General features: G+C 33.5%; 2 protein-coding genes and 1 long non-coding RNA gene across 3 annotated transcripts; 2 read left to right on the top strand and 1 right to left on the bottom strand.

Annotated features, from left to right (window-relative positions):
* Positions 1–32,517: 32,517 nt before the first annotated feature.
* LOC141664220 (uncharacterized) lies at positions 32,518–33,963 on the bottom strand. The gene is made up of 3 exons (XR_012551889.1): positions 33,862–33,963; positions 33,155–33,244; positions 32,518–33,067 (listed from the first exon to the last, which is right to left on the bottom strand). It is a non-coding gene; the product is annotated as an uncharacterized LOC141664220 (long non-coding RNA).
* Positions 33,964–49,291: 15,328 nt separating this feature from the next.
* Positions 49,292–50,107, top strand: LOC141666125 (uncharacterized). Its single transcript, XM_074472122.1, has 2 exons — positions 49,292–49,726; positions 49,787–50,107. The coding sequence occupies exons 1-2, from the start codon at positions 49,292–49,294 to the stop codon at positions 50,105–50,107; spliced, it is 756 nt and encodes a 251-aa protein (XP_074328223.1).
* Positions 50,108–51,998: 1,891 nt separating this feature from the next.
* On the top strand, positions 51,999–52,690 carry LOC141663552 (sister chromatid cohesion protein SCC2-like). Its single transcript, XM_074469329.1, has 3 exons — positions 51,999–52,201; positions 52,279–52,329; positions 52,452–52,690. The coding sequence occupies exons 1-3, from the start codon at positions 52,088–52,090 to the stop codon at positions 52,608–52,610; spliced, it is 324 nt and encodes a 107-aa protein (XP_074325430.1). The 5' UTR covers positions 51,999–52,087; the 3' UTR covers positions 52,611–52,690.
* The last annotated feature ends 19,399 nt before the right edge of the window (positions 52,691–72,089 follow it).

The following is a 72,089-nucleotide window of genomic DNA, read 5'->3' as shown; positions in this document are numbered from 1 at the left end:
AACAATGGTAGTCCTTGTCAAGACTAGTTACTCAATAATGATGATTTGACAACAACAAAGTGAATAAACTCACAGAATGTACGGAAACACTTCAACAATATTTAGAAGATCATGTGGATGTGCTTTATCTCGCTTCTTTTCTTTCACTGATTTTATTATCAAAATGGATAAATGACAAGATATCTGATTATTTGGTCATTTGGAAGACCGGTAGTGGAGTAATTTTGACTATGAAACTCAATACATAATTCTACGGACTATTCTCTAAGGTAACTATCTACCATACAACCTTCAGGATAATAATAGTTTTTAACATAACTCTTCAGTACTTTATTAAATCATTCAAACGCATACATCCATCTATAAAATACTGGTCCACATAAGCATAGTTCCTATAACAAGTGGACTATTATTTGTACCATTATATCAAGAAATGACACATAGAAAACCTTTTCAAGGTCGCACAAGGTCAGTATGACATCTGACTGCAGCTTATCCAGTTTTGACACGTCTACTACTTTGTTGCACACAAAATTAAAAAAGAAACACAGTCTAATAATTGTGACCCTAACATGCATCCAAAGAATGAAGGGAATTGCAACCAATAGTAATTATTAGAGAAGGATGTGGCAATCATGTGACTTCAGCCCGTACTTATTCAAATTAGGCATGAAAACACAATTTTTGAAATTTGATGCATGTTTGTATGGAAGTTTCATATACATTAATGATGACAAGAAACTCTTTTTTCAGCCTTTGACAAAATAAAATGAGAAGGAGGCAAATAGGTTTTTCTTACTCCAACTTGGGGAGCCATATAAAATCTAAAACTCATTTCCATCATATAATGGGCTGCCAAACTATCTTTTATCTTATGGTACATATTTAGTAACGTGCTAATCAGATTATCACATACATTTCTTTTAACATGCATGATATCAATACAGTGCCTAACATGGCGAGATTTCAAGTATTCTAACTAAAAAAATACTGACTTTTTATTCCATGGACTTTCATGTTTCTTTGCCTTCTTCATTTTCTTCTCAATTCAAATTTCAGATGTTCTTGCTCTTCTAACACTTCTACTCCAGATAGGGTTCAATTTGGTTGCCCAAACTCTTGTTGTCCATTAAAAGTGGACCTTTATCTTCTATAAGGATGATGAAGAGGCAAAATATTTATGATGAACTTGATAGCAACGGTGTCATCTCCAAAAACTGGACAACACCTATAACTTTTATTGACGCAATCGGATAAATTTCCGTAACCAGGGAAGTCATTTATCGTTCACATTAAAACTGCTTATAAAGTGAAAATTGATTTGTTATACGTGTCATAAAGATTTGTTTCCCCATTCTCCCAAAGCTTTTTCATATCATCAATCATCAGTTGTAAGTAAATTTCGATGTTACTACCAAGCTCATGCGGGTTAGGGACCAATTTCCACATCATATATTTATTTTTCATACATAACCAGGGAGGAAGATTGTAAGTCACCAATATTGTTAGCCAGCAACTATATCTATTAGATAGGACATTATTGTTTGGGTTTACACCATCTACCAACAAAGATAAATGAAGATTTCTCGGTTCACTACCAAAGGAGGGACACCTAATGTATATTTTTCCAAGATGGAAAGTCGGCTAGATGCCATATTTACTACTTTTTGTCCACTCCTACACATGCCAACACATTAGTTTAGTGGTGGAAGAAGATTTAAACATACATTTAAATCTAGCAATTATTGGGAAATACCACATGATTTTTTCTAGAATATTAACTATTTCTTCAACATTCTTTATCAACATCCACCACGAAAATAAACACTTAGGACTCTTGGTTGTATCAGCATATACACCGTGAGAGGGTTTTTTTTGCTTCATATATGTTATAAGGTAACACATTATGTTTGGGAAGTGGAGACCTAACAGAAGAGAGGAGGTCGTTGAAGGTACTATCGGTAATACCAAAACTAGATTTCCAGTTATGCAACTTCAACATTGACTCTAACATAATACAATCACTACCCTCATATAGAGGTTTCTCAGCATCAGCTACGAATCTCCTAAACTGATACGAATAATTATCATATTGACCCGAGTTATATGCCGCTTCATAAAAATTAACAGTTTATGAAAAAGCGATATGCTCTTGATCTTGCTTTGACGCTTCATTAGAATCTGGCTCAGGAGCTGGGTCTGGAGCTTGCTCGTCAGCTGGACAACTCGAACTCGAAGATTTAGGATCCGTAGAAGTAGTCTTTCCGTGCCAGACCGATGAACATAATCTAGACAAAAACCATTGTCATAGATATAGCCCCTCATTGTTTATACAGAGAATTTTTTAAAATTGGCACATCATTCACATGTGCAAGGAGTTTTGTTATAATCTTCACAATTATCTTCAGCATATATGCAATATATGTGGAAAGAAAGGGCATCTGGAAAAATATTGCAGAGTTCAGAATGGACAGAAATCATAGCATGGAGGAAACAAACAGAAAAAAACTTACTATAATCAGAATGGCAGAACAAAGACAACTTACAATCATCAGGCTGGCAGAGTTAAATCACCCACATTTATCCAAACTTTACATGTTTTATATGTTTTATCTGCTAACCATGTCGGACCCAACAAACTTTGGGTACCAAAAGGTTGAGTTATTTTATTTCTTTTGTAGATGTGTCTTGCCGCTCGAGTCAAATCAAATCAATGGATCTTGGATAGCGGATGTACTAGACATATGAGTGGAGACAAAGCACAATTCTTGATTTTTCAGATAAAAAAAGGTGAAAGAGTGACTATTGGTGATAGCAAAACTCTTCAAATCCTTGAAAAGGTAAAATAGGTAATAAAACATTTCAATTGATAAAGTTCAATATGTTAAAGGTCTAAAATATAATCTTCTTAGTATAAATCAGTTATATGATGATGGTTATAAGGTTGATTTTTGTATTGAGAAGTGTATTATTACTATTGGTACTAACAAAGTCCCCCTAGTTGCTAGTTTGGAAGGAAATATATATACTTTGGACTTTGAATTGCAGAAAATAGCTTGCTATCTTGCTGCTATAGATATGGATCCGTATGTTTGGCATAGAAGATTGAGTCATGCTCACATGGACTTGCTTAACAAGCATTTAAAGAAGAAGCTAGTCAGAGGTTTACCCAAAATCAAGTATGTCAATTAGGCAAGCAAATTAGAAGTACTCGCAAAGCAAAGAAGATGGTATTTACTTCTAAACCCTTAGAACTTTTACATTTAAACTTATTTGGTCCAGAAGCTTATAAAAGTATTGGAGGTAAGTAATATGGTTTTGTAATTGTTGATGATTATTCTCGTTGTACATGGGTAATGTTTCTTCGTACTAAAGATGTTGCTTTTATTGAGTTTGAGAAACTAATTAAGTTACTCGAGAATAAGCTTAATACAAAGCTTGTAGGTACAAGGAGTGATCAAGGTGATGAATTTCAAAAAGACTTTATTACTTATTATGAAGAAAGAGGAATATCACACGAATTCTCGGCTCCAAGGACTCCACAACAAAATGGTGTGGTAGAAAGAAAGAATAGGTCAATGCAAGAAACAACAAGGAAATTATTATAAGAAAGCAAGCTACCTAGAAGTTTTTGGCCAGAAGCAGTCAACACAACATGCTATGTTCTGAATAGAGTATTGATAAGACCTATTTTGGACAAGACTCCATATGAATTTCTAAAGAAAAAGAGGCCCAACATCAGTTACTTTAAGATTTTTAGCTCAAAATGTTTTGTGCTCAAGACAATTGGTAATGATGGTAAATTCGATGAAATAAAGCAAGGCTCGTGGCACAACGGTACAATCAACAAGAAGGCATTGACTTTGATCAAACTTATGTTCCAGTGGCTAGATTGGAATCAATTAGGATGGTTCATGCTTATGCATGGTACAAAAAGATGAAGCTACATCAAATGAACGTCAAAAGTGCTTTTCTTAATGGATTTATAGAAGAAGAAGTTTATGTCAAGCAACCCACTGGTTTTGAAAATGAACAACATCCGGACTATATTTAAAAGCTCAAGAAGGCATTATATGGCTTAAAGAAAGCACCAAGGACTTGGTACAAGAGGCTTAGTGAGTTTTTGATCAAAAATGGATTCATTCGAGGTAAAATCGATCCTACTTTATTTACTAGGCAAAATGGTAATGATATTTTGATTGTCCAGATATATGTAGATGATATAATTTTTGGATCCACTAATGATTCTATATGTGAGTGGTTTTCTAAGTGTATGAGCATTGATTTTGACATGAGCATGATGGGTGAGCTCAACTATTTCTTGGTACTCCAAATCAAGCAATCGAAAAATGGCATATATGTTCATCAGTCAAAGTATGTGAAGAACTTGCTGACTAGATTTGGATTTGAGCATGTCAAGTCAAAATCTACACCAATGAATCAAAATAGCAAGCTGACTTCAGAATGGTAAAACAGTTGATATCAAAAAATATAGAGGCATGATTGATAGTCTTTTATATCTTACTGCTTCTCGCCCGGATATTATGTATAGTGTTTGTGTATGTGCTCGTTTTCAAGCTAAACCTAAGGAATCACACTTAAATGCAGTTAGAAGAATATTTCGAGATTTAAGTGAGACTATTAATCTTGAGTAATTTTTTCCTATTACAAGCACATTTGACCTTGTGGGGTATAGTGATGCAGATTATGCAGGATGTCAAACTGATTAAAAGAGCACAAGTGGTGTTTGTACATACTTAGGGCAAAAACTTTTATCTTGGCAAAAGTAAGAAACAAACTTAAGTTGCATTATCCACAGCAGAAGGTGAGTATTTAGCAGCTGGTAGCTGCTGGTCTCAAATTTTGTGGATGATTCAGACTCTACGAGATTTTGGAATCAAGTGTGGCAAAGTTCCAATCTATTGTGACAATGCTAGCATCATCAACATATCAAAGAGTCCTGTGAATCACTCAAGAACAAAGCATATTACTGTTCGTCACCATTTCTTGACAAATAATACTCCCAAATGTAAGATTGAATTAGTTATTGTGCCTACTGAATATCAGTTGGCTGAAATCTTTACAAAACCCCTCGACAAAGAAAGATTTTCTACCATTCGAAGAGAACTTGGCATGTGCAGTGTATAATGGCAAGCTATCTTTGGAAATTTGGTAATGTTAGCTTACTATCAATTTTCATGTTAGCTTACTATGATTGTTTATTAAATGTAATAATTTGTGTTTAATTTGATTTATTAATTTTGACATGCCATTCTCTGTTTATTATTGCTTACTTGTTTGTGTGTTTTGATGCTTTCTTTTCTCCAAAAGAGGATGCTCTCAACACTTCTGATCAGCCCTCAATCTAGATCTTTTTGATGCTTTAAGGGGGAGAAATTTAGGAGATTTATGTTTGTTTAAGGTTTGTTTAAGACTTGTTTCATCTGTTGGGTTATGGTTAATCTGGTATGGTTTGCTACTTGGTTTATGATGGTTATTTTTGTTTATGACTTGTTTCATCTGTTGGTTTATGGTTAATCTCGTATGGTTTGCTACTTGGTTTATGTACTTGGTTTATGATGGTTATTTTTGTTTAAGACTTGATTTTCTTTGGTTATGTTAAGACTTGGTGATGTAATGATACGTTGCTATGTTGGTTATGTTGGATATGTATTTGTTGCTCTTTGTAGTTTAATTATTTGCAGTTGTGTGTTATAAAGTATTGCTTAATTTTGAGATATGCATAGATTTATGGGGAGTTTTATAATTCTCCTAAATATGTGTAATCATCAAAAGGGGGAGATTGTAACTCCTTAGTTTTGATGATCACAATACAACAAGCCATCATGTTGTTATTTAAGACAGTTTGCAGGATATATGAGCTTAATGACATTATTGTTTAAGCATCATGACAACAAGCTGTCATAAGATAGTAATCTATTTCAGCAAGCTATGATCACGTTATTCAGAACAATAACAAGCCAAGATGGACAGTCCAGATTCAACAAGGAAACAAATTTTCAAGGAGAAATTTTAGGAATTTCTTTAAACGAATTATAAGGACTTCTCTATTGTATTATACGTGATTTATATATATTAAAGCTCAGTTATAAAATGTTTTCTAATTTTAAAACAGTTCCTAATTTGTAGGAGTTTATTTTCTTTTCAAACTTTATCTCCTACAAATCTGATTGAAAAACGTTTTATACTCATACAAAATAGAAGAGACTTTTTTTATCGTTTTTCTTTCTTTCTCTCTTATATCAAACGTATACATGAATGTTGGAAATCATCCCAACTAATTTAAACGTTAGAATTGGATTCTAACTGTTATAAGTTTTTGAGATTATTTTGAACGTTAGTGTACATTTATTATGAGTTTTCTTGCAGTTTTTATGACTGATGTATTGCAGCAAGAACACTCATCTTTATTGGTTCTAAAGTACTCTCGAGCTCTTAATTATATACACGTGTTTTGTCTTAGGGAGTCTATAGTTTGAGTTATAATTATTTTATCATTCGATTTCTATTATTCAATTTGTATTGATTAGTTGATGAATAGCTGAATAAGGGAAACAAGGGTTTGGTGAACTAGTGCTAGAGAAGTTTGTACTACGGGGTAGTATTATCCTCACATGGGATAAAGGGAGATATATTATTGTATCTTATAGTTGTAAGGGACCAGAAGTAGACCATAGCTGATTAGGGGTCAAACCTGGCTAAAATTCTTGTGTGTTCTTATTACTATTGTGCATACTATTTTCTGCACTACATTTAGTAATCTTAGCTTACTATCATTGTCAGATTATTGAACTATTCTTAGTAAATGATTATGGGGTAAAATTTAAAACTAATAAAATTTAAAACTAATCTTAGTTACCCATAATCACCTATTCACCCCATGTATTTTCAAGTACAACATACTCGTCGATAACACATGTTTTTTGACTTTTTCATCTAAAATTCATAATTTTACATATCTTTTCAAACTATATATTTTTGAATTAAAGTTTAATATTAATAATTTTATTCAAAAAAGAAATTCGAAAACTAATATATGAACCTATCCACCTTCTTCATCTTAAAATCATAATGGAATTGTATTTTGGTACATATTAGAGAAAATAATGTCTTTGTGTAGTGGTCAACCTTTTTGTGCCTGTCATATGCTAGCAAGAAAATACAAACTGGGCTCACTTTGCCCGTTTGCATTTCCTACTTTGTGGAAAGACCTAAAATTTATTAGAAAACTTGTCTATTGAAAATTTTGAGTTAAAAAAATATATGCATGGTTTTCAATAATAAATTTTTTATTACAGTTGAAACTATTAATAATATTCATTATAATTACGTCAAAGTGTTAGAAAATGGAAAGTTTGAGGCATGTTTTAGACATGTTCTTGATGTAATTTCCTAAAACTAATTGTTGGAAGTAGTTCCTTGTTATGAGGACTTAAACTTTCATGTTTGGATCTAAGTCATTTTCTTAGTGTAATCCATAAAGAAATTGAGTTTAAGTTAGTAGCTTGAAATGTTTAATTAAAATATTTACTGACTTATTATATTGTTTTAATGTGAATATTGTATCCGTTGATGAACAGTGTGGATTATCCGTTGAAGTTCAATTTGGATTATCCGTTGATGCTCAATGTGGATTATCCGTTGAAGTTCAATTTTGATTATCCGTTGAAGTACAATTTGGATTATCCGTTGATGCACAATGTCGATTATCCGTTGATGCACAATATCGATTATCCGTTGATGCACAATGTGGATTATCCGTTGATGCACAATGTGGATTATCCGTTGATGTACAATATGGATTATCCATTGATGCACAAAATGGATTATCCATTGATGGAATTGCTGAGTGCATTATCCATTGATGCTAAGTATAAATCCTGATGGGCTAAATCCTGATGGGCTAAATCCTGATACCGACTGTTACGTTTCTGGAAATATTCATTAAATGGAATTTAAGTCGGAATATTTATTTTAATTAATGTAATATATTCAGTTATGTTTTGGGATGTAATATATATACTGAACAAAACATTGTGGAATATATAGGTTGATTGACGTTGAAATATACATACGTAAAAACCCTAGCTATCATCTTCTTCCTCTTTTTCTCTCCTCCAAACTTATACAGATTAGCATAGGTTTTTTGGCGACTGAGGTCTGATCGCTGTTTGTACATCGAGTTGCTGTGAACCGGTGTGCTGTTGCTGTTTTATCCTGGGAGGGTTATTGCGGTCTCTGAACACAGTAAGTGAGGGCAATAAACTCTTCAAGAACAGCCTCTTCCTCTCGAGGGATTGGTGACTCAGCTGTGATTGAAAGCTTCATTACGCTAAGCTTTCTTTCCCTTCTTAATTTTCTTTTACAGTTGCTGATTATATTTTATTTACGACCTTCGTGTTTTGTTTTCATTATTGGTACTATTGCCTTGTTCTTGTTATTGATTATATAACTGTCTCATTGTGTTAGTATAGTAGTTATATACTATTGTTGATACTTTCCCAACAATCTTGAAGAGTTTAGTTGTTATATAGCTATTTAACGAGATGGTTAACGAAACTGATACTCCTGTTGGTGAGACTCCTGTTATTGTTGGTTCTGGTTCTGGAGTTACTGCGTCCACCATAGATTGGACCAAGTACAGATTTCCACAACCTATTGATTTATCGGGCATGCCGGATAAATTCAGTGGGGGGGCTTCTTTTTCTCGCTGGTAGAAAAGGATGAAGCTCTGGTTAACTGTTAAGGGTCTATGGCCGGTGGTACAGTATGATCCTCCTGTTGTGGATCAAGAAAAGCCTGAATCTATGACTGTTTATGCGCTATGGGCTGAGAAGGATGGGGTGGCTAGGGCTGCCATTCTGGCTGATTTAGCGAACACTCTGTTTGATGTTTATTCATCGGATGCTTATAGTGCTAAGCAGTTGTGGGAAAAGCTGGACCAAACCCATAATACTGATTCTCAAGGTCTTGAGAAGTATTCTGTGGTGAGGTTTCTTGAGTTCAAGCTGGTGGATACCAGGTCCATGACTGAGCAAGTACATGAGTTTGAGATGTTGGTGCATGCTTTGGGTGAGTCTGGAATGGACTTACCTGAGAAGTTTAAGGTGATGGCTGTGATTGAAAAACTCCCTAAGTCTTGGGAGGAGTTTGCTCTCTCCCTGAAAAGACAGAAAGGAGAGATCACATGGACAAACCTTATGCTGGACATCTCTGTGCAGGAACAACACAAGTCCAAACAAGGACATGTGATGCCTGTTGAACATTGGAGTAGTTCGAAGGCGAACGTAGTGACTGTTGGGCAGAAAAGGAAATCTCTCGGTAAGAAGGATAACACTAAAACGAAAAATGACAAGAACAAGGCTAAGAAACCAAAGACAAACAAACCTTGTTGGTCTTGTGGACAGGCTGGTCATTGGAGTAAAGACTGTCCTGTGAAGAAAGCAAAGAAAGCTGGAGTGGTAGCTCAAGCAAACACTGTGCTTGGACTTGCAACTACTAGTGGGCCTGTGGCTAACATGGTTGTTGGTGAGGTTGTTGCCTCTGAAGCCAACGACGGGTATGTTAACTATAATCCTGAACTACTTTCCACTTATCTTTCTAATGAATGGTTGATTGATACTGGAGCTAATGTGCATATTTGTGCTGATATTACTCTGTTTGTATCTTATCAACAGATTCATGGAGTGACAGTGACGATGGGGAATGCTAGTGCTGCTCAAGTGCTTGAAATTGGAAACGTGGACCTGAAGTTTCCTTCTGGGCGGATTCTATCTCTCACTAGGGTGCATCATGTTCCCTCTATTCGTAGAAACATCATAAGTGGAAGCATTTTAGTTACAAATGGCTTTGAACTTTCTCTGAAATGTAATAAAGTAGTTATTACACATACTGGTACTTTTTATGGCAAGGGTTACTTGTCTGACAGTTTATTTTTAATAAATGTGGAGCCTGTTTTGGGCAGTTTTATTAATGATAGTGTTGCACCTTCTGTTAATTGTGTAGAATCATCTGATTTGTGGCACTTACGACTTGGACATTTAAATTTTGGTGCTCTAAAGAATATGATGAATTTAGAGTTGATTCCAAAGCATGCCATTGATAAGAAAACTAAATGTCAAGTATGTGTGACTGCTAAATTAACAAGGAAACCATTTCATAATGTTGTTAGGGATTCTGACTTGTTAAATTTAGTACACACAGACATATGTGAATTTGGTGGTGTGTTGACTAAGGATCATTGTAGATATTTCATTACCTTTATAGATGATTGTAGTAGATATGTTATGTTTATTTGCTTAAACATAAAGATGAAGCACTAGATAAATTCATTATGTTTAAAAATGAAGTTGAAACACAAACTGCCAAAGTACTTAAAAGGTTGAGGTCAGATAGAGGTGGTGAGTATACGAGTACCTCATTTAATGAATTTTGCGCAAGCAATGGTATAGTTCATGAGGTGACTCCTCCATACACACCTGAGTCTAATGGGGTGTCAGAGCGAAAGAACAGAACTTTTAAAGATATGATTAACAGTATGCTGATTAATTCGGGGTTGCCTAAGTACATGTGGGGAGAGGCTCTGAATACAGCTAGTCATATTCTGAACAGAGTCCCTCTGAAACACATGGATAAGACTCCTTATGAATTATGGAGAAAGGTAAAACTAGTTTGAGTTATCTTCGTGTGTGGGGGTGCCTTGCCAAGGTGCTTGTCCCTGAACACAAGAGAAAGAAACTAGGACCGAAAACTGTTGATTGTGTCTTTCTAGGCTATCTTGAAACCACAATTTCTATGAGATTTTTGGTTTTAAAATCTGACATAGATGGTATTGTGGAGAATACGATCGTTGAGTTTCGTGATACAACATTCTTTGAGGATGTGTTCCCTATGAAGAGTGGTATACCACAAGATACTTCTGATGATGATCCCACTCGCACATCGAGTTCCATTCCCGATCATGTGGAAAGGATGACGAATGTGGGGGCGGATCCTAGTAGTAGCTCTACTCCTAACGAAGTAGAGGAACCTAGAAGGAGTAAGCGTGCAAGGCTAGTCAAGGACTTTGGAAGTGAATACATCACTTACAATGTCGAGGACGAATCTTTAACTTTCCGTCAGGCCATGGATTCTTCGGAGTTGAGGCACTGGAAAGGCGCTGTGAAAAGTGAGATGGACTCTATTGTTTCTAATGGAACATGGGAGTTAGTCGATCTCCCTCATGGGTGTTCTACTATAGGATGTAAGTGGATTTTCAAGAGGAAGTTAAACCCTGATGGTTCAATAGATAAGTACAAGGCTAGGCTAGTTGCTAAGGGCTTTAGGAAAGAGAAGGAATTGACTATTTTAAAACATACTCTCCTGTTGCTAGAATGACAACAATCAGATTACTTATTGCATTGGCTTCCGTACATGGTCTTATCATCCATCAGATGGATGTAAAGACAGCTTTTCTTCATGGTGACCTTGAAGAAGAGATTTATATGGATCAGCCTGAGGGATTTGTTGCTTCTGGTAACGAGAGGAAAGTATGTAAGTTAGTCAAATCCATTTGTGGCCTAAAACAAGCTCCTATAGACTGGCACAAGAAGTTTGATGAAACTGTTTTGAGCTTTGAGTTTTTAGTTAATGAAAGTGACAAGTGCGTCTACTATAAGGTTAGAGGAAATGAATGTGTGATTGTGTGCCTATATATGGATGATATTTTGTTGTTTGGAACTAATATTGAGATTATTAACGAGACAAAGAGTTTCTTAAAAAGGCATTTTGAGATGAAGGATATGGGTGAAGCTAGTGTGATTCTTGGGATCAAGTTGACTCGATCAACCGATGGAATAACCTTGACACAATCTCATTATATAGAGAAATCTATACTTGAGAAGTATGGTTATTCAAATTGTAGAATCGCTTGTACTCCATTCGATCCTAAAGTTGGCCTTATCAAGAATAGTTCAGGTATTCCTGTATCTCAGTTAAGGTATTCTCAGATTATTGGGAGTTTGCAATATCTTCCTAATGTGACTAGACCAGATATTTCTTATTATGTGTCTAAGTTAGCTAGATATACAAGCTGTCCAAACAAGACTCATTGGGAGGCACTGGATAGAGTTCTTAGATATCTCAAGGGAACAATTTCTCTTGGTTTGCATTACCGAAGATTTCCGGGGGTACTCGAAGGGTACAGTGATGCAAGTTGGATAGCTAAGAAATCCGGGTCCAATGGAGTGACTGGATATGTGTTTACCTTTGCGGGTGGAGCAGTGTCCTGGAAGTCTTCTAGACAGACTTTGATTACTCGGTCTACTTTTGAGGCTGAGTTGTGTGCATTTGATGCCACGGGGACGGAGGCTGAATGGTTACATGGACTCATCAGCATGTTACCTGTAGTAAGCAAGCCGCTTCCTGCCATTTCTGTTCATTGTGATAGCCGTACAACTATCAACAAAGTCAGAAGTGTTAAGTATAATGCTAAAACAAAGAGACACATCCAAGTTAGGCTTAAGTCTATAAGGGGTCTTGTGTCTGATAGGATTACTGCTATAGAGTTCATAGGAACTCAGAATAATATAGTTGATCCGCTGACTAAAGGGCTTGAGCATGCTATAGTCCTTAAGTCAAGGTTGGGGATGGGACTGATAACCCATCATAATTCATCAACAGCGGGAACCCAATACACCTGAGAGGAGATCCCTCGAAGTGTATTCAATGTAAAAATAACAAGTTGTAAGGATGAATTGGTAGTATCTCTACCATATACATTTAGATACTTATGTATCTAAGTCTATCCCCTGTAAACCTTTAGAGGTACTTAGACTGCTAGTTAGCAAGAGTTTTAAACAAACTCTGATTGTAACAGTTTTGGATCAGGATTTAATAAATTCCGATGGACCAAATACTGAGTCAGAATTTGTAAACTCTGAATGGGGTCAAGTCGAAAGATGAGATGTTAGCAGTACATCTTTGGAGATGCCCAGCTAAGTGAATGCAATTGTGTGGTCGCAATTAGAGGAAAGGTTTATTCCTTGAAGCATTCGACTAACAGGATCGAGACAAGACCATAATGTCTCTAAGCCGTAGATCTGACCATAGCCTTTGACTTATCGTCGTCTATGGAGTGTGGTTACACTTCACGGATAAAGATTCAAGGTGAAATATTCCATCTATATCCGGTAGCCATCGAAGTAGAGGACTTAGGAGGGTTCAAACCCGGGAGGGTACCGACTCTGAAAAGCAAGTCATGATAAAATCTGATATACAATTCTGTATGGATTTGTGGGGGATTGTTAGAAAATGGAAAGTTTGAGGCATGTTTTAGACATGGTCTTGATGTAATTTCCTAAAACTAATTGTTGGAAGTAGTTCCTTGTTATGAGGACTTAAACTTTCATGTTTGGACCTAAGTCATTTTCTTAGTGTAATCCATAAGGAAATTGAGTTTAAGTTAGTAGCTTGAAATGTTTAATTAAAATATTTACTGACTTATTATATTGTTTTAATGTGAATATTGTATCCGTTGATGAATAGTGTGGATTATCCGTTGAAGTTCAAATTGGATTATCCGTTGATGCTCAATGTGGATTATCCGTTGAAGTTCAATTTTGATTATCCGTTGAAGTACAATTTGGATTATCCGTTGATGCACAATGCGGATTATCCGTTGATGCACAATGTGGATTATCCGTTGATGCACAATGTGGATTATCCGTTGATGTACAATATGGATTATCCATTGATGCACAAAATGGATTATCCATTGATGGAATTGCTGAGTGCATTATCCATTGATGCTAAGTGTAAATCCTGAACAAAACATTGTGGAATATATAGGTTGATTGACGTTGAAATATACATACGTAAAAACCCTAGCTATCATCTTCTTCCTCTTTTTCTCTCCTCCAAACTTATACAGATTAGCATAGGTTTTTTGGCGACTGAGGTCTGATCGCTGTTTGTACATCGAGTTGCTGTGAACCGGTGTGCTGTTGCTGTTTTATCCTGGGAGGGTTATTGCGGTCTCTGAACACAGTAAGTGAGGGCAATAAACTCTTCAAGAACAGCCTCTTCCTCTCGAGGGATTGGTGACTCAGCTGTGATTGAAAGCTTAATTACGCTAAGCTTTCTTTCCCTTCTTAATTTTCTTTTACAGTTGCTGATTATATTTTATTTACGACCTTCGTGTTTTGTTTTCATTATTGGTACTATTGCCTTGTTCTTGTTATTGATTATATAACTGTCTCATTGTGTTAGTATAGTAGTTATATACTATTGTTGATACTTTCCCAACACAAAGTACATATGGTCAAGTTAAACGATTATAATTTCAAATAAAATTGATTAATAATTAAATAAAAATCAACAATCATATTATCATTCATTTTAATTCTTTTGTTTAAATAAACAAATCAATTAGTAAATATTTTTATAAACCGTATCATTTTTCTCATACGTATAATTTTTTTTTCAATTTTTTTTATCATATCTTATACATCTAGAAATTTAATTTGATTAAATGTTGTTATGTAAATACTAATTTGTGCAAGACAAATAATTTCTACATTATAGTGAGAGGTTTTTTAGACTTAAATTTATTGTAGTAGTATTTTTATTATTGTTAGTTAGGGTTGGATTAGTACATATATTTTTTTTATTTGAGGTCGATAAGTGGTTTATATATAATCTCACTATATAAAATATAGAATTTTCCAAAAAATGTCATTTTGAAGTTAAGTTTTTTATACACTACTTACCACTTGATTTTTAGAATGTCATTTTATTTACAACAAAAAATAAATTAGAGTAATACTTGTTTAGGCTTCTACATTCACATCCAATTAATTAACATAATACATGCAGCAAAGTATATTGAATCAAAAATTTGAACTAATATACAATTGGGCCTGCAAAATAGAGAATATAAAAAAGGTATGTAAAACCCTAATACAAGCACAAGGGGCCGCCTTATAAACAAAATAAACTTGTATATGGCTATGAAATAGTATTTTGGTGTTATTTTTATTTTCTATGAAAGAGTGTTTTTGGTGATGTAAGATTAAACACATCTCCAAATGAATTGGTCGAGGATTAAGTGCACAAGATTTGGAGGTTTTCATGAATTGATGTTGTTTAACAAGGTTAAGGTAATAATTTGTATTTCCCTGTTTCTTCTATTTTATTTCTACATTCACATCCAATTAATTAACATAATACATGGAGCAAAGTATATTGAATCAAAAATTTGAACTAATATACAACTGGGCATGCAAAATAGAGAATATAAAAAAGGTATGTAAAACCCTAATACAAGCACAAGGGGCCGCCTTATAAACAAAATAAACTTGTATATGGCTATGAAATAGTGTTTTGGTGTTATTTTTATTTTCTATGAACACTACAAGAAAACAAGGCTAAATACAACCGCACAAATACAACCGACATCAAATTCAACCGTTTTCGGTTGAAATTAAGGGCGCGGCTAAATACAACCGCATGCGGTCGTATTTAAATACGGACGTATTTACGCGGTCGAATTTAGTACTAATTACAACCGAATAAATACAACCGAATATATATACAACCGTATACGGTTGAGTTTAGGCGTGCTCCTAAATTCAACCGCATTCGGTTGAATTTAGCCTTACTAATTACAACCGAATAAATACAACCATATTTATATACAACCGTATACGGTTGAGTTTAGGCGTGCTCATAAATTCAACTGCATTCGGTAGAGTTTAGCCTTGCCAAAAAATGGAGGGAATTTTCCCGCCAACGAATTTTGTATCAAATTCAACCGATTTCGGTTGAATTATTTTTAAAAATGGCGGAAATTTTTTGAAAAAAAATATAGAATAAAATTTACACAAAATTTATATTTTAGTTCTTGCAAAAAAGATTATTATGGTAGTTAGATATTTATCGTTAAATTAATAATTATAGTTTGAGTTTCAATTTATTTTGTATTTGTTTTAAATTATAATTCAACCATACGGATATGAAAATTGTCAAAAAAAAAGTTCACGGAAAAATGTAAGTAATTTCAATATTTAAATTTTAACTATTTTGACATCCGCACGGTTGGATCATTCATTAATACTTTTAAAAATATCGAAAGATCAATATGGGATTAAACACTAGTTAGAAGTACTGGTCAAACTACTCTTTGACTATTAAAAAGGCAAACCAAATATATTAATTTTTTTCTAAAATTTTTGTTATATCCCTAAAATATACAGATCTTAACATCTGTACGGTTGGATCAATCATTAATATTTTTAAAAATATCGAAACATCAATATGGGATTAAACACTAGTTAAAAGTAAGGGTCAAATTACTAGTTGACTGTTAAAAAAATAAACCAAATATATATATTTTTTCTAAATTTTTTGTCATATCACTAAAATATACTGATTTTGACATCCGTACGGTTGGATCATTTATTAATATTTTAAAAATATCGAAACATCAATATGAGGTTAAATAATAGTTAGAAGTACGGGTCAAATTATTGTTGACTGTTAAAAAAACAAATCAAATATATTTATTTTTTTCTAAAAATGTTGTCATATCACTAAAATATACTGATTTTGACATCCGTACTGTTGGATCATTTATTAATATTTTTAAAAATATCGAAACATCAATATGGGATTAAACACTATTTAGAAGTACGGATCAAATTATTAGTTGACTGTTAAAAAAGCAAACCAAATATATTTATTTTTTTCTAAAGTTTTGGTCATATCACTAAAATATACTGATTTTGACATCCGTAAGGTTGGATCATTCATTAATATTTTTAAAAATATCGAAACATCAATATTGGATTAAACACTAATTAAAAGTACGAGTCAAATTACTAGTTGACTGTTAAAAAAGCAAACCAAATACATTTATTTTTTTCTAAATTTTTTGTTATATCACTAAAATATACTGATTTTGACATCCGTACGGTTGGATTATTCATTAATATTTGTAAAAAATACTTATGAATAATTAAACGTTACATATCAAGATTTATATATTTTAGTGATATGATACAAAATTCAGAAATGACGATTTAATTTTTAATATTATATAATATGTTATTAAAATAAATTAAAATATTTATAACGTTACAATATTTTGTAAGAAAAGCATTAACTAATTAATTATAATATTTTTATCTAATAAATTATAAGTAATTTTAATTTTCATAACATAAAATGGTTAATATCAATTATCAACTATTATCAGTTGAATTTATAAATTGACACTCCTAAATATAATCAATAATAGTTGAATTTAGCACCATGTCACCTATCCTCGTGACGTAAATCTAACGTGCCAAATTCATTCTCTAAATCAACAATCTAATGGTTGAATTTACATTTTATAAAATAAAACAAAACAATTTATAAAATTAAAATTATTTAACCCCACCCCACCCCACCCCACCCCACCCCTTCCTCTCCCTTCCCAGTTCCCACTCCTCATCTCTCAGGCCCCTCTCTTCTCCTCTCACCACGCCTCAACCCACCAGACCCAAACCCAATACCACCATCTCTTCCACCTCCGCGCCCAAGACTACTCTCTCAATCTCGTAACCTCTGACCTTCCCACAACCCCGCCCTCTCAGAACGACGTCATAGAAGAGGAGCAGTTTGAACAAACCGGGTTCATAACCGCTTTCTCAACCTGGTCACTCGAACCCTACCTGATTTTCACGCAGTCTCCTATGTTGTTCTCGGGTCATTTAGCTGAGCTGGAACGAGTTCTTGAAGTGACGTTATATTTGAATAGTAATATGAGTTTGTCGTCGGGTCATTTTCTTTTCCCGAAATATATGTTTTATGAAATTTTTGCTGAGTTTTTTCAGGCGCGTCGTCGAGAATAGTCATGCTATAATCTATATATATGTGTGTTTGTGTGTACTTGGTTGATCGGAGGTGAAAAGATTAGATTTTGGATGAAATTGTAGATGTGAAATATTTGGCAGGGAAGGTGTTTGATTGTATGACTGAGACAAAAATTATGATGGCAATTTCAACTGTTCGTTTCTTTAAGATTGGGTCTTTTACATCGCTGTTGAAATAACATTTTTATTTATTATTATAGCCCGAGGTCTCCTTGTTTTACGACTTTTTGTTTCACGGTTAGTTCACTGTGTTTCTTGGCTGTGGGAAGTTTTGTGCTACTGTGTTTTAGTTTGAAGCAGCGAACTTTTATTACGGGAGGCTCACCGGAATCGTCAATTTTTCCGATTTCCGGCGAGATTTTTTTTTTAAAATTTTGGCTTCCCTATTTCGACTGAATACGGTCGAGTTTAACATTGTATTTACAACCATATGTGGATGAATTATTTATATGGCAAACTTTTTAAAAAAAATCAAAAAATTTAAAAGTTTGGGCGGGCTTTTTGAATTTTATCATTAAATTTAATTATTTGGGCGGGATATTTGAATTTTATCTGAAAAATTAAATTTGACCGGAAGCGGTTATATTTAACCGGTCGTATTTAAGCGGTGGTATTTAGCCGGTTGTATTATTCGGTCATATTTAGTACTAAATACAACCGGTTTACTAAATATTACTCGAGCGAATACAACCGGTCCAAAAACCGGTTGTATTTAGCTAAATACAACCGAAAACGGTCGAATTTAGCTAAATACAACTGATTTTTCTCCGGTTGTATTTACCCGTTTTTTTTGTAGTGGAAAGAGTGTTTTTGGTTATGTAAGATTAAACACATCTCCATATGAATTGGTGGAGGATTAAGTGCACAAGATTTGGAGGTTTTCATGAATTGATGTTGTTTAACAAGGTTAAGGTAATAATTTGTATTTCCCTGTTTCTTCAATTTTATTTCTTGTGTGTTTTTCGAACAAACTTTTGTTAAAACTTAAAACCGTACAATAAGTATCCCATTTTTCTTGTATATATGCATGTAGATTGACATGGAATGCCACTTTTATTTGTTTTTAAATGACCTCCATAAAGAGAATTATCCGTTTCAAAATTATATGTCAACCTTAAAAAAAAGAATTGAGACATTTGTAATAATTTTTTTGTTCCTCATAAATAATCAAATACATGATATACTAAAAAAATGAAAATTTATAGATAAGAAGCCCATATATTATTTATATTTTATCTTCATATTTATTTAATTATACTATTAAATTTATTTTATGTTTATGTGTGACCTTTTTCACAGACATATGCAGGGGAATCTTATTTTTTTTGCTATTTGCAACAAGTTCCACAAACAATGAAGAAAATGCTCCTAAGTCCCTTATGTTTCTCCTCTTCATCAAACTACTAGTGTAAGGTTTCTTTGTTCTTCTTTAAATTTTACTATGCAAATATATAAAATAACTATATATGCACATAGTACAAGTGAAGCCCTCATCACTATTTAACTTTATATTACTGGACACATGGTTGAAAATGAGATTTCTTACTTGATAAAGATGTAAGATCTCTTTGTGACAAATTAGAGTGTTGTAAAAACTTATATTTCAATACAAGAACATGTAGGCTCAACATTTTCAGCCTCACTAGAACCTGCTACTGATGTAATAGATCCCTAACTATTCGAAATATGTATAGTGGTTACATTCGTGGTACTAGAGACGATAACATTAGTAGTGGATTTGGTGGCATTGATGATGACATTGGTTGTAGTGCTCTTGTTAGTGCAATTGGCGGCATTGGAAGCGGTATTTTTAGTAGGAGAATTGGCGGTGATATTGTTGGTGTTGGTGTTAAAGTTCGAGGTAATTTAAGCATTTCCATTGGTGGCCACGTTAATTATGCTATTATATGTGGTACAATTCATGGTGGAATTGGTGGTAACATTGTTGGTAGCTTTAGTAGTGGCATGGCTAGTTGCCATAGTTTCAGCATTGGTGGTATATTGGTTAGTCTTAATAGTGGCAAGGGTGGTAGCATTAGTGGTAGCTTAAGTGGAAGCATTGGTGGTGGCATGGATGGTTGTTTTAGTACTAGCACTTGTTATATGTTCGCTAATATACGGAGGTAGTTGTTTTAGTTATGGTCTTGCTCGCGGTTCTATTGGTAAATTAGCATGGCTTGTGGTGAAAACCTTGATACTGGTGGCATTGGTGGTAGTGCTATTAATATGAGTGGTGGTGCTTGTGACATTAACCCACCTTACAGTGTTGACCAACTACATTTCGCATCCACATCAACATCAACTTTATTAGAATAATTCCTTGGAGCTCCTGATGTGGCTTTTTCTTAATTTTGTTCCTTGTGCTACTCCCAAAGCTACTATCACTTTTAGAGAGGATGAACCCATCTTCATAATAGGATTTCTAAGTTGCAGGAGATGTACTTCCCAAAAGCAGCTCAGGTTGTGGAAGAACTTCGGGTTCTCCAAGAAGTTCATAAAGATTAGGCTCTTTATATGATTTTAAAGATGTCTCAGCTCTTACAAAATTATGTCTCAGCTCTTACAAAATTATATCATAAAATCAATCCTTCTGATTAGTAATTAGATTTTTGTACATACTTTCACTAAACAATTTTGAAAATAATTACAATTCTCAAACCCAAAAAAGTACTTTGAAGCATGGGTTTATAAGCACATATAATTCATATATTTGTCTGTCTGGCAGTTTTTATTTTTTGAATTTAGGTCATGTACATTACAAATAATTTTTAAGTAAAGATCTAATACAACAATGAATTGTGGTTAATATCCATGAATGATAAATAGTTACATATATTATTAGCAAGTATCATGTAATCAAATGATATATATATATATATATATGCTTGTGTATCTAAGTTGCTAACCTATTAACTACATAAAACTACTCATGTCAATTTTTTTATCATTTCTCAAAAATTGTCACCTTTAAAAAAAATTTATTCAGCTGAGAATTGTATGCATGTATTTCTCAAAAAATTAATATTTTATTAAATAATTATGTTTTGATTTAGTATTGTATTAAAAATCATGAATCATGTTCCCTATAAAATACTATTATTATGTAAAAAGGTATTGTTATGTAAAAAAGTGGAAAAGTTTTAAATCATTTTAAAAACATAATATATATTTTAGATATGTGTTCATCATTTGTATAAAGGAATAATTTTTCCAAATTTAAAAAACAATAAAAAGATAAAAAAATAGAGAAATGAGTTCCTTAAGAAAAAGAACAAAAAAAAGTACAATTAGTTCATAGGGTGTGATTAATATTAAAAGTTAACTAGTTTGTATGGACCTTCCTCTAAAATTAGTTATTAACAAGTGGTTATTAATAAAAGATAATGGGTTCTATGAACCTTCATGTAGATGATTGATGAAGGTTCAACCATAACCCAATTTTAATGGTAACCTAGTAACTCACCCACAATCCTGAAGGTTTGTTCTATAACTCATCATTTCTTTGTTTAATTCATTCTCTATTTATATTATATTTTGTTCTTATTGTGCATTCCTTAGATTTAAAATTTTATATAGACATGATTACATTTTATACACCCTATTGTATTATCCAGTTATCAAGTCTCTATTTATCAAGTCTGTATTGTAACTCTATTTTTCTTTAGTTTTGGTTAAGTGATCAATTTTTTTACATAGGATACAATTATTAGTTTAACAAGATAATATCATTCAACAAAATAAAATATACTTGTGTAAATTATTTAATCTCTATTAATTTAGTGTGGAACTTCTGCCTAAAATAAAAAAAAATACCCATGTAATAGAAAAAAATTAAAATTTAAATACAAACTCCAAAAAATATTACCTAACACATTAAACTTTAATAATCGTATTAAAATTATATTGAACACATATATAAATGTTAAAACAAATGCTTATAAACTTAAATCATATATTTATTTATATTTTACTTTATTTCAAATACATTATATAAAATACAATGTATAAAATATAGAACATGAAAAATACAGCATATAATAAATAGAAACACGTAAGGAAGTACATAATTCAAAGAATTACAACACATATCAAAATATAGAAAATGTGAAAAAATATAAAATGGTTAAAAGTTATTTAAAGTAATAAAAAATATTTAAAATTCAAACTTCAAGAAATTTATCTTACACATTAAATTTCAATAGTGGTATGTAATATTAAACATACACTTAACTTTTTTAATTTCATTACAAAATATAAATAAGTTACAAAAAACACAACTAGAGAACAAAAAATAATATATAGAACCCAAAAATGATGTTAAACAAAATTAAATTATATATTTAAAGAAATTTAAGTATTAGAAATATTTGGCAGATGACAATTAATGGATGAAATATCTATTTTTACTGTATTTAATATAGAACAGGGTTTGTACACATGGGTTGAACCCGAAATTTTTCAAACTTATTGGAATATTGTTAGAAGACATGTTGTTAATTTTTTTCGGACTTTCTTTGATACAGAACATGAGAACATGGGCCAAGAGAACTAAATCTTACGCTTGTACATCTTATTTAGATCTTCGACCTATATCTCTTGATAATGTTCTGATGTGTATATTATCTAAGGTGTTGGAGAATAAGTTTAAATGATGTTTAAACTAGATAGTGTGTAACAAATATAGTGCTTTTAATGAAGGGAGTCTATTAACTTATAATGCAATGATTGCATTTGTAGTCGTAGGGAAAAAAGGACGTGGCTGGTTTAAAAATTGATATTTTTAAGGCATAAGATAGGTTGGAATAAAGATTTATTAAACAAATGTTGCATAAATGTAGTTTCCACTCAGCCTGGATTTCTATGATTATGGTATGTGTTCTAAAATTCTTGTATAGTTTTGTACACAGCAATGGATTTTTTGTTGATGTGCATCTGCAACGGTGACTTCGACATGGAGATCCAATCTCTCCCTACTTGTATATTCTATGCGCGGAAGTTTTAAATCTATCATTAGAAAGTTAGAACAAACATGTCTGGCTCATGGAGTTAAGATTGTTAGAGGAGCTCTCAGTATCTCCCATGTGTTATTTTCTGATGATTATTTTTTCTTTTTTCAAGCAACGAGTGCAGACGCAAGGAATATGAAGTGTATTTTATAGAGGTATGAGTGTTTGTCTGGACAAGTAGTTAATTATATTAAGTCTACTGTGTTCTTTAGTCCTAATACTTGTGCTGATAATTGAACACTCGTATGTCACATCCTGGGGTTGAAGAAATTGAATTGCTAAACCGCATAAATATCTTGAAATATCGATATAGTAGTAGTGTGAGAGTTAGGAGTTTGAGGAACTTCCATACAACTATGCTTTCCAAGCAATATTGGAGAATTATTAATGGAACATCCAACATATAATTTAACTTACCCCCTTCGTTAGAGGGTTCCGCAATTGTGCAAAATAGGTCAGCCCAGAATTTCTCTAGTTTAATATTTAATAATTGCTTATTTCCACTGGGTTTGGCCTCCGAATGCTTGCTTTTACCACCGGTGTCATTCTCTTCATAATCATGATATTTGTCGAGATTTTTAAGCATGATGATTCTTGTTGTCCCCTGGTCTTCTCTCATTTTCCTGACTCCCTTCTCAGTTGGGTACTACATCTTGAGATCGGGGATCGACCCAACAGCTTGAAAGGCCAAAAAGAATGGTTGTCCTAGGAGTGCGTTGTAGAATTTTTACCTATTTTTAAGAAGTATAGGACATTTTATTTGTACTAATATGTAAACTAATCATACATTCACAAGGCATATGCAGTCCGTCGAAGGCCTCAAGAGGTACCTCATGGCATGGCTCCACATGTAGTCCTGCTAGGTTCATCTTGGTATACGCCCGATGAAATAAGATATTTGTTGAACTCCCTCCGTCTACTAACACTTTCCATATATTATTTTCCCCGATGACATGGTGGATTATCAGCGGATCTCCATAAGGTTATATGACATCCTCGTAGTCCTCTTTATTGAAGGAGAGCGACATAGTCTATCTAGAAGGGCTGAACTGGTATAAATTATAAACTTGACGAGCGTACCTTTACTTGGAATTTTTACTGTCAACTCAAGGGGCATTGCTTCCCGAAATTGTCTTCACCTCACCCTGATATCTCATTTTGGGTTCCGTGTTCCTTGTCTCATTCGGCCCCAACTTATCCCTCGGGTCTCTTAAAAAACATTCATCACTATTTTTCGGTTACCTTGATCATTTTTTTAATCAGCCTCTTCAAGTGAAAACATTCATCACTATTTTTCTCCTTATCTTGATGGTAGTAACAATGCTTATTGAAATTCTTCTTGTGGTTGTCCATCTTCATTTTAGCTGGTCAGATAAAAACTGGTTTTCCTTTCATTTAGTTGAAAATTTTGGAAATCGGCGCGTTAAGTGATGTAAATGCAGTCAATTATCTAACTCTTCGCCTTTCCAAGCCTCAATATGTTTCCTTCTTATCATTAACCATTTGATCTTCCTTTCGGGAGTATTCGTAGTGGCTTGACAACCGGTTACGGTCACCACTTCGGGGCTCCCTATATCCCTCCAGAATCTCCATCTTCCTTCGAATGTTCTTACCCATCATATATTTACCATTCATGGACTTTGGGATATAATCATAAATTTATAATAAAAAGGGAAAAACATATAAATTTCATTGAAATTGGAAATTCATATATTGTCCTACATGCTTCGCCATTAGTAGATTCAAATTGCGTTACTAAAGTAAATGACTGAATTAAATAATCTAAAATAAATAAATAGGAATGCTTTAGAGAGGCATACTGGAAAAATTTCTGGAATCTGGAAGTGTACCAATTGTTTTTAAAAGGTTCACATTCTAAAGTCTTTAGCTTATACGTTCCCGACCTTATGACTACAACTATAAAATAAGGGTCTCTCTAATTCTCCTAAAGTTTTCCTTGCATAGCGGACATTCAAATTGCTAACTTCCTCGCCACTAGGTAATCGATAAAGAAAGTGCGCTCCTTTACACCCGAATCATAATACTGGGTTGCCAGAAGTTGGTATTTGACGTTTCTATGGCGAGCTACTTCGCTTTCTTCTTCAAGAAGGTTTATATTAGCTCTTAGGGCAACTTCATTGCTTTACAAATTAAACACTTGGGTAAGGTAAGTTGATATTCTAAAAAGCATTTCGCTCGTGGATGATCTTGGGGTTATCCGATAAGCCCACAAGGCCCATCACAATTCTTCGCCGGATAAATCTTCGGCTTCGCCCAACCTCTCTTTGATTCCATCGAAAATAATCTTATTTGTTGCTTTAATCACCCCATTGCCTTGAGGATGACCGAGAGAGATGAGTTTTTGTTGGATCTCGAATTGGTGGAGGACATTCATTTTATCATTCCTTTTAATTCCTATAATTAAATAAATAAAGCAATTAGTAAATATTTTTAAAAGTTGTATCATTTTTCTCAAATGTATAACTTGTTTGTCAAAATTTTTGTATTGTATCTTATACCTCTAAAAATTTAATTTGATTAAATGTTTTTATAAAATAAATATTAATTTGTAAATGACAATAAATATGTGCATTATAGTGAGAGGTTTTTTAGACTTGAATCTATTGTAGTAGTACTTCTATTATTGTTAGTTAGGGTTGTAGTTGTACTTATATTAGTGTTAATTGAGGTCATTGGGGATTTTATACATAATATCACTAAAAAAATTAAAATTTTCGAGAAAATATCATTTTTAAGTTATATTTTTATACAATGCTTACCACTTGGATTTTAGAATCTCATTTTATTTATAATAAAAAATAAATTAGAGTAATACTTCTTTACCTATTGGCTTGTAAATATATATCAAATTAATTTATATAATACATGGAGCACACTTTGTAAGATCATATTTTTATAGAAGGAAAAGAATTCGAAATTTGTAATAAGAAATTGATACTAAAATAAAGAAACAATTTAAACTCTATTCCTCCCATTAAAACCCATCATACACAATTGGGCCCTACAAAATAGAGGATATAAAAAAGGTAGGTAAAACCCTAATATGAGAAATGAACTTATTTTTATTTTCTATGAAAAAGTATTTTGGTATGAAAGAGTAATTTGATTCTCCAACAAGATTTTGAGGCTATCATGAATTGATGTTGTTTTAACAAGATTAAGGTAATAATTTGAGTTTCTTTGTTTCTTCATGTTGGCTAAAAATTACTATTGTTCTATTAAAAGGTATTGTTATGTAAAAAGGTGAAAAGGCTGTAAATCATTTTAAAATATAAAATATATTTTAAATATGTGTTTCTAATCTATATAAAAGAATAGTTTTGCGATATTTAAAATATAATAAAAAGATAAAAAAAAAAATATGAGTAAGAGTTCTCTAAGGAAAAGAACAAAAAGAGTACAACCAAACCGGTGGTTATTATTAGAAGTTACTAGGTTTTATGAAGCTTCCTCTAGAATTAGTTACTAACAGGTGGTTATTATTAAAAGTTAATAGGTTTTATAAACGTTCATCTTTAGATACATATATATTTATATAGTCTTAATACAATACAAACTAATATATAAATATATACATATATATATAGTCTTAACCCAAAAGATATTATATTAAAATACAAACTACACCACCTAACACACAACTCCACCTTATTTGCTATATTTTTAATTGAATTTTTCCGGTGAACTCTTTTTACATCCTCCAATAATGAGTATGAATACCATATTTGATATATTTCGCCAATAAATCAGTAATTATGCTTACGAGGATCAATAAAATCTACCAGTTCCTGAAATAGTATTAATTTCAGCTTAGTGATTCACGTAAGCTTAAATAATGATTTCTCATCAAAATATAGCAAATATGCTATGCAAATTGTTGAGCGGGAGTTGGAGAAAAATATGGTAAAATTATTTGTATATATTAAGGTAACCGATTAACGGGAAAAATCATATTAAAATGATTCAAAAAATATATATATGAATACATAGTGCACATGGATGAGAGAGAAAGAGATAAAACATGTAGCTCTTATTGGGTTGTAGTTTGTATTCTAATATTGGTTTTGATTTCGGTACTTGCATATACATATATATATATATATATATATATATATATATGATTGATAAAGGTTCAACCATAACCCAATTGAAACCACTAACCGAGTAACTCACCCACAATCATGGATGTTTATATTATGCTTTATTCTCATTTTGCATTGCGTTAGATTCAAATTTTTGTATATACATGATTACTTGTTATACACTTGTGCTAAACTGCTATTGTATTGGTCTCGGTTATCAAGTCTCTATTATTACTCTACTTTTTTCTGTTTTTTGGTTAACTGATATATTTCGTAGATACGACACAATTATTAGTTAAATAAGATAATATCTTTCAACAAATAAAAACATAGTTGTATAAATTATTTACTCTCCATTAATTTAGTTTACAACTTTTACCTAAAATCAAGAAAAGCACTATTGTAATAGAATAAAATTTATATTTAAATACAAGCTCTTAAAAATATTAAATAACACATTAAACATTAGTAGTCGTATTAAAATTATATTGAACACATGTATACATAGTTTACACAAAAAGTAACTATAAAACATAAAATATAAAAGCCAAAATGAATGTTATCAAAACATAACTGTATAAACGAATGCTTCTTCTCTGCATTTTTACTGTCAACTTCAAGGGCACTCCCTCCCGAAATCGTCTTCACCTCTCCCTAATATATTATTTTAGGTTGTATGTACCTTGTCTCATTTGTCCCCAACCTATCCCTCGGGTCTCTTATAAATTCAATAAGTTGTCTAGCCTTGATCATTTTTTCAATCAGCCTCCTCAAGTCAAAACATTCATCAATATTTTTCCCCTTATCTTGATAGTAGTCACAATACTTATCAGCTTTCTTCTTGTGGTCGGCCATCTTCCTTCTGGCTGGTCAGATAAAACCTGATTTTCCTTTCATTTAGTGGAAAATTTTGGAGATCGACGCGGTAAGTGGTGTTAACGCAGTCAATTATCTATCTCTTCGCCTTTCCAAGCCTTAATCTTTTTTCTTCGATATAGACAGTCGGTTACGATCACCTCTTCGGGGCTTCTTGTATCCCTCGAGAATCTCCATCTTCCTTCGAATGTTGTTATCCCTCATATATATACCATTCAGGGACTTTAGGATATAATTATAAATTGAGAATAAAAAGGGAAAAACATATAAATTTCAATGAAAATGGAAATTCATATAATGTCCTACATGCTTCTCCATTAGGAAATTTAAATTGCATTACTAAAATAATTGAATGAATTCAATAATCTAAAATATATATCAAAAGACTTCAGAGAGGCTTACTGGAAAATTTTCAGAATCTGGAAGTATTTTTGATAGGTTCACATTCCAAAGTCTTTAGCTTAAACATTCCCGGCCTGATGAGTTCAGCTACAGAGTAATGGCCTCTCCAATTTGGATGAATTTTTCCTTGTTTAGCGGGCATTGACATTGCTAACTTCCTCGCCACTAGGTAACCGAAAAAAATTGCACTCCTTTACACGTGAATCAAAATACTGGGCTCCTTGAAGTTGGTATTTGAGGTTTCTCTGATGGACTGCTTTGATTTCTTCTTCAAGAAGGTCTACATTAGGTGTGGCAAGTGTCCAAACCCATTTCACCCAGGAGAATAGCATCAGTTCCACAAGCCAATCTGAAAGACGTTTCGCTCGTGGATAATCATAGTGTTATTCGATAAGCCCAAAAGACCCATCATAATTTTTTAGCCCATAAATCTTTGGCTTCGCCCAACCTCTTTTTGATTCCATCGAAAATAATCTTAGTTGTGGCTTCAATCTCCCCATTGCCGTGAGGATGACCCGCATAGCAGAATTTTTGTTGGATATCGAATTGGTTAAAGAAATTCATTTTATCATTCATTTTAATTCCTATGTTCAAATTAACAAAACAATTAGTAAATATTTTTAAAAACTGTATAATTTTTCTCATATGTATAACTTATTTCTCAAACATTTAGTATCGTATCTTATACCTCTAAAAATTTAATTTGATTAAATGTTGTTATGTAAATATTAATTTTAGGTGACAATAAATTGTGCGTTATAGTGAGAGGTTTTTTAGACTTGAATCTATTATAGTAGTACTTCTATTATTGTTAGTTAGGGTTGTAGTAGTACTTATATTATTGTTAGTTGAGGTAAGTGGGGAATTTATATATAATCTCACTTAATAAAATATAAAATTTTGGAGAAAATGTCATTTTAAGTTAAATTTTTTATACAATGCTTACCAGTTGATTTTTAGAATCTCATTTTATTTATATTACAAAATAAATTCGTGTAATACTTGTTTACCTATAGGCTTGTACATGTACATCCAATTAATTTATATAATAATGAACACATTTTATTGGACCATATTTTTATAGAAAGTAAAAAATTCGAAATTTGTAATAAGAAATGGATACTAAAACAAAAAAAACAATTTAAACTATATCGGGCCCATTAAAACCAGTGATACATAATTGGGCCGTACAAAATAGAGGATATAAACCTTAATATAAGCAATGAACTAGTACATGGCTCTAAAATAATAAATTGGTGTTATTTGTATCTTCTATGAAACGGTATTTTGGTTAACAACATTTGGAGGTTATCATGAATTGATGTTGTTTAACAAGGTTAAGGTAATAATTTAATTTTTTTTGTTTCTTCATTTTCCTTTGTTATGCGTTTTTTCCTGAAATTATTTATAAAAACTAAAACACTACAATAAGTATCCCATTTTTCTTGTACATATGTATGTAGGTTGACATGGAATGTCACTTGTATTCGTTTTGACCTCCATGTCAAGAATTAACCCTTTCAATTATATTTACATTATATTTATTGTTCCTCATAAATAATATACATGATATATTAAAAAAACAAAAATTTATAGATAGGAAGCCCACATATTATTTATATTTATGTTCATATTTATTTAATTGTAGTATTAAATTTATTTTATATTTATGTGTGACCTTACTTCGGAGACATTTGGACAAGAATTATTTTTTTCTTGCTATTTGCAACAAGTTCCACAAAAAATGAAGAAAATTCTTAAGTTCGTTATCTTTGTCCTCTTCATCAATACTCCAAGTCCCTTCTCTTTCTTCTCTTCATCAATCTACCCATGTAAGCTTTTTTTGTACTTTTTTAACTTTTCTTATGCAAACATTTAACATAAATAGAAAAGTAGATAGTATAAGTTCATGTATTGTGAGGTGTGATTTTTATTTTTTTAGTGTATATATGACAAATCACTCGAAAGTACTATGTATTAACCTAATAATACATGAAGTTTACTTATATTCCGAGTTTCTCATGGCGAAGCTCACCCCATTATTTAACTTCATTTGAGCGGACATGTGATTGAAAATGAGATTTCTTACTTAATGGAGATGTAGGGGTTTGGGAAAATTTGTAGTATTTTTAGAACTTATATTTTTAATACATGAACATGTAAGCTCACCATGTTTAACCGCCTAATCTTAGTAGTGGAATTGGTGTTGGCATTGTTCGTGGGGAAATTTGTGCTAAGTTAATGATTTTCCAACTCTTCAAAAGTTGTTAGATGTGGCAGAGGGTTGAGAATATAAATGTCCTCATCCCACTTACAACTAAAATCCAGTGTCAACTATATTTATAAAAATGAAAAAAGAAAAACACAATTCACAATTGTTTTAAAAAAATTGTAAATACATGTCTAAATTTGAAATACTAACTTATGATTATGTGACATGAAGTACATGCTATAGGGACTAACTACTCTCTTTTAAGGGATTAACCACTATGCCAATAATGGCTTTCTGCAATATTTCAAATAGGTTGCAAGAGGCCCAAAAAATGTTTCAACAAATTGAAAATTTTCTACAGCAACACTTTGTTGGTGTTAGTATTTTGAATGTTGACTTAGGGTTCAAGAGAAACATTTCCTAATCTAGGGTAACATCGGAAATTATGTTGTCAAAGAAATATGATTTCACAAAAAAAATGGGGCCCACATGACAGGGGGACTGACAAGTGGACTGATATGTGGGGCCCACTTACAGGTTAGGCTCACAAATAGGTGGATCACACAAACAGGTTTGGTCCCGCTGACACATCATCAATTTTGGACCCCATATTTTGGATCAAATATAATCCCAACATAACTTTTAGCAACTCCAACATAATTTAAAAACATTTTTTTTATAATTTTGTTCTTTCGGCCATCATCAGCAATGGCAACACTTTCCTGTTTTAAAAAAATACACAATTTGTACATAAATGATATCGAACACAAAACCGAATCAATATACAACCATATCATTACAAAATTCAGATCTAAATCAATACAATCAAATCAATACAACCTATTTTCTCATTTTTACCCGATAATATCGTAATAAATAATAATCCCAACCAACTAGCAAGAGTTTCTCTTAAATCAACTAACTAGTTGTAGAACACAAATACACTCCCTTTAATACCTGACCTTCTTCACGTCATCATATTGGACTTGCAAAAATCTCCAAATAGATTTGGAAGCTATAAGTGTTACATTGACAATTAAAATAGGTGTTGTAGAACATTCACACAACGGTCATAGCCTTAAAGTAGTCATGAAGGAGCTACGGGTTTTTATATTAAAATAACAGTAGGAAAAAGCTTTTTTATTATAGAGAATACATGCACTTACTGAAAACTATAAAAAATTATAAAGTAAATCTTTAAGAACATTTTACACTCATAATTTTTAGCCCGAAGTCGCGGAATCCAAATTTCTAATATACTATTACTATATAATAAAATAAACTCATACATGACATAAAGCTTGAATGTAGCCAATAAAACGGTTTCATTTCGAGCTTTGCATATATACAGGATCTTATAATTAGGAATTTTATGAAAGGAAACATTTTAAATCAATTATGCAATGTGGAATAAACAGTAGAGCGTATTTTAGTAAAGTAACTATAAGTGGGAAATATGAAAGTGATATTAATGTTTACGACTAAACCACAAAAGAAAAATATGATGTTTTACAGAGATAAAATAATACAGAGTCTCAAAACAAAAGTGCATTATATCAATGGATGTATATATTTCAAGGGAAAAATAGGAATATAAACTATACTGGTGATTATCAAGTGGTCGTGTTTGAAGGTATTGTCGCATCACTTGATTATATGTATCTGATATGCTTCTTCCTACTCTGGGTTTACCTTTCGCTGCTCCAGATAGCAAAAAGCAGATCATTTAGGGTTTTTTTTCCTGTTTGATTTAGTATCATATATAGTGTACCAGAAAGATAAAACCAAGCAAAATATGATATACTTTTTAGAAAAATTAAAAAAATATATATATGATATATGCAAAATATGTTTACTTTTTGAGCATCTAACGACCAAAACACCTTTTAGCAATTTGTAACAGGATACTTGGTGCAGGGGAGGACAAGGAACAAGGGACCTTTAGAACAGACATAAGCAGGTATCAAGGGACCAATCAAAATAACAAATAACATGCACGGGTGATTACCTTAGATTGATCAATTGCATAAAGTAGATTAAAAAGAATAGTTAACAAACTATTCTCCCCAACTAGTCAAGGCACATCACAGCACACGGGTCTTTCGCTGTCATTTAAGAATAATGTAGTGTACATGGCCGCTACCATATTTCCATGTATTATGTCTATATCAAACTTTAATTTTCATTACAGAAGGTGAATGGTTAGAGAAGGTAAATGGACTCAGATTCAGTTTTTATGTCCACAAACATATTTTACGATAGTGATTCGGACATTGTCCATCTTCTCCTGGTACTACCCTTATAATGTCCCTTAGATTTGAACAAAATAATGATAAAATACCAGTATACGACTTCTTGCTCCACCGGATTTTAAGTAACAATGACAAACATTATAAAAATCATTATTGAAATGCTTCACAGACCTTCTGCAATCGTTCCGCTATATGCTTTTGAGCATGAGACTGATCCACTTTAAAGAGGTAAAAATCCCTCTCTCGCTTAGCAGTCGACATGTTCAATGCTAGTTTTGTTCTCGAGTAGCACTCTTGTATGCTACATATAAAAAAGTGGGTTATACGCTTTTAGTTAATAGATATGTTAAAGTCATAATGGACAGGAAAAAAGTTAGCTAGTATGTACCAATCTCTTCCATGATATCATCCTATTTAAATTTGCTCAAGTATTTGATGTTCCAAGTATCTTAATAAAAAGGTGACCTCTTTCTCCCACCTAGAACGAAAAGATAAAAAATAAAAAGATATGTTCAGCATGAACATGATATCATATCAAAAGATTAGAAATAAGAAAATGCCAATAATATATAATGTTGGTATAATATATGAATCTAATCCGGTATTGGTATCGGCTCATATTAGAGAGGCCCGGTAACGGGGAATAGTATATCAAACAACTCGCTACTATTAGGGGTCAATTCAAAGCTAAATGTGATCTAAGTGAAGTATCCAGATTTCCCAGGTCCTGCAGTAAACATATATTTTAAACTCAAGATATATATATATATATATATATATATACATGTACACATAGGTAGAGAAGAGAGAGATAGGCACAGAGAGACATAGTAGAGAGGGATAGAACAGAGAGAGACAGATATGAATAGAGGGATTTATAGGAGGGTGGGGGGAGAGAGAAGTACAGATATAGAATACATTTACAAAATTAACACATTGTACACAGAGATGGAGAAGAGAGAGAGAGACCACAGATACACCTACATTTACACACACACTCATATACATATACAATATACAAAGTTAATATACATAGATATATATCTATACACATGAAAAACATAAAATTGGACCTAATTTGAGTGGAAATAATACCTTAGTTTTTATATATATATAACCCAATTGAAGCTTCAAATTTTAATCGAACACCTAAATCCCTAATTCCTCAGCTCAACTGAACCTTAATCCCATATTTCAGCGAACCCAGTTTTGAGCTCCAATTATATTTTTCCCAAACCGGAGTTTCCGTTGCTGCTAGTTTTGTTGGGTGAAATGAGTAAAGGAAGGCTCCACAAAGTTCTATTCAGTAAAGCTTGACCAAAGTTTTTTGACAAAGCCAAATAAATATTGGACAAGGAGGGAGACCAAATATTTGAACTGGGGGCCAAAATTTGGACAAGCCCAAAATTTTGACAAGCAAGCCGCTTTGTGTGAACTTTATAATTTTTTTTTCTTAAGAGTTTTATTCAGTTTTTAGTTTTTTTTTTAAATTATAGAAAACTTTATTCTTTTTCAAAATATTATTTTGGTTCAAAAATTTTATAAATATAAAGTACAATTTTTTGTAAAGAAAATCAAAATTGAACTCTCTTTGTCAATTAGTTTCAAGAAAAATGATTATTTAAATAATTTTTTATTAAATGAAAAAGAATATTTTGAACCCAGCAACTTGGCACCATTTTTTTACATCTATGGTAACACTTTTGAACAATGTTATGATAGACTAGATTGATCATACCCTACTACAACATTTTCTATGGCAACACCAAACAATAATGTTGTAGAGAACCGTTTAATGCGTAGTGAACAAAAGAACAATGAAAAAAAAATTAACTTAAATATAGCTCCGGGATCTGAAAATTCATATCAGACCACATCATCATTCTTCCTCTCAACCTTAATAAGTCTTTGCAAGAGCTACCAGGGAATGAATTACATTAATTATAATATCTATATAAAACATGAATATTGTGTATATATAACGATAAAAAAGTAAGTTATGCCATATAAGCAGATATTGCAGTTTGCCCAATCATATCAAACTCCAACAATGCTTTTACATTTTCATGCAAGATATAAATTGTTTTCTCAGTTCCAAACAGGCCGGAATCACACGCAATCAGTAGTGACTCCACAATGGCTTTCATGAAAACTACATCATCTTTGTAAAACACCTTATTATTTTTTGGCACAGTTTTGTTTAGCTTTATTTTTCTATCTTCATCTTTGAGTTTCTATAACTCATCTTTTCGCTTTGACTCCGCATGCAACACATCCTTTTTCTTTTTCTATAAATAATTAAATAAAATAAGAATAAACAGTTATTATTTACATAATTACTATTGACTACAACAATCATTTAAGAATATATTGACATAATTTTTATAAAGGGGGATTAATTTCATTTTATTGCATAAAACATATGTCTCTAAGCATATGCCTAGTAAATCTTAATAACATTTTATCTTTTATCTGTTTGGAGGTGAGGGGTCAAAAGCAACAGAGTCTTCATTATTTACCAATAATTATTTGGCACTGAGCAGTTTAACAACAACTCGGACATTCTTGTAATGAGTAGTTCCTTCTTGATTAAGAGGTACTTGACAACTTTATTTTTCATAGAACATAGGAGAATGACTATTGGAAGCATTAACCAAGGCCTTAGGTTCAGCCATCTCCCCCTCATTTCTTTCCAACTGATCCAACAACTTTGCCTTTGTAGTTTTAGTTTTTTTTTATTTCGGAAAATTAAAGAATGTTGTTGGAGTGAAAAAGCCACCAACCCCTCGAACCCTTCCTGAATGCTCAGGAGTCCGAAGTGCAGTAGTCAACACCTCTTTTGTTCCATGTGAAACAAATTCACCCTTCTTCTTCATTTAAAGTTACTCAGCCGGTCAAATATATACATACAGTGAGTGCATTATTTGTGATACAATTATCTTTGAAGGGAAATAAGTATTAAAAATATCTAGATTCATTCAAGCCTTGACTTACAATTCTAGCATTTATTTATGTTTTGCATGCACCAAAACAAATTAGTTTTAATTAATAAATACAATTTAACCATGTTTTATTTAATCACCTAGAAAGTAGAATGACAATCCTGTATATTTAATTAGTAAAATATATTCATACCAGCCATTTGGGGCACGTCCAGTATATTTAATTAGTAAAATATATCTTTACCGATAAACGCATACTTCATCAGAGGCCTCATCAATTTCTTCTTTTTTACAATAAATTGCATCACATATTTAGCAGTTCAATCATATTTAAACTGTCTCCACTTTTCGGCTCCTGATTGTAGCACAAGCTTTTCATCCTCGACCTTTTCAGAGTTATTCTTTCCGTCACTTTTTTGGAAAATTACTTTCTTGGCTTTTTGCTTCTTTACCAGTTTGCTCCCTCAGAATGGAGAAAATTGAACATAAAGCCATCAGTCATGAGGATACAAATGAAAGTATTTTATACAAGTATTTACATATATTTACATCATCAGTTGGTGATGACATGAGATGCAGGGGTTTTTGCAAGTTCATATGAGCGACATCATCAGTAGCGACATAAGTTGCAGGGATTTCAGTGCAGGATGGGGGATGTTATATGGTCATGTCTCCTAAGTTATCTTCATGATATAATTCATGATAGTCTTGAGTAGTGGAGGACAATGCAAAAGACCAGGTTGCATAAACATGATTACTGCTTGCCTTGGTAACAAACACATATTTATGTTTTTTGTGACCTTGTCGACTGAAATCCATAATTGTGAAGCCAAGATCATCAACCCTTATTTCTTTATCATTACTTTCCCATTTACACAAGAGCTAGGGAGCTTTGAATGCATGGTAGTCTAATTCCCATATCTCTAGTCTGATACCATAAAATGACAAATGACTTTCTACAGGGTTCAAGTCCTTGGCACTAGAGACCTGGACCAATATCGACAACAATGGTATTCCTTGTCAAGACTAGTTACTCAATAATGATGATTTGACAACAACAAATTGAATAAACTCACAGAATGTATGGAAACACTTCAACATTATTTAGAAGATCAAGTAGATGTGCTTCATCTCGCTTCTTTTCTTCCACGGATTTTATTATCAAAATGGATAAATGACAAGATATCTGATTATTTGGTCCTTTGGAAGACCGGTAGTGGAGTAATTTTCACTATGAAACTCGATACATAATTCTACGGACTCTTCTCCAAGGTAACTATCTACCATACAACAATCTAGATAATAACAGTGTTGAACATAACTCTTGAGTACTTTAATAAATCGTTCAAACGCATACATCCATCTATAAAATATTGGTCCACATAAGCATAGTTCCTATACCAAGTGGACTATTATTTGTACTATTTCATCAACAAATGACACATAGGAAACCTTTTCTAAATCGCACAAGGTCAGTATGACATCTAACTACAGATTATCCATATTTGACATGTCTACTACTTTATTACACACAAAATTAAAAAAGGAACATAGTCTAGTAATTATGACCTTAACATTCGTCCAAAGAATGGAGGGAATTGCAATCGGGAGTAAAAATTAGAAAAGGATGTGGCAATCATGTGACTTTAGCCCGTACATATTCAAATTAGGCATGAAAACACAATTTTTGAAATTTGATGCATATTTATATGGAAGTTTCATAGACATTAATGATGACAAGAAACTCTTTTTTCAGCCTTTGACAAAGTAAAAGGAGAAGGAGGCAAATAGGTTTCCTTTACTCCAACTTGGGGAGTCATATCAGATCTAAAACCCATTTCCATCATATCACAATGGGCTGCCACACTATCTTTTATCTTATGGTACATATTTAATAACGTGCCAATCAGACTATCACATACATTTTTTTGACATGCATGATATCAATACAGTGCCTAACATGGCGAGATTTCAAGTATTCTAACTCAAAAAATACTGAATTTTTCTTCCATAGACTTTCAAGTTTCTTTGCCTTCTTCATTTTCTTCCAAATTCAAATTTTAGATGTTCTTGCTCTTCTAACACTTCTACTCCAGATAGGGTTCAACTTGGCTGCCCAAACTCTTGTTGTCCATTAAAGATGCCATTTTTCTTCTATAAGGATGATGTAGAGGGAAAATATCGATGATGACCTTGATAGCACATTTTTCTACTATGAGTCATATAGTTAGCAACGGTGTCATCTCCACAAACTGGACAACACCTATAACTTTTATTGACGCAGCCGGATAAATTTCCGTAACCAGGGAAGTCATTTATCGTTCACATTAAAACTGCTTATAAAGTGAAAATTGATTTGTTATACGCGTCATAAAGATTTGTTTCCCCTTTCTCTCAAAACTTTTTCATATCATCAATAATCGGTTGTAAGTAAATTTCGATATTATTACCAAGCTCATGCGGGCCAGGGACCAATTTTGACATTATATATTTATTTTTCATACATAACCAGGGAGGAAGATTGTAAGTCACCAATATTTCTAGCCATCAACTATATCTATTAGATAGGCCAATATTGTGAGGGTTTACACCATCTACCGACAAAGCCAAACGAAGATTTCTCGGTTCACTACCAAAGGAGGGACACCTAATGTATATTTTTCCAAGATGGAAAGTCGGCTAGATGCCCTATTTTACTACCTTATATCCATTCCTACACATGCCAACACATTAGTTTAGTGGTGGAAGAAGATTTAAACATACATTTAAATCTAGAAATTATTGGGAAATACCACATGACTTTTTATAGAATATTAACTCTTTCTTCAGCGTTCTTTATCAACTTCCACCACGAAAATAGACACTTAGGACTATCAGCATGTATACAGTGAAAGGTTTTTTTTTGCTTCATATGCGTTACTAGGTAACACATTATCTTTGGGAAGTGGAGACCCAACAGAAGAGAGGAGGTCGTTGAAGGTACTATCGGTAATACCAAACCTAGATTTTCAGTTATGCAACTTCAACATTGACTCTAACATAGTACAATCACTACCTTCATATAGAGGTTTCTCAACATCAGCTACGAATCTCCTAAAGTGATACAAATCATTATCATATTGACCCAAGTTATATGCCGCGTCATAAAAACATTGACTCGAGTTATATACCGCTTCATATTGACCCGAGTTATATCAATACAGTGTCTGACATGCTCTTTATCTTGCTTTGACGCTTCATCAAAAGCTTGTTCGGGAGCTGGGTCTAGAGCTTGCTTGTGAGCTGGACAACTAGAACTCAAAGATTTAGGATCCGTAGAAGTAGTCTTTCCGTGCCGGACCCAATGGACATAACCTAAACAAAAATAACTGTCATGGATATAGCCCCTGATTGTTTATACAGACAATTTTTTAAAATTGGCGCATCATTTACATGTGCTAGGAATTTTGTTAAGATCTTCACAATTATCTTCGTCATATATGCATCACATGTGGAAAGAAAGGGCATCTGGAAAAACATTACAGAATTCATAATGGACAAAAATCATACCATGGAGGAAACAAACAGAAAACAACTTACTATGATCAGAACGGCAGAACAAAGGCAGCTTACTATCATCATGCTGACAGAGTTAAATCACCCACATTTATCCAAAAATGGATAAAGAAATCTGATTTACATATTTCATATGTTTTATCTGTTAACCATGTTGGACCCAACAAACTTTGGGTATCAAAAGGTTGAGTTGTTTTATTTGTTTTGTAAATGTGTCTTGCCGCTCGAGTCAAATCAACTCAATGGATCTTGGATAGAGGATGTACTAGACATAATAGTGGAGACAAATCATAATTCTTGAGTCTTTAGATGAAAAAGGTTGGAAGAGTGACTATTGGTGATAGCAAAACTCTTCAAATCCTTGAAAAGATAAAGTAGGTAATAAACACATTTCAATTGATAAAGTTTAATATGTTAAAGGTCTAAAATATAATCTGCTTAGTATAAGTCAGTTATATGATGATGGTCATAAGGTTAATTTTGGTATTGAGAAGTGTATTATTACTATTGGTACTAACAAAGTCTCCTTAATTGCTAGAAGGGAAGGAAATATATATATATATATTGGACTTTGAGTTGTAGAATATAGCTTGTTATCTTGCTGCAATAGACATGGATCCTAATGTTTGGAATAGAAGATTGGGTCATGCTCATATGGACTTGCTTAACAAGCTTTCAAAGAAGAAGCTAGTCAGAGGTTTACCCAAAATTAAGTTTGTCAAGACTGAGGTGTGTTCGGCATGCAAATTAGGCAAACAAACTAAAAGTACTCGCAAAGCAAATAAGATGGTATCTAATTCTAAACCCTTAGAACTTTTGTATTTAGACTTATTTGGTCCAGAAGCTTATAAACGTATTGGAGATAAGCAATATGGTTTTGTAATTGTTGATGAATATTCTCATTTTACATGGGTAATATTTCTTCGTACTAAATATGTTGCTATTATTGAGTTTGAGAAACTAATTATGTTACTTGAGAATAAGCTCAATACAAAGCTTGTAAGTATAAGGAGTGATCGAGGTGGTAAATTCCAAAAAGACTTTATTACTTATTGTGAAAAAAGAGGAATATCACATGAATTCTCGGCTCCAAGTACTCCACAACAAAATGGTATGTTAGAAAGAAAGAATAGGTCATTGCAAGAAACAACAAGGACATTATTACAAGAAAGCAAGCTACCTAGAAGTTTTTGGGTAGAAACAGTCAACACAGCATGCTATGTTCTGAATAGAGTATTGATAAGACCTATTTTGGACAAGACTCCATATGAATTTCTAAATAAAAAGAGGCCCAATATCAGTAACTTTAAGATTTTTGGCTCAAAATGTTTTGTGCTCAAGACAATTGGTAATGATGGTAAATTAGATGATAAATCTTACGAAGCTATTTTTCTTGGTTATTCTATGACTAGTAAAACCTATAGAGTTTATAATTTGTTTAAGCATATTATTGAGGAATCTATAGATGTTACTTTTTAAGAACCTGACAACGATCTTCCAAGAGACGAGGAAGATGATGTAGGTGAAGCCGGACAACAGCAAGCTGAAATAAAGAAGGCTACTCCAAAACAGCAAGCTGAATCAAAGACTGATTCTGGAAAACAGCAAGCTGACATTGAAACTGCCTCTGGAAATCAGCAAGCAAAACTTCTACTTCAGTTGATGATGCAATTATAAAGATGAAAAAGATGACTCTTGATGGTCCTAGAGGAAATAGAGCAAAGGATAAAATGCCAATCTATGATGGTGAAGACTTAGCTCCTTCATCTAAGATAAGAAAGACCTCTCATTAAGTTATCTCAAAGCATTCATTGCCAAAAGCTACACGGACAGTGAAGAATCACCCTCCAGAACAGGTTATTGGTGATATTACTGATGGACTCAAGACGAGGAAAGGCAATACAATTTTTTGTGCTTATGCTGCATTTCTAGCTCAAGAGGAACCCAAGAATGTCAAAGAAGTACTCGAAGATGAAAATTGGATCTCGACTATGCAAGAAGAAATCATTCAATTGGAATGATGAAAATTGCATTATCCACAGCAGAAGGTGAGTATTTAGCAGTTGTAGTTGTTGCTCTCAAATTTTGTGGATGATTCAAACTCTACGAGATTTTGAAATCAAGTCTGGTAAAGTTCCAATCTAATATGACAATACTAGCACCATCAACATATCAAAGAATCCTATAAATCACTGAGGAACAAAGCATATTGATGTTCGTCACCATTTCTTGAGAGATAATGCTGTCAAAGGTAAGATTGAATTAGTTTTCTACCATTCGAAGAGAACATGGCATGTGCAGTGTATAATGGCAAGCTATCTTTCGAAATTTGTTAATGTTAGCTTACTATCAATTTTTATGTTAGCTTACTATGATTGTTTATTAAATGTTATAATTTGTGTTTAATTTGATTTGTTAATTTTGACATGCCATTATCTATTTATTGATGCTTACTGGTTTGCCTTTTTTGATGTTTTCTTTCTCCAAAAGAGGATGCTCTCAACACTTCTAATCAGCTCTCAACCTAGATCTTTTTGATGTTTTAAGGGGGGGAAATTTAGGAGATTTATGTTTGTTTAAGGTTTGTTTAAGACTTGTTTCATCTGTTGGTTTATGGTTAATCTGGTGTGGTTTGCTACTTGGTTTATAAACTTGGGTTATAATAATTATTTTTGTTTAAGACTTGATTTTCTTTGGTTTTGTTAAGACTTGGTAATGTAATGATATGCTGCTATGTTGGTTGTGTTGGATATGTATTTATTTTAATTTGCAGTTTATTTATTTGCAGTGGTTTGTTATAAAGTATTGCTTAATTTTGAGATATGCATATATTTAGAGGGAGTTTTATAATTTTCCTAAATGTGTGTAATCATCAAAAAGGGGGAGATTGTAACTCCTTAGTTTTGATGATCACAACACAGCAAGCCATCATATTGTTATTTAAAACTTTTTGCAGGATATATGAGATTAATGACATTATTGTTTAAGCATCATGACAGCAAGTTGTCATCAGACAGTAATCTATTACAGCAACCTATGATCACGTTATTTAGAACAATAGCAAGCCAAGATGGACAGTCCAGATTCAATAAGGAAAAAAAATTTCAACGAGAAATTTTAGGAATTTCTTTTAACGAATTGTAAGGACTTCTCTATTATATTATACGTGGTTTATATATATTAGAGCTCAGTTATAAAATATTTTCTAACTTTAAAACAATTCCTAATTTATAGGAGTTTGTTTTCTTTTCAAACTTTATCTCCTACAAATTTGATTGAAAAACGTTTTATACTCATACAAAAGAAAAGATACTTTTTATGATCGTTTTTCTTTCTTTCTCCCTTCTATCAAGCGTATACATGAATATTGGAAATCATCCCAACTAATTTAAATGTTAGAATTGGATTCTAACCATTGTAAGTTATTGATATTTTTTTGAACGTTAGTGTATGTTTATTACGAGTTCTCGTGCAGTTTGTATGACTGACGTATTGCAGCAAGAACACTCACAACTCACTGATCTTTATTGGTTCTAAAATACTTTCGAGCTCTTAATTATATACACTTATTTTATCTTAGAGAGTATAGAGTTTGAGTTGTAATTACTTTATCATTTGATTTGTCTTGTTCAATTTGTATTGATTAGTTGATGGATAGTTGGCTAAGGGAAACAAGAGTTTGGTGAACTAGTGCTAGAGTAGTTTGTACTACGTGGTAGTATAGTACTTAGAGGGCAAGTTCACAAACAGGGTTTCAGCAAGCCATTATCAGCAGCTGGAAAAAGGGAAATATATTATTATATCTTGTAGTTGTAAACTTATTGTGATTGAATAATATATTCTCTTACCAAGTTGGTAAGGGACCACGACCTAGACCATAGGGGATTAGGGGTCCAACCTGGCTAAAATTCTTGTTTGTTTGTGCATATGCACTGCATTTAGTCATCTTAACTTACCATTGTCAGATTATTGAAGTAAGCATTATTGGGTAAAATTTAAAATTAATGTTAGTTAGCCATAATCACCTATTCACCTGGTCTAGGTGTATTTTCAAGTAGAACGTACGCTACCCATAACACATGTTTTTTGACTTTTTTCATTCAAAATTCATAATTTTACATATCTTTTCAAAATATATATTTTTGAATTAAAGTTTAATATTTATAATTTTATTCAAAAAAGAAATTGGGAAACTAATATATGAACTTATCCTCCTTATTCATCTTAAAATCATAATCCAATTGTATTTTGGTACATATTAGACAAAATAATATTTTTGTGTACTGGTCAACCTTTTTGTGCTTGTCATATGCTAGCAAGAAAATACAAAGTGGGCTCACTTTGCCCGTTTGCATTTCCTACTTTTTGGAAAGACCCAAAATTTATTAGAAAACTTGTCTATTGAAAATTTTGAGTTAAAAAAATATAAGCATGGTTTTCAATAATAAATTTTTATTACAGTTGAAAATATTAATAATATTCATGATAATTACGTCAAAGTACATATAGTCAAGTCAAACGATTATAATTTCAAATAAAATTGATTAATAATTAAATAAAAATGAACAATAATATTATCATTCATTTAAATTCTTATGTATAAATAAACAAAGCAATTAGTAAATATTTTTATAAACCGTATCATTTTTCTCATAAGTATAAATTTTTTATCAAATTTTTTTTATCTTATCTTATCTTATACCTCTAAAAATTTTATTTGATTAAATGTTGTTATGTAACTATTATTTTGTGCATGACAAATAATTTCTGCATTATAGTCAGAGGTTATTTAGAATTAATTTTATTGTAGTATTATTTTTATTATTGTTAGTTATGGTTGGATTAGTACATATATTATTGTTATTTGAGGTCAATAAGTGGTTTATATATAATCTCACTATATGAAATTTTGAATTTTTGAAAAAATGTCATTCAAGTTAAGTTTTTTATACACTGCTTACCACTTGATTTTTAGAATGTCATTTTATTTAAAACACAAAATAAATTAGAGTAATATATGTTTAGGCTTCTACGTCCACATCTAATTAATTTACATAATACATGGAGCAAAGTATATTGAATAAAAAATTTGAACTATATTGAGCCCATTGAAACCCTTGATATATAACTCGGTGTACAAAATAGAGAATATAAAAAAGGTAGGTAAAACCCTAATACAAGCGCAAGCGGGCGCCTCCTTACAAATAAAATAAACTTGTACATGGCTATGAAATAGTATTTTGATGTTATTTGTATTTTTTGGTGTTGTAAGTATCCCATTTTTCTTGTTAAAACTTAAAACCCTAAAATAAGTATCCCATTTTTCTTGTATATGTATGTAGATTGACAATGAATGCCACTTGTATTTGTTTTTGCATGACCTCCATAACAAGAATTATCCCTTTCAAATGAACGTTAAAACAAAGAATTGCTTTACATTTGTAATAACTTTTTTGTTCCTCATAAATAATCAAATACATGATATACTAAAAAAATGAAAATTTATACATAAGAAGCCCATATATTATTTATATTTTATCTTCATATTTGTTTAATTATATAATTAAATTTATTTTATATTTATGTGTGACCTTTTTTCAGAGACATGCAGAGGAATTTTATTTTTCTGGCTATTTGGAGCAAGTTCCACAAACAATGAAGAAATTGCTCCAAGTCCCTTATGTTTCTCCTCTTCATCAAACTACTAGTGTAAGCTTTCTCTGTTCTTCTTTAAATTTTACTATACAAATATGTAAAATAAATATATATGCAGATAGTACAAGTGAAGCCCTCATCACTATTTAACTTTATATTACGCGACACATGGTTGAAAATGAGATTTCTTACTTGATAAAGATGTACCATCTCTTTATGACAAATTATAGTGTTGTAAAAACTTATATTTTAGTAGAAGAACAAGTAGGCTCAACATTTTCAGCCTCACTAGAACCTGCTACTGATGTAATAGATCTGTAACTATTCGAAAAGTATATAGTTAAGGTTTTTCTTGAATCGAGTAGTAATCACTATTTAACTTTATATTACCAGACATATGGTTGAAAATAAGATTTTTTACTTGATAAAGATGTAGGCCGTGTTTGGGAGAAATTATAGTTTTGTAAAAACTTATATTTCAATACATGAACAAGTACGCTCACCATTTTCAGGCTCATAATCTTAGTAGTGGAATTGGTGGTGGCATTGTTGGCGGTGAAGTTCGTGCTAACTTAAGCAGTGTCATTGGTGGTAACTTTAATAATGGCATCAACGGTGGTAGCATTGGTGGTATATTGGGTAGTCTTAGTAGTGACATTGGCGGTAGCATGCCTAGCATCTTTAGTGGGTACATTGGTGGTACTAGATACGATAACATTAGTAGTGGATTTGGTGGCATTGATGATGACATTTGTTGTAGTGCTCTTGTTAGTGCAATTGGCCGTATTGGAAGCGGTATTTTTGGTAGGAGAATTGGTGGTGGTATTGTTGGTGTTGGTGTTATAGTTCGTGGTACTTTAAACATTTCCATTGGTGGCCACATTAATTATGCTATTATAGGTGGTACAATTGGTGGTGGCATTGGTGGTAGGTTTAGTAGTGGCATGGCTAGTTGCCATAGTTTCAGCATTGGTGGTATATTGGTTAGTCTTAATAGTGGCAAGGGTGGTAGCATTAGTTGTAGCTTAAGTAATGCATGGCTGGTAGCTTTAGTGGTAACACTGGTTGTATGTTCGGTAATATTCGGAGGTAGTGTTTTTAGTTATGGTCTTGGTCCCGGTTCCATTGGCGTATTAGCATCTCTAGTGGTGAAAACCTTCATAGTGGTGGCATTCGTGGGTGTGCTATTAATATGAGTGGTGGTGCTCGTGACATTAACCCACCTTATAGTGTTGACTAACTACATTTGGCATTGACATCAACATCAATATTATCCTAATAAATCCTTCGAGCTCCTCGTGTGGCTAATTCCTAATTTTGTTTCTTGTGCTACTCCCAAATCTACTATCACTTTTACAGAGGATGAACCCATGTTCACAATAGGATTTCTGACTTGCAGGAGATGTACTTCCCAAAAGAAGCTCGGGTTCTCCAACAAGTTCGGGTTCTCGAAGAAGTTCATAAACCTTAGGCTCTTTTTATGATTTTAAAGATGTCTCAGCTCTTACAAAATTATGTCTCAGCTCTTACAAAATTGTACCATAAAAGCAATCATTCCAGTGGTACCTCCATTTGATTAATAATTAGATTTTTGTACATACTTTCACTAGACAATTTTGGAAATAATTACAATTCTCAAACCCAAAAAGTACTTTGAAGCATGGGTTTATAAGCACATATGATTCATATATTTGTCTATTTGGTAGTTTTATTTTTTGAATTTAGGTCATGAACATTACAAATAATTTTTAAGTAATGATCTAATACAACAATGAATTGTGGTTAATCTCCATGAATGATAAATAGTTATATAAATTATTAGCAAGTATCATGTAATCAAATGATACATATATACATATATGCTTGTGTGTATGTAAGTTGCTAACCTATTAACTACATAAAACTACTCTAGATGTCAATTTTTTTATCATTTCTCAAAAGTTGTCTCCTTTAAAAAAATTATATTCAGCCTGGAAATTGTATGCATGTATTTTGTGAGAAAAAAATATTGTGTAAAAAACAATGTTTTATTAAATAATTATGTTTTGATTTAGTATTGTATTAAAAATCATGAATCATGTTCGGTATGAAATACTATTATTATGTAAAAAGGTATTTTTATGTAAAAAAGTGGAGAAGTTGTAAATTATTTTAAAAATATAATATATATTTTAGATATGTGTTCATCATTCGTATAAAGGAATAATTTTTCGAAATTTAAAAAACAATAAAAAGATAAAACTAGAGAAAAAGAACAAAAAAAGTATAATTAGTTCATAGGGTGGTTAATAATAAAAGTTACTAGTTTGTATAAACCTTCCTCTAAAATTAATTATTAACAAGTGTTTATTAATAAAAAATAATAGGTTATTTGAATCTTCATCTAGATGATTGATGAAGGTTCAACCATAACCCAATTTTAATGGTAACTGTATGCACATAAGGCTGAAGCTGGATTTTGGCTTGGCGGCGACTGATCCCAACGCCGCCAAGGCCAGGCACTAGGCGCCAAAGTGGGCGACCGTATGGAGCTGGATTGACGCTTGATGGTGGGCTGATTTATACTTGGTTGCTGGGGCTAGTTGGCTTGACAATAATCAGGTTATGTTGGGCTGAATATGTGGCTGGTTGGGCAGCCAAGATGCATTATATTATTGGGCCCAAAGGCTGGGTTAATTATTGGACTCATGTGGGGGAAATAAATTCTGGGCTACAAGTGGCATGGCTGTGAGACAATAAAAAATGTGGGAAATAGTTGGGCTGCATATATATGTGTATACATATATGAATGGGTGTCTAGAGATTGCTAGCAACTGCTCAACAGATTGCACAAACCAATGGTTGGCTGCCAGATGTCGCTGTAACTGCTAGAAACCACTTGGCTGAGAGTAACTACCTATGTAACTGCTCAGCAAGGGGGGGGGGAATGTGAGAAGATATAGATAGGAATATATTTGGTGTAATTTGTATCTTGTATTCATTATTCTGCATATAGAAACTTGTATAGAGAAAGATAGGCAAACATTGTAGTCTTGGCTTATATTCTCTTGTTTCCTTTTCGGTGGTGATGGCAATGAAAAGGTTGGGAGTGTATTCCTGTAAATTCTGATGTGTGCTTATATTTACTAGTGGCTATAATCAGATTAGCATAATAATTAACGAAGGGTGTTGGCTATTGTTCTTGTGCCGCTTGTCTATACTGAGCGTCTGGGGCTGCTGGGGCCGCTGGGGCGACAGGTTCTGTTGGAGCCGCTACTAAGCGACTGAGTGACAGGAATTTGTGGGTGATTGAGCGACTGAGAACAGGCCGCACAGGCGACTTTGGAGAAAAAAAAATAGGCCTTTGACAACTAGTATCAGAGCTTTGTTGGTGAATTCGTGGGATTAATCATGGTTGGAAACTCTATGAGTGAACGGTTGACAAGGCTGGAGGAATTTGTTGGAGTTCCTCTGTCAAAAGATGATATATCATTGGTGAATCATATTGATAACCTTCATGAAGGTCTGAACGAAGTGAATGCGATGGTTGAGACTCTCAATAGAGTTTGTGATGGCAAGTTTGCAGACTTGTTCGCAACAACCGTTGTGTCTACTGAATTGACTAGAGATCAAATGCAGAAGATGAGTGATGAGATTACTATCTTGAAGAGGGTTGTGGCTGGAAGCGCCTCTAGTGGTTCAAGTGATGGCCACTCTAAGTTTAAAGTTCCAGAACCAAAGGCGTTTGGTGGTAGTCGGAATGCTAAGGAACTTGAAAACTTCTTGTGGGATATGGAACAGTACTTTAAGGCTGCCCACATTGGAGAAAATGAGAAGTTAACGGTTACAAGTATGTACTTGATTGGGGATGCAAAATTATGGTGGCGTACACGGACGGATGATGATGAGGGTTCGGCGAGGCCCAGAATTGATAATTGGGAAATACTGAAGAAAGAGTTGAAGGATCAATTTTTGCCTAATAATGCTGCATGGTTGGCTAGAGAAAGCATGAACAATCTAAGGCAAACGGGTATTGTTTGTGACTACCTGAAGGAGTTCAGTTCACTGCTGTTGGATATTAAGAATATGTTAGATGAGGATAAGTTGTTCAATTTTGTGTCAGGACTGAAGTCATGGGCACAATCAGATTTGAGGAGGCAGAATGTAAAAGATCTGAATAATGCAATTATTGTCGTTGATGGGCTGGTTGATTACATAGTTGGGAATTTTGCTGGTGATGCTGGGAAAAACAAAGGTGTCGCTGAAAAGGCAAAGGGCCGAAGGACAGGAAGAAGTTCAAAAAGAAAGATGGTGATGCCCAAGCCAAACCCAAGAATAATGGTCAGTCTAAGGCAAATAGCAAGGGCTGCTACATTTGTGGGGGTCCTCATATGATGAAGGAATGTCCTAAAAAAGAGAAGTTGAATGCCATAATTGAAACCGAAGAGAGTGAGGTGCAGTATGAGGCGCCAAGGCGTGTTAATCCAATCAGGATGGTGAATGTCCTACGAACTGAGGAAATGGTGAAGACTCATGGGTTGTTGTATGTGAACGTTATTATTAATGGTCAGAGTGTGATGGCCATGGTAGACACAGGTGATACTAATAGCTTTGTGTCTGAGAAAAATGTTAAGTTGCTGGGTCTTGAGTTGCAACCTAGTACAAGCCAATTCAAAGCTGTGAATGTAAATGCTCAACAAGTTGGAGGTGTGGCTTGTGTGAGTGTAAAGATTGGACCATGGGAAGGGAAGTGCAAGCTGTTGGCGATGCCACTTGATGATTTTGATATTATATTCAGAATGGATTTCCTTTTGGCAGAGAATGTTTCGGTGATGCCTCGTTATGTGGGAATATTCATAGGCGATGAGAAATAACCTTATTTTGTGAAGGGTATTCTAGAGAAGTGGGATAAGGGAAAGGTAGACAATGGGTTATTATCAGCCTTGCAAGTTGAGGCTCGGTTGAAACATGGTGAAGTAACATATCTTCCAGCCTTGGTTGAAGTGAAGCCAGATCAAATAGTTGAAGTTCCAGATCATGCTGCTGAAATACTAAGGGAATTTGATGATGTTATGCCCCCTGAGTTACCTAAATCCTTGCCGCCTAGACGTGCTATTGATCACAAAATTGAATTGGAGCCTGATGTTAGGCCTCCTCCACAAGCCCCTTATAGAATGGGTCCATCAGAACTTGGGGAACTAAGGAAGTAGTTGAATGGTTTACTGGAATCAGGGTTGCTGCGTCCCTCAAAGGCTCCTTATGGTGCTCCGGTTTTATTTCAGAAGAAGACAGATGGGTCTTTGAGAATATGTGTTGATTACCGGGTGCTGAATAAAGTGACAATCACTACACCATAGATGGCCTATCGCAATGATTTAATCATGCGTGTTACAAAATTATGTTACCTTAGGTATGCTCATCTTAGCCTACCGCAACGTAGTACTTTTGATGTTACCATAGCCTTTATAATATGTTACTATAGTTTCAAAGCGTTACATACAAGTAACATATGGAAATTTATGTTACAATAGGGTGTTAATAAATAAAAAATTAACATTATACGAACAATTAAATATATATAATTATTTAACTTGAAAATTAATCAATTTTGATAATATAATTAAGTAATAATATTAATATTAGCTAAAATTGATATAATAATTTATTTTAAATTTTTTTAAACTGTACTAATTAATAATAATAATTTTTTATTAATAAAAAATTTGAACCTTATTTAAACTTAAAATTTTATTAAAAATTAAAAAAAAAAGCAAAATTAAGATATAATTATTTGGGCTCTCTGTGGGCTCTCCATCAGGCGGGCTAAAGTAGGCTCAAATTTTTGGAGAAGGCGGCAGTTTTTTGGAGAAGCCGCAGTTTTTTGTCAAAATTTTACACCCTCTAATTCTAAACATCTCTTTCTCTCTGTGGTTCTCCCACACACTCTCTCTCAGCTTCCAATTGAACTAGGAGTTGAATCATCCTAAAACACTAATTCACGGATTGATGATTAGATTAGCAAAATCTCATAGATCCGAGTTAGGGTTTTTAATTGGAATTGGGGGGTTTTATGTGGAATTGGGGACAAATTCTACTTTAAGGTACTACCCCTCTCTGTCTCTCTCTGATTTTGTGTTATTATAGAGGTTTTTGTGATATTGATTAAGAGCTGTGTTGTGTTTTTAGTATGAAGCACAACCACACAACACAAAACACAAAACCGTAGAAATCGATCTAATTTTTTCAACCAATTTTCAATTCGCGAAGATCTAATGGCGCCTACTGAAGTTTCAGCAAACGGCGACGACATCTCCGCCGCTAAACCACCGGTCACTGGTCGTTAAACGGCGACGACATCTTCCACTTCCAACTGTTATTAAGAATCAGTTAAGTGTTATTGATGGTCCAGGTATATATATATTGTGTGTGTAGATTTGAATTGATGTGTTGATGCTGCCGGCCATATTGTTGCTTTTAGTTTTGTGATTGAATTGGATCAAATGTCGTTAGTTATGCGATACTTGTTTGGCACAAGATATGGTAATCTTTCTATGACTATACCTGATCTCATATTTGGTTACTGAAACCCTTGTTGACTTATTTTATGTTTTGCATATTGTGCAAGTTCTTGATATGATATTGAGGTTTGCTTAACTGTAATTAGTACTAAAATTGAATGTGTCGGCTCTGTGTAATTACATGTCTAAAATCCAAGGATATTGTTGCTCGTTCGATGACAATTGAACTCCTAGGTACAGTTGCCGCCAGGTTGAAACAGGATGTCGTTCTATGTAGGAGGGAAAATTTTTGGATTGTGAAAGAGTTTATGAATGCTGATATGAGTCAGAGCTATCCGAAAGATGTATGTTCTGTTTGCTTGGGTGCAAAGACCGAGAAGTCTTTGGTTGTATGCCAAGGCTGTCGGAGATTATTTCATGTAGACTGCGTGGGACCTTAATATTTGCCAGTATATTCTTATGCCAAGACCTGTTTTTCACACATTAACAAATTAGTTTTTTATTAAAACAAAACACCTCCAGGATTCTGAGCCCGGTTGACTATTTTTGCTGAACATGCTGATTTTTAATGTGCAAGTTTTATCTTTGCTCGTGGTACAAAGACGACCTGACTTGCCAACAAAAGTTATTCTTCTTTCTTGCTCGACTGAAATCAAGAGCACTTGTGCGAGAATGCAGACTGTTTCTTCTGTATTGAAAAGGAATTCAGTAAAAAAGATGACTTTAGCCATGGGTCAAAACAATTCTTTCTCCAGAGGGTTTGATAAAATTCTTCAAATGCTTCTGGTCAGTTTATTTTTTGTTTCATCCTGATTACCAGTAGATTATATTCCTACTAATATATAATGTTTACTTGACTTCAGGCAAGTTTAAGGGAGAACTCTCTGGTGATTCGTGCCAAGGCATTAAGAGCTGTAAGTAGAGTGTACCCAACTTTCTAGTCCCTTCAAGCATTACCAGACCACTTGTTATAGTATTATTTACTATTTTTTGCAAAAAAATTTATGTACTTGCTTCCCTTATTTCGTGAGAGCAGGTTAGCATTATTGTTGAAGCTGATCTAGAAGTTTTGCGTGATAAGCATGTCCAGTCGGCAGTTGAAGACAGGTTCTGTGATTCATCTATATCTGTTAGAGAAGTATCTATAACTGAATTTGTTGATAATCTTGTAGCTGAATTTGTTGATAGTCAGTAAAGTAGAATATCTGGGATATTTACTTGTTATGACATGTATTAAGGATATTTCTTCGAATCTTGGTGTTACCTTTTCTTGTAATGGGTTGATGAATGGTGCTTAATACATTGTAAGAAATCCTTACCATTTATAGTCACATCTATACATCAATATATTTTCTCAGGAACTACTTATTAGTTTGATTATATCAGTTGCGTCCATAATATGTTGATTGGGCATACTATGAGTGTCTTTCTTCTGATGTGGATAATTGTCTCATGCTTCTTGATTGGTAGGATTATTTGATGCATAAGAGTCTAAGTTCCCGTCTCCTTCGATTTTGTGCATACTTGTGATGTTCAACAGATCTTTACAGACATCGGAAATATTCCGCATTTGTTGAGATTTTGAAATTCTCTAAATGGTTGTCAATAGATATCATTCTTTTCTGATTTTAATAATGTCCACGTAAAGTTTTTCCTTTCTGATTTTATTAATGTCCAGGCAAAGATTTTAATAGTAGCTTTTGTTATGTGCATTTGGATGACCACTTTACTTTTTTCAGTATTGAGCTATATGGGCTTCTGGTTGCTGGAGGGAGAGATGACAATTATAGAAGAGCCTAATACATTTACTGAGATGTACAAAAGGAACTCGAGAAACTGGATAAAGAAAAACTGTTGCAAGACCAAGACAAGGTGCAGATGACACCCAAGAGCGCAGATGAAATTTTCGCTTAAACTATGTCTATTTAATCATGTAGTATTTGGCGGGGGTTTGTAGCGATTTGAAGTTTGGTGGTTTGAATTGTTTATTTTATTGACTTGTATGAAAAACAGGTTTATGGCATGTTCAATTTATAAATAAATCATGTCAATTTTTTTTTAGAAATATGTTAGATTAGGTACTTCAATATTACAAACAAATTAGTATAATATAATACAAATTATTAAAAAACTATTATAGTAGGGAAAATATTGTTATAATGATTTGGTGACCCATATGTGGGGCCCACAGTGGCCTTACATGTGGGGCCCGTTTTTTTTTTACAAATTCTAAGTGCAAAGGTAACATGTATACTGTGATACTATAGACATATATTGGTGTTACCTTTGAAACCTATTGTAACACAAAATTCAAGGTTGCAGGAGGGCAAAAGGAATGTTACCTTAGGGGTCAAAGGTAACTCGAAAAAAAGCAACTTAATTTTTATGTTACCTTAGGGCTTTTTTTGGCTGTGGTAACATTTTTTTGGGCCTGTTGTAACATTTTCTTGTTGTTGCTATAGGCCATCTATGGTGTAGTGAATCAAGAATAAGTATCATGTTCCAAATTTGGTTGAGCTCTTTGACAGACTTTCATGGGCAAAGTACTTCACAAAGTTGGATCTAAGGTCAGGTTATTGGCAAGTTCGGATTATAGCAAGAGATGAGTCCAAAATAGCATGCGTTACTTGGTATGGGTCCTTTGAATTTCTAGTAATGCCTTTCGGTTTAACGAATGCTCCTGCCACATTTTGCAATCTTATGAATGATGTGCTATATGACTACTTAGACAAATTTGTGGTAGTATATCTTGATGATATTGTCATATATAGTGAAAGTCTAGATGAGCACCTAGAACATTTGAAATGTGTATTCTTGAAACTGCGTGAATATAGTCTCTATATAAAGAAGGAGAAGTGTATATTCTGCAGTATAGAAATTATGTTCCTTGGGCATGTGATTAGTCAAGGACTTGTGAAGATGGATTCGAGAAAAGTTAAGGCCATTTTTTATTGGCCTGCCCCTAGTAAAGTTGTTGAACTTAAGTCCTTCCTTGGGTAGGCTAATTACTACAGAAAGTTCATTTTGGGGTATTCAAAAATCGTGCAAAGCCTCACTGATTTGTTGAAGAAAGATAGTAAATGGGAGTGGTTCGGGAGCTGAATGAAGGCCTTTGAAAAGTTGAAGCAGATTGTGGCAATTGAGCCGGTACTTAGACTTCCTGATTTTGAGAAGCCATTTGAGGTGCACACTGATGCTTCTGATAAAGCTATTGGGGGTGTATTGGTTCAAGAGGGTCATCCGGTAGCATATGAAAGTAGAAAGTTGAAAGATGCTGGGTAGAGGTATACCACTCATAAAAAAGAAATTACTGTTGTGATTCATTGCTTAGAAGTGTGGAGACATTACTTGCCGGGTACAAAGTTCGTGGAGTGTACAGATAATGTGCATAATACTTACTTCAAAACTTAGAAGAAATTGACTCCAAAGTAAGCTCGCTGGCAGGAATAGTTGGCAGAATTTGATTTCACTGGGGTGCATAAACCGGGAGCCTAGAACTATGTGGCTGATGCTTTGAGTAGAAAGGTGGCTGTGAAAGAATTTGTGAATGCTCTAACAGTCATAAACTCAGATTTTGTGGGACAAATCAGGGCGCTTTCGGGAAGTAATGAGGCATATAAGTGACTTATGAAGGAAGTGCGGGAAGGCATTGTTCGTAAGTATTGGATTGAAGATGGGCTGTTGCATGCCAAAGGCAATAGGCTCTATGTTCTTTGTGGTGAGAGTTTGAGATTACAGATTTTGAGAGAGTCGCACGACTCTAAGTGGGCTGGACATCCGGGTGTTGAAAGGATGCATGTTTTGCTGTGTAGAACATATACTTGGCCCAAGATATTGAAAGATATAGAAGCATATGTGAAGTCATGTTTGGTTTGTCAACTTGACAAGAAAGAAAAGAAGAATGAAGTGGGTTTGTTGCAGCCTCTTCCAATCCCTCGCATGCCATGGCAGTCTATATCATTGGATTTTATTTCAGGGTTGCCTAGTGTTAATGGGATGCGATCTATACTTATGATTGTGGATAGATTCTCTAAGTATGCTGTGTTTGTCCCTGCACCGCATGCTTGTCCGGCTGATGTAGCCGCTGGGCTATTTTTCAAGAATGTGGTAAAGTATTTTGGGCTGCCTGAAGATGTGGTTAGTGATAGAGATGCAAGATTCAGTGGAAGATTCTAGACATTTTTGTTTGGGTTGTTGGGGTCTGAATTGAAATTTTCTATAGCGAATCATCCTCAAACAGATGGCCAAACAGAAAGGTTGAATGCTTTGCTAGAGGAATACTTGAGGAACTTTATCACCGGAAGTCAGAAAAATTGGTTAGACTTTATGGACATTGCACAGTTCTGCTATAACTTGCAGCATTCATCATCAACAGGCAAGAGTCATTTTTGAGATGGTTTTGGGAGTACAGCCTAGAACTCCAAATGAGGTAGCGATTAAGAGAACGGGTGGAAATTTTCCTGCTACTTATAGATATGTTGTTAGGAGACAAGAAATATTTGAAGATGCTTATGACAGCCTTAGTAAAGCACAACATATGATGAGGAAGTACGCCGATAAGAAACGCAGGCCTTTGGAATTTCAGGTTGGGGACAAGGTGTTACTGAAATTGACACCACAGATTTGGAAGAAGATTAGCTCAAAGCCAGTTCATCGTGGGTTGGTTCAGAAATAAGATGGGCCATTTGAAGTTATCAAGAAAGTTGGTATTGTTGCCTATCGATTGAATCTACTGGCTAGGATGAAGATTCATCAACATTCCATGTGAGTTTTCTAAACCCTTTTCATGAAAGCTTATTGGGTCAAAGGAAGCAATTAAAGAGGGCGCCTCGTACCATTCGGAAACAGTTTGACAAGATGGTTGATAAAATTCTTGATCATCGAACTAAGGGGATGAGTATGCAGAATCGAAGGACCGATTACTTGGTGAAGTGGAAAGGTGAATCAGAAGTGGATGCTATATGGGAGAGAGATGTGACTTTGTGGCAATTTGAACATCAGATTAAGGAGTACTTGGAAAACCCTCCAATGAGGACATTGGCCTCTTCAAGTGGGGGAGGGTTTGTAAGCACTTAAGGCTGAAGCTGGATTTTGGCTTTGCGGTGACTGATCCCAATGCCGCCAAGACCAGGCGCTAGGCGCCTAAGTGGGCGATCGCATGGAGATGGATTGACGGTTGATGGTGGGCTGATTTATACTTAGTTGATGGGGCTAGTTGGCTTGACAATAATCAAATTGTGTTTGGCTGAATGTGTGGCTGGCTAGGCATCCAAGATGCATTATATTATTGGGCACAAAGGATTGGTTAATTATTGGACTCATGTGGGAGAAACAAATTTTGGGCTACAAGTGGCATGGATGTGAGACAACAAAAAATGTGGGCAATAGTTGGGCTGTATATATATGTGTATACATATATGGATGGGTGACTAGAGATTACTAGCAACTGCTCAACAGATTGCACAAACCAATGGTTGGCTGCCACGTATCGCTGTAACTGCTGGAAACCACTTGGCTGAGAGTAACTACCTATGTAACTGCTCGGCAAGGGGGGAAATTTGGGAAGATATAGATAGGCATATATCTGATATAATCTGTATCTTGTATTCATTATTCTGCAAATAGAAAATTGTATAGAGAAAGATAGGCAAACATTGTAGTCTTGGCTTATATTCTCTTGTATCCTTTTCGCTTGTGATGGAAATGAAAATGTTGGGAGTGTCTCCTGTAAATTCTGCTGTGTGCTTATATTTAGTAGTGGCTATAATCAGATTAGCATTATTATTAACGAAGGGTGTTGGCTGTTGTTCTTGTGCCACTTGTCTATACTCAGCGTCTGGGGGTGTTAGGGCTGATGTGGCCGCTGGGGGGAGAGGTTGTATTGGAGCTGGGACTAAGCTAGTGAGTGACATAAATTTGTGGTTGATTGAGCGACTGAGAACAGGCCGCACAGTAGACTTTGGAGAAAAAAAATAGGCCTGTGACAGTAACCAAGTAACTCACCCACAATCATGAATGTTTGTTCTCTAACTCATCATTTCTTTGTTTAATTCATTCTTTATTTATATTATGTTTTTTCTTATTGTGCATTCCTCAGATTTAAAATTTTATATAGACATTATTAAGTTTTATATACCCTATTGTTTTGTCCAGTTATCAAGTCTCAGTTATAACTCTACTTTTCTTTGGTTTTGGTTAAGTAATCAATTTTTTTACATAGGATACAATTATTAGTTTAACAAGATAATATCATTTAACAAAATAAAATATACTTGTTTAAGTTATTTAATCTCCATTAATTTAGTGTGGAACTTCTTCCTAAAATAAAAAAAAATACCAATGTAATAGATTGAACACATATATAAATATTTAAAATTATATTGAACACATATATAAATATTTTACATAAAAAACAACGATAGAACATAAAATAATATATAAACGCTAAAACGAATACTTACAAACTTAAATCATATATTTATTTATATTTTACTTTATTTCAAACACATTACATAAAATACAATGTATAAAATATAGAACATGAAAAATAGTGCATATAATAAATAGAAACACGTTAGGAAGTACATAATTCAAAAAACTTACAACACATATTAAAATGTAGAATATGTGAAAAAAATATAAAATGGTTAAAAGTTATTTAAAGTATTAAAATATATTGAAAATTCAAACTCCAAGAAATTTACCTTACACATTAAATTTCAATAGTGGTATGTAATATTAAACATACACTTAACTTTTTTAATTTCATTACAAAATATAAATAAGTTACAAAAAACACAACTAGAGAAAACAAAATAATATATAGAACCCAAAAATAATGTTAAACAAAATTAAATCATATATTTAAAGAAATTTAATTTATTAAAAATATAGAACATTATACAATTTATAAAAATATAGAACATAAAAATTAAAGCATATAAAAATAGAGATAGAAAGAATTATAAAATACATAAGACAAACAAATTACATAACAAGTAAAAATACTAAACCTCTAAAAAAGTACCGAATGGCTAAAAGTTTTTAAATATTAGAAAATATTCCGAAGATGACAATTAATGGAAGAAATATCTATTTTTACTGCATTTAACATAGAACATGGGTTTGTAGATGGCAAGGAATATATTGGAGGTAGAGATTCAAAAATAGTAGACTTTGTCATGCATCAAGATAAGTCAGCCTGTCCACATGGGTTGAACCCGGAATATTTCAAACTTATTGGAATATTGTTAGAAGATATGTTGTTCAATTTTGTCGGACTTTCTTTGATATATAACATGAGAACATGGTTAAGGTGCTGGAGAATAAGTTTTAATAGTCTAACAAATAGAGTGCTTTTAATGAATGGAAGCTATTAACTTATAATGCAATGAACTTGAAGTCATAGGGAAAAAAGGACATGGCTAGTTTAAAAATTGATATTTTTAAGGCAAAAGATAGGTTGGGATAAATATTTATTAAATAAATGTTGCATAAATATGGTTTCCACTCAGCCTAGATTTCTAGGATTATGATATGTGTTCTGAAATTCGTATAGTTTTGTACACAGTAGTGGAATTTTTGTTAATGTGCATCCGCAACACTGACTTTGACATGGAGATCCAATCTATCTCTACTTGTATATTCTATGCGTGGAAGGTTAAATCTATCATTAGAAAGTTAGAAGAAATATGTCTGCTTCATGAAGTTAAGGTTGCTAGAGGAGCTCCCAGTATCTCCCATGTGTTATTTGCTGATGATTTTTTTTCAAGCAACGAGTGCAAACGCAAGGAGTGTGAAGTGTATTTTATAGAGGTATGAGTGTTTGTCTGGACAAGTAGTTACTTATATTAAGTCTATTGTGTTCTTTAGTCCTAATACTTGTGCTGATAATTGAACAGTCGTATGTCACATCATGGGGGTTGAAGAAATTGAATTGATAAACCACGTAAATCATGGTGGTCTGAGAGTTAGTAGTTTGAGGAACTTCCATACAGCTATGCTTGCCAAGAAATATTGGAGAATCATTAATGGAATATCCAACATATAATTTAACTTACTCCCCTTCGGTGGTGGGCTCCACAATTGTGCAAGATAGGTTAGCCTAGAATTTCTCTAGTTCAATGTTTAACAATTGCTTATTTCCACTAGGTTTGGCCTCTGAATGCTTGCTTTTACCACTGGTGTCATTCTCTTCATAATCTTGATCTTTGTCGCGATTTTTAAACATGATAATTCTTGTTGTCCCCTGGTCTTCTCTCATTTCCCTGACTCCCTTCTCAATTGGGTACTACATCTTGAGATTGGGGATCGACCCAACAGCTTGGAAGGCCAAAAATATTAATTGTCCTAGGAGTGTGTTGTAGGGGATTTAGAATCTTACACTGTAGAACTTTACCTCTTTTTAGGAAGTATAGGACATTTTATTGGTATTAATATATAAAGTAATCATACAGTCACAAGGTATATGCAATCCGTCGAAGGCCTCAAGAGGTACCTCATGGCATGGCTCCGCCTGTAGTCCAGCTAGGTTCATCTTGATATACGTCCGACGAAATAAGATATTGGCCGAACTCCCTCCGTCTACTAACACTATCCATATATTATTTTCCCCGATGACATGGTAGATTATCAGCGGATCTCCATAAGGTTATATGACATCCTCGCAGTCCTCTTTATTGAAAGAGAGCGACATATTCTATCTAGAAGGGCTGAACTGGTATAAATTATAAACTTGACGAGCATACCTTTTCTTGGAATTTTTACTTTCAACTCGAAGGGCATTGCTTCCCGAAATTGTCTTCACCTCTCCTTGATATCTCATTCTGGGTTCCATGTTCCTTGTCTCATTTGGCCCCAACTTATCCCTCGGGTCTCTTAGATATTCATTGAGTTCTTCAGCCTTGATCATTTTTTCAATCAGCCTCTTCAAATGAACACATTCATCACTATTTTGCTCTTTATCTTAATGTTAGTAACAATACTTATCGAAATTCTTCTTGTGGTTGGCCATCTTCATTTTAGATGGATGGATAAAAACTGGTTTTCCTTTCATTTAGTGGAAAATTTTGGAAATCGGCACGTTAAGTGTTGTAAACGCAATCAGTTATCTAACTCTTCGCCTTTCCATGCCTCAATCCGCTTCCTTCTTATTATTAACCATTTGATCTTCCTTTCGGGAGTATTCGTAGTGGCTTGACAGCCGGTTACGGTCACCTCTTCGGGGCTCCCTATATCCCTCTAGAATCTCCGTCTCCATTCAAATGTTCTTACCTCTCATATATATACCATTCATGGACTTTGAGATATAATCATAAATTGAGAATAAAAAGGGAAAAACAAATAAATTTCATTGAAATTGGAACTTCATATAATGTCCTACATGCTTCGCCATTATGAGATTCAAATTGCATTACTAAAGTAAATGACTGAATTTAATAATCCAAAATAAATAAATAGGAAGGCTTTAGAGAGGCGTACTGGAAAAATTTCCGGAATCTGGAAGTGTACAAAGTATTTTTAAAAGGTTCGCATTCCAAAGTCTTTAGCTTATACCACTACAAGAAAAATGTTAATAGACATCACACATTAGACATCGGTTATGTTTGCCACTGATGTTAAAAGAATTTATAATATCATCCCGTGTTTTTCTGATGTCATTGTAATTCGAAGACAACAGTTATTTTAAAATCGATGTTCAAAGTTACCTAAAAAAAATTCTATTTGCGCCCATCTTTATATTTCCCCCTTATTCAAAATTTTCCCCCATTATCCTAAAATTTCACCCCGCTCATTAGCAAATATTTTTGTTCCCCCATTATTTTTCCCTCTTCGGACATAACAATTCCTCACCATCTCTCTCTTAGCACTCCTCTCTCTATCTCGACTAAACACTCCTCTTGTTAGATATATTTGATAATGTCATGTCTAATGTGTTTCATGTTTAGTTTTCAGATCTTAACTAACAGGAAATATCAGTACTTACTAAAATCAACACTTACTGGAAGTCAGAACTTAAGGATATCAGTACTTAAATTATCAAGAGATAATTATCAGAAGATGGATATCAAAACTTAAGTGTGGGAGGACGAACAGTTAAGGAAAGGCTGATTGAAAGGAAAGAAGATCAAGACTAAATAAAGAAGAGATATGCATTGAGAAGAATTCTATGAAGAATAGAATACTTGGAAGAAAAGATAACTAGTTGATATATTTTAGGAAGCAGAATTATATTCCATATCAATTAGCGATTATCTTGTAACTGTGTAGTATATAAACACAGACATAGCGTTTACACTATATGTGTTATCATTATCGAGAATAATATTCATTCTAACCCTAGCAGCTCTCGTGATAATTTGTTCATCACTGAGAGAGGATAGTTCCATATTGTAACAGAGTTTATTTCATTGAATAAAATCTGTTTTCTGTTATTGAGTTCTTATATTTGATTTGATTGTGCTAAACACTGTATTCAACCCCCTTCTACAGTGTGTGTGACCTAACAAATGGTACACTACTAGAAATAGTAGATACGACATCGGTGTTTAGACATCGGCACGTAATGCACCCGATATTAAAAGTTTTTTTAACATCGGTTTTTAATTAAGCGATCTTGAATAAGAATGTTGACATCGGTTTCTTATACTAGTCGTTGCCTATGTTTGAGAAAAAAACTGCCAAATATATGTTTTTAACTTTGACATCGGTCATTTTTACAAACCGTTGTCTATGACCAATTTTAAAAAATTTAAATTAACTTGTCCTTTTCCCCGTTTCAGTGCCAAAGTTTCCCCCTTTTTTTACAAAAAAAATTATTTCCCCCCTTCACAGATTTTTTTTCCCTCTGTCCGAAACTATATCCCCTCTTTTGCTCACACCCCCGATTCTCTCTCTCTCTCAAGATGGCAACTGTCTCTCCCTTTCTGTGAAACCTCAACTTCATCTCAAATCCTCCGACTCTCTTCCTGGTCTCTATGATCTTTCTCTCCTTCCTCGCCATTCCTTTTTATAAACCCTAATTTATAACTAGTACAAAAACCCTCCTCTCTCATCGTTCTCTCCTTTCTCATCACTCCCTCTTTTAAACCCTAATTTAAAACTACAAAAATTACATTGAAATTTGACCTAATTAAGCATCAAATCCAGCTTCAAATTCGTAAGCTTAGTCCTTGATAGCAGCTTTAGAGGTTGAAAGGAGCCCTGGGTTTCGTCCGATTAAGTTCCAATTTTAAAATTGTTTTAGTAAATTTTAATTTTATAGATGTCTAAATATATATAGTTGGTTAATTTATATGTTTACCCCCTCTCTTACCTTCTTTCTCCCTCGTTCTCCTTTTTTTATGTTTTACTTTGTCTCTCGATTGTTGCAGGGAATTCACTTCCATATGGTTTCGAGAAGCTGTCATATGGCTCTGACAAGTTAGAAAGAATAAGTCTATGCGGGTCAGGTGTTTTAACATTTTATGTGTAAATCTGAAATTTTTGTATGTTTATTGGAGATATTGATCCATGATTTATTCACTTGATATTAATAGTGTTGCTTATAAGAGGATAAAAGCGGCCGAAAGTACTATTAATGTTTACAAGGCTGCTTAGTAAATATATTTTAAGTTGTGTATTTGACTTTCTATGTATATGTTTAAATCATTAGTCTTTAGGATCTCTAGTTATTTATAATGTTGTTAATATTGTGACACTAATTATTTTGAGGTCGCAGATGAGGAAGAAGCGTTTCACTTCAAAGAAACGACAATGTAAGTATAATATTTTACCGATGTAGCTGAATGTTTCTATACTTGCTGTTTTTATCTCCATTTTGGTCCGTGTACTAGAGCTACATATATATATAAATTGAAACTAAGAGTAAACTAGAAGTCTATTTCCACATGACTATTAAATCTTCTCTCAGAGCAAAATTCATAGTTGTTCAACTTCAAAAGGTATAATCCACATGCAATGTTTTAATTAGATTTTTTCATGTCACTTCAATTATTAAACTATTGTTTAATCTTGCGTGGTTCAATTTTATATGATCTGTTTGTGGGCTAAGGTCTATGTGTAAGTTTTGTTAGTTATGGAGTCACTGATAGACTTTGCATGTGTTAAATCCTGATTAAGTACGGTACATCATGTTGTTTTTTGTATTATTTGTTAAACATTACTTTGCCTTTTCAGATTCTATAAGTATGTTATGTTTCTTTTATCCAGCACACATTCAAAAATGTTAGGAATTAGCATATACAAAAAGGGAACCAGTTATGTGGTTTTGTAAAATTTGGTTTGTAGGGGTAAAAATAGCCTCCCCTTTATGCAATGGAGGAATATTTGGTAACTATTAGAGTTAATGAGATTGGCAGTATGAGATGGATTATAATGCTTGAGTTGTGGTTTTTTTTTCTTTTGTCCAATGAAATCTTCGTGTTGGTAGTTGATTGATTTTGTTCGCAAAAGTGTATGAAAGGTAGACTCCTTTCGCTTTAGGTGGTTTATGGCTAGCCAAACTTCAAATTTGTTGCAATTATGTTGTTAGATAACTTTCATTAGGAATCATGACCCTCCATGTTGTGAACCTTAAAATGAATCAGAAATTACACAAGTTTTTAGTCCTCTGTTGTTATACTTATGTTCTCAACATTGAAATCTTGTTCTTCATTTCCCGGGATTGTTTTTTCTTTGTGTAAATTTATGGATCTGAATGGACATTATGTTGTAATTTTTTTGTTTCAGGTAGTTTATTTCTAAAATGGGTGGAATTTCAATTGATGACGAACGAACCCTGGTATTAGTTGGATGACTGGCAATGGGAAAAGTGCAACAGCCAACACTATATTGCAGGAGGATGCATTTGTATCTGATGCTGACTCATCTGGTGTTACTCGCACCTGTGAGATGCGTACAACTGTCTTAGAAAATGGTCAGACTCTTAATGTTATTGATACGCCTGGTATAGTTTCTTTCTAGCTGTCTAGTCGGACTTCCATAGTTCTCTACTACAACAAACATATAGTTTCCTTTAAGCTTAATTTGATCTAATAAATCTTACGCAATACATATGGCAGGTTTATTTGATTGTTCTACCAAAACAGAATCCACTTTTAAAGAGATTGCTAAATGTATCAAGATGGCTCAAGATGGTATTCATGCGGTTCTTGTTGTTCTTTCGGCCAAGAGTCGTTTCTCATAAGGTGAAGAGACAGTCATAAATAGCCTGAGGACTCTATTGTAACAGGTGGAAATAAGACAAAGTCTCCTGGTGCTATATATATATAAATTGCAACATGTGGAAACAAGACAAAGTCTCCTAGTGCTCAGTCTGGACTTCGTGCACTTGCTCGTTCAGGAATGAAAATTGGTCTCATTGGTAATTTTTTTTTCCTGATTAGCTTATGAACTTTGAAATGAGTAGACTATAGCCATGTAAGGAGTAGATAATTGACTTTCTATTTGCCTTTTTTCAGAGGATGTTACTCCAATCCCCACTGATAGCACTCGCAGAAAGGGTGGTCGAAGAGGAAGGAGGTTGTGAGTTCTGGTACAGCAGCACAGAGCAAGTTGCTTTTGCTTTTAGTACTTAAAAATTAGTATAATATGAGTTGGCTAATGGAATGCTTGTATTTTATTTAAAATGTATGTATAGTATGGTATAAGTAATATTTTGGTATTAGACTTGTAATTTGGATGAGTACCTTTATGTTTCTGTTTGAATGTTTTTTGTTGGGATGTTGCATTGTTTTGGTTCCCTGTGGTTGTAAATAGTACCAGGATGGCATGCAATTTACAGAACATTAACATCAGAATAGTACATGTAAATCGATGTAAAAAATGTAAAAGACATCATACAAAATAATATTAAATAAAAAAGAACTAAAAAAAATTAGCAAAAAAAAGAACTAAAAAAACCAATGTCAAATAGTCATTTGACATCGGTTCTGAAAAAAACTCAACATATTTTAAGTCAAATAACATCGGTTACAGAAATTGGCTGATGTTAAATAAAAAGATTTAACATCGGTTTCGTGATGTCTTATCCATCATTTCACATCAGGGGGCTAATTTAACCGATGTCTGATCAAACATTTCACATCGGGCAACTATCCTAACCGATGTCTGATCTAGCATTTCACTTCGGTTTATTCGAAAGAATTTTAATAAATGGCTTTTAGAGCTTGTAGGTTTCATGTTTTAATGGATAAATACCTCATAATATAATCATATTCACCTAGAAATACTGTAATATAAGCTGAAATTTGTTGCAAAGACATCACATTTAATCTTAAAACCGATGTATAGCACTGTAATAGACATCGGCTGTTAACCGATGTTAAAGGCCGATGACCTTTAACATCACATGCGAAGACATCGGTTCAGATTTTTTTTTAACATCGATTCAGAACCGATATCTGATCCCATATTTCTAGTAGTGGTATCAGAGCTTTCTGTTAACACACAAACAGTTTAAGATCTAAAATCAATCATGTCTGAAGCAGAAACTCCAACCAAGCCCATCAATACTGAAGAAACTCCAAAGACTCAAATCCATAGTCGATATAAGACTATTAGGGTTCCCATGCTGAGACCTTCTTAGTACCCCATATGGAAAGTGAGGATGACTATGTTTCTGGAAGCCACATATCCAGAATACCTTGACAGAATTAAAGAAGGACCAGATAAACTAAGCTCTCTATTATAGTTGCAGATCAGCCAGCAAAGGTCGTACCAAAGGAGAAAAGTGAGTATACAGCTGAAGATATCTCATCTATTGCCAAAGATGCAAAGGTAAGGCATTTACTGCATAGTGCCATTGATAATGGCATGTCAAACAGGGTAATCAACTGCAAGACTGCAAAGGAGATATGGGATGCCTTGGAGACAAGATGCCAGGGAACTGATTCAATTAAGAAGAACAGGAAGACTATACTCACTCAAGAGTATGAGCACTTTGACTCAAAGCCTGATGAGTCATTAACTAGTTTATATGACATATTTGTCAAACTCTTGAATGATTTGTCACTAGTGGACACGGAATATGACCTTGAAGATTCAAATCTTAAATTCCTGTTAGCTTTTCCTGAAAGTTGGGATTTGAAGGCCACAACTATAATCTTGAAAAAACAACTCTTGATGAAATTTATGGGATGCCCAAGACTCTTCAACTTGAGATGGAATAAAGAAGCATGAGGAACGGAGGAAAGTCAATGACAGTTTCTCTTAAGGCTGAGAAGGAATCTCCCAAAGCAGCTACCTCAAGGAAAGGCAAGGGAAAAGCTCTCATCACAAAGTCTGATACTGAGTCATCAAGTTTTGATAGTGATGATGAATCAGAAACTGAAAGCTTGCCTGAGATGGATGCTGATGAAGAGATGATGAAGCTGTGTGCTCTTATGGTGAAAGGAATCACAAAGATTGCATACAGGAAATTCAGAAAGGGAAAGAAGTCTTCCAGGAAAAGTGCAAGTTCTGATAAGAAGAGTTTCAGAAAATCTGAAGGCAAAGGAGGAATGTCTGACTGAGGAGATTACTCAAATGTCAAATGCTACAACTGTGGTAAGAAAGGTCACATATCTCCTAATTGCAAGAAAGTGAAGAGTGACAAAGGCAAGTCTTTTGTCACAAAGAAGAAAAGCTAGTCAGACACTTCAGACTCTGAAAGTGAGGTGAACTATTGTAATAACCCCAAAATTTTGAACTGTTTGTAACCCTTATGAATAGTGTTTTGCTGATGTTACTGAATGAGAAAACTTTTTATGTCACGCTATGTAGGGGTTCTTTTATTGTTATTCTGAGATCTTATTAGCACTCTATATGATATATAAGTGTATGTAAAGATCGTCAGAATCCAAATTTGAACCTTTTGATTTTTCCCGAAAATACACCAGATACCGAAAGAATTGAGTATAAGGTAACAGGATAAAAAGGATTTAAATTCAAGGATTTTAAGAGAGGATCATAAAAGGAATATAATGTATTTTGTTAGATATATTTGATAATGTCATGGCTAATATAATTTATGTTTAGATTTCAGATCTTACTTAACAGGACAAATCAGTACTTAACTGTTGATCAGTACTTATAGTGGAAGTCAGGACTTAAGGATATTAGTACTTATATTATCAGGAGATAATCATCAGAAGTTAGATATCAGAACTTAAGTGCTGAAGGATGATCAGAGAAGGACAATAGCTGATTATAGGAAAGAAGATCGAGATAAACATAAGAAGAGATATGCATGAAGAAGGAATTTCGTGAAGAATGGAATACTTGGAAGAAAAGATATCTGATTGATATATTTTAGGAAGCAGAATTATATTCCATATCAATTAGCCATTATCTTGTAACTGTGTAATATATAAACACAGACATAGGGTTTACACTATAAGTGTCATCATATATTCGAGAAGATTATTCATTGTAACCCTAGTAGCTCTCGTGTTATTTGTTCATCACTGAGAGGTAACAGTTCTATACTGTAACAGAGTTTATTGTTTCAATAAAGTTTGTTTTCTGTTACTTAATATATTAAAGTTCGATTTGATTGTATTATATACTGTTTTCACCCCCTCTACAGTGTGTGTGTGACCTAACAAGTGGTATCAGAGCCAATCTGTTAACACACATACAGCTAAAGATCCAAACACAATCATGTCTGACACAGAAACTCCAACTAAGCCTACCAAAACTGAAGAACCTCCAAAGCCACAAATTCAAAGTCGGTATGAGACTATCAGGGTTCCCATACTGAGACCATCTGAATATCCCATATGGAAGGTAAGGATGACCATGTTCCTGGAAGCTGCCAATTTCTTGGAGGCAGATTGGTTTCTTGGTACAGCAAGAAACAAAAGTCAATTTCCACATCAACTGCAGAAGCATAGTATATTGTTGGACGAAGCTGTTGTGCACAGATTCTTTGGATGAAGAATCAGTTACTGGATTATGGGTTAACATATTTCAAAATCCCTATTTACTGTAATAATCAAAGTGCTATTGTTATGACAGGTAATCCAGTTCAACACTCTATGACAAAGCACATCAGCATCAGGTACCACTTCATAAGGAAACATGTGGATGAAGGTACAGTGGAATTGCACTTTGTTCCAACAGATCAACAACTAGCAGATATCTTCACAAAACCACTATGTGAAGCCACTTTTACAAGATTGGTAAACGAACTTGGAATGGTTTCAGGTTCTTTTTCTAAATCTGTCTAGTTTTGTTCTGATGCATCAGACTTTATAATCAGTATTTATAAAATGTAATCTCTTTGTTTATTCTGTGCTTAATTGAAATACACGTTTAAGTACTGATTGTTGTCTGATATATGTTTCTAAACTCTGATAAGTGATATGTCTGTTCAAGTAATTATTCAATCCTATGAGGATAACTATGCTAGATACTGACCTAGTAGTCTTCAATAAACAAATGATTCCATGTAAGAAGTAATTATTTCAGTGGAAATCTTATGACACTAGCAAATTCTGATAATTGAGCTTAGTTGAGTTTACTTTGTTTATCTTATTACTAAGTCACAAATTAGAATAATGCTACTCATCTGTTAAGTTCTGATACTAGTAAAACTGCTGAATGTACTAAGTGCTGATAAACCTCACTTATCAAAAGAAAAAGCAAAAAGATCAAAGAATAAAATCAGGTACTCCTTTAAGATCTAGAGTAAAACTGTGGAAGGGACGACCCAAGTGCATTGCTGGTATTAATTAAATATGCATTAGAAAAGCAAAATATTTTCTTGGTGACTTTTCACACTCTATGATTATTGGAAAATACTCTGATAATAGCATAAATTCTGATAAGCAGTCGTGACTCACTTACACTGAGAAGCCACTGTAAAATAGAATTTCAATAGATGCATAAAATTAGCACAAAACAGTTGAGGTGGACTCAAGCATGAACTCATTCATCAGTAGATTTCAGGACAATGACAGCTCTTTAGCAAAATTTTAGTTATGCCTTATTTCCAAGATGTACTGAAGTGAATCAGACTTTACTCTTTGTCTGTTATTTAGCTTAATGCACACACTAATCACTCCATCTGAATGATGAAAATTTCTGTGGAGGTCTATGCTATTTTAGATAAACAGTCATTGTGTCATTATTGCACAAATTCTGAGGACAAGCTCTGGTTGCATATTTTGATGATTAAGTTCTGAAGTGTATAACTCAGAACTTGTATGAGGACTTACTAAGATAGGCATTCCTTTTTCGAGTTAAGAAATTATGTTCTGATGACTGTTAAGTTCTGATATAAGTCTAAGTTCTGATATTACAGTCTAATGTTTTACTTGACTTATCTGTGAATAAAATTTGATAACAGTCTCAGTTAATATTTGAATATGTTGAAGTGGAAGATTAATAGTCACTATGGTTAGGGTTAATGGTATTTGTACTTGAACAATCCACTGTTACTTGTTTCTTGTGCGCTTTAAACCATTTTTCCTCTTTCCAATGAATGTTATTCTTTTTCAAAGTCTAGGGAGACGAGATTGAATTAATTCTACCTGTCAGCGTTAAATACTTTTACGTCTCCTGGCATTCTCTTGCCTATATAAGCAGCCACTTCACATCAGCCTTCCCATCAAATTTTTCTCACACACTTACCTTCATACTTTTTCTTTCAAAAACACAATGGTCAGATTCAACATGTTTTTGAACTACCAAAACTTCAATATGGAGCTAAGCTGTGCCGAATGGCAGCAGGAATGGCATGTCACAGCCATTCCTGAGGAGATATGGGACTCTGTCCCACAGGAGGTACTGACCCACCTCCTGTTCTTCTATATGGATTACCATCGCCATCTGGAGCGAATGGAGGAGGAAAGACTGGCAGCTCTTCGCCAGCAAGAGCGAATCATCAGACTCGCCATTCTGTTTGTCGAGAGTAGGAAGAAGAAGAAATGATTTAATCTTGTCTTCTTCCTGTTTTTCTTCATCATCAGCTTTGTCAGGCTTCTTAGCTAGGACTAAAGCTGTTGATGTTAGGTTTAGTAGGTTAGGGAAATCTTGTATAAGTACTGATGTAATTTCCATTTCATAAATGTATTCTCTTGATATATTAATGAAATTTGTTTTTGCTTCAAGATTTTGTCTCTAAGATATTTGGTAATGCATTGATAAATCCTGATTGATATTCTGATGACCATATAAATTCCGTTTTAATTTAAGTTCTGATTTTTTTATCAGCACTTACTCATCTAATATATCTTGGTTATTTTTATGTGATTTACTTTCAGAATATTAATGATGTAGTGAAAAATAATTAACTCAGTGGAAACGGTGTCAATTTTGAATTAAAATTGCTTCACCTTGATTAATGGAATATCTGGGTAAATGAAACGGTTTTTCCTTGAAAAAAGGCAAGTGGGTAAGTAATGATTCATGTTTTCTCGGGCCCAGTAATTATCCGTTATTACTGCATCTCTGACAGGTGTCCAACGGTAACATTTTTGTTCAGAGTATAAGTACAACAGAGAGAGGATTTCTTTAATCTTTTATTTCCTTCATACTTTTTCTCTCTACTTGCTTTTACTCTCTCTTTCTCTCACGTTGGTTTTTCATACAGACATTTTATCAAACATCTAACAGGCACTTTTAAATCTTAATTTTTCACATGGCACCTAAGGATTTAATCATTGATGGAGCTAAGTTTGTTCCAAACAACTATGCTGCAATTCTTGATCATGTTGAAGCTCCATCTGAATTGCATTTTGTGCAAGATCTTCTTGCACACGGTGAGATTTGGTATGCATTAACTCAGCCTGAAGTCTTTTCGAGTCAACAAGTTCTGACGTTTTGGCGGACTGGGCACTTTGATGATGGTGGTAAACATGGCACTCCCAGTATTGTTTTTGAAGTGGGTGATTCTTCTTATGAAGTCACTCCTGGTACAATACGCAAAGCTCTTCATCTCCCAGAAAATTATACTTTTTCAATTCCAGAGGAATCAGCACTTCAGGAGTTAATGGCTGATTTGGGATATGAAAAGAGTTTGGCAAAGCTTGGGCAGTTAAAAAGGGCTAATATCAGAAGAAAATGGAGTTTCTTCTTTGACTGAATCACCAAAGCTTTTGGGAACCAATGTTCGAATTTTGATGCTATCCCAATTCTGAGTCAGCGCATAGGGTATGCTATTATCCATCGAACTCATTTTGATTTTGCAACTGGAATAATTGGTTTTATTGGGGATCGGATGACAGAGGATAGAAATATTGTGTATTTTGCTAGATTCTGTCAACTTATATATACTTTTTGTACTGATGAACCTCAATTAGTCAGTTCCTCAACCCCACCTTTTAGAGTTGCAAAACGATATTTTAATGATCTGGTAAATGCTTATACTAAGAAAAAAGTGGTTAGACCATTACAGATTCCTCAGTCTGTAAAACAGATCCTAGTAAATGCTGATCCTGATACTTATAGATCTGTTTACTCTGATGTCCACCCAACCACAAACACCTAAAAACCATCATCCTCAGCACCTACCACTCATACTACTCAACATACCCTTAGGACTTATCTCAAATCCTATCTCTCTACTTCACAGACTGTTCAACCCTCATCCTCCAAGCCAAAGAGGACAAAAACTATTCCTTAAACACCTCAAAAGAGGAGGAGGACTGTACTGAGAGATGAATCTGATACTGAGGAACAGGTTCCTTCC

This window comes from Apium graveolens, chromosome 6 (genome assembly GCF_009905375.1).
Source record: "Apium graveolens cultivar Ventura chromosome 6, ASM990537v1, whole genome shotgun sequence".
NCBI classification, from domain to species: Eukaryota; Viridiplantae; Streptophyta; class Magnoliopsida; order Apiales; family Apiaceae; genus Apium; species Apium graveolens.
Note: the sequence above shows the minus strand (reverse complement) of the source record. Positions and strands in the feature narration are given on the sequence as shown.

Coding starts and splice junctions, on each gene's coding strand:
- LOC141666125 (XM_074472122.1), top strand. CDS start 49,292: ATGAAGGAATGTCCTAAAAAAGAGAAGTTGAATGCCATAATTGAAACC. Junction 49,727..49,786: donor TTTTGGCAGAGAATGTTTCG/GTGATGCCTCGT, acceptor TATTTTGTGAAG/GGTATTCTAGAGAAGTGGGA.
- LOC141663552 (XM_074469329.1), top strand. CDS start 52,088: ATGCAGACTGTTTCTTCTGTATTGAAAAGGAATTCAGTAAAAAAGATG. Junction 52,202..52,278: donor AAATTCTTCAAATGCTTCTG/GTCAGTTTATTT, acceptor ACTTGACTTCAG/GCAAGTTTAAGGGAGAACTC. Junction 52,330..52,451: donor GTGCCAAGGCATTAAGAGCT/GTAAGTAGAGTG, acceptor TCGTGAGAGCAG/GTTAGCATTATTGTTGAAGC.